This window comes from Pipistrellus hanaki, assembly GCF_964339955.1.
Source record: "Pipistrellus hanaki genome assembly, chromosome: 12".
Taxonomy (NCBI): domain Eukaryota; kingdom Metazoa; phylum Chordata; class Mammalia; order Chiroptera; family Vespertilionidae; genus Pipistrellus; species Pipistrellus hanaki.
The window spans coordinates 38,156,743-38,217,690 of NC_140514.1; the positions used below are offsets into that span (position 1 = coordinate 38,156,743).

The 60,948-nt window shown below is 52.8% G+C and overlaps 4 protein-coding genes across 6 annotated transcripts in view; 3 read left to right on the top strand and 1 right to left on the bottom strand.

Annotated features, from left to right (window-relative positions):
• Positions 1–19,049, top strand: part of VAX2 (ventral anterior homeobox 2) — a gene marked incomplete at both ends in the record, with an annotated part of 23,216 nt that extends 4,167 nt beyond the window's left edge. The window contains 2 exons of the mRNA XM_084900964.1: positions 10,583–10,770; positions 18,552–19,049. Coding sequence (XP_084757090.1) covers positions 10,583–10,770; positions 18,552–19,049 — 686 coding nt within the window. The remainder of the gene's footprint in view (positions 1–10,582; positions 10,771–18,551) is intronic.
• Positions 19,050–21,698: 2,649 nt separating this feature from the next.
• On the top strand, positions 21,699–44,312 carry ATP6V1B1 (ATPase H+ transporting V1 subunit B1; the record flags this gene model as incomplete). The annotated part of the gene is made up of 14 exons (XM_084901259.1): positions 21,699–21,816; positions 26,951–27,006; positions 35,039–35,137; positions 35,338–35,431; positions 36,040–36,117; positions 36,959–37,098; positions 38,006–38,107; positions 38,678–38,775; positions 39,980–40,103; positions 40,279–40,429; positions 40,657–40,739; positions 41,838–41,942; positions 42,155–42,284; positions 42,388–44,312. The coding sequence occupies 14 exons, from the start codon at positions 21,699–21,701 to the stop codon at positions 42,549–42,551; spliced, it is 1,542 nt and encodes a 513-aa protein (XP_084757385.1). The 3' UTR covers positions 42,552–44,312.
• Positions 44,313–45,344: 1,032 nt separating this feature from the next.
• On the top strand, positions 45,345–52,058 carry ANKRD53 (ankyrin repeat domain 53). 3 transcript variants are annotated; one of them, XM_084901203.1, is made up of 5 exons: positions 45,345–46,216; positions 46,537–46,736; positions 47,941–48,105; positions 48,460–48,625; positions 50,723–52,058. In XM_084901203.1, exons 1-5 carry the CDS (start codon positions 45,806–45,808, stop codon positions 51,410–51,412), a joined length of 1,632 nt encoding a protein of 543 aa, XP_084757329.1. In that variant the 5' UTR covers positions 45,345–45,805; the 3' UTR covers positions 51,413–52,058. The 3 variants fall into 3 exon arrangements, with proteins under 3 accessions (XP_084757329.1, XP_084757330.1, XP_084757331.1); XM_084901204.1 differs by having other exon boundaries at positions 48,463–48,625; XM_084901205.1 differs by having other exon boundaries at positions 48,505–48,625.
• Positions 52,033–60,060, bottom strand: TEX261 (testis expressed 261). The gene is made up of 6 exons (XM_084901238.1): positions 59,864–60,060; positions 58,846–58,925; positions 57,501–57,654; positions 55,696–55,763; positions 54,981–55,083; positions 52,033–54,807 (listed from the first exon to the last, which is right to left on the bottom strand). The coding sequence occupies exons 1-6, from the start codon at positions 59,931–59,933 to the stop codon at positions 54,692–54,694; spliced, it is 591 nt and encodes a 196-aa protein (XP_084757364.1). The 5' UTR covers positions 59,934–60,060; the 3' UTR covers positions 52,033–54,691.
• Positions 60,061–60,948: the final 888 nt, after the last annotated feature.

Sequence of the window (60,948 nt, forward strand, 5' to 3'; positions counted from 1 at the left end):
CCCCGACTCTCCAAACAAGGGTGGAGGCAGTCCCAATAAGGGCACACCCGGCGGGCGTTTTGAGGACGGGAAGGCAGGCACCGTGGTACCAATCGCCAGTGGAGGAGCTTCTGTCCTAGGCAGGTCGCAGGACCACAGCCTCAAGGCCTGAGTCTGTCTATAGAGGGAGAGGAGCCGGGACCAGCGCCCCAGGCAGCGGCTGAAATGTTTAAATGGTTCGTGCAGAGACTACACTTTGGGTTTTTATTTTTATTTTTGGGATTTTGAGAGTTAGATTTCTTTTTTATTTTCCTGGGATTACTTTGTTTTCTTGGTTATGTTTTTCCTTTTGCTTTGCTTTTGGCAGAAGGGCTCACATTTTCATGGAGGGACTATGCCGGGCTCTGTCATTTTGGTCTTTATTTTCCCCCTTTATATACGTGCTGTTGTAACCCTTCCCCTCCCGAGACACACACACACACACACACACACACACACACACATAAGCAGACCAGCAACCGAATGTATTGTCTGTGTAGACAGAACGTTTTCATTCTCTCTCTCTCTCTCTCTCTCTCTCACACACACACACACACACACACACACACACACACCCCTACAGGATTGGAGCTTACCAGTGACCTGGCTGGCGGGAAGCCTGAGTCCTTCCACAGTTGAGACAGTGAGCACTTGGGACTGGAGGGACCCGGGCCACATGTGTCCCTGGGCCTCAGCTGACAAGCAAATGTGAATGTTCCCCCTCAGCTCCTCGCCTGTAGGGAGAGCAGGTGTCTGAGGGTCTGAGTGTCTCCATGTCCTTTCTCCAATTGCCCTTTCCTGGGGCCTGGGGCCTTAGCAGCCCTGCTCCCCACTCTGTTTGCCACATTCCCCTGTCTTGTGTTTTCAGTGGGTTTGGGGCATGGGAAGGGTGTGTGTTTTGCCTTCAATGTCCTGTCTGCCTGATGTAAAATGAAGGTTGGCTTGGGGAGCCTGCAGGGCATGGCAGTGTGTCTCGGAGTTCTCACCTCGGTTTGAGAAGCTCCGAGAGAGGACACTGCAGCTCAGTGGTCCTGCCCAGGAATCCCTGGGTCCCTGGGTGGTCTCTGCGCTTGGCTGCCTTCCCCCACATTTGAGAAAGAGCTTGGAGGGAGTGGGGGAACCAGGGTACCTTTGGACACTGCTAAAAGACCTGGTGGAGTCAGGACCCCTCTGGCTTACTAAGCCCAGGGGCGGTGGGACCCAGAACAGCCAGGGCTGAAAGCATGGGAGGGAGGGTGAGGGCGGGTGGGACCCTCCAACCACCTCTCCAACGCTCTCCCCTTGCTTGTAGCTGGCTCTGGATTCATTCCACAAACATTAGCCAGTACATACTCTGTAGCTTACCAATCCAGAGACTGATTCGCAGGCAAGGCCGTGTGGAGTCCCCATGAAATAGCTCAGATGCGTGCCTAGCACACAGTAGGCGCTCAGTAAATATTTGTCTAAGGAATGAAAGGAGATATTGCCAGCAGCATCTTATATTTCACTAAAGAGAAGGCCGTAGCACCCTTCCCCCTGAGGAACATCTGTTCTAAGATGACCTCCTTATTTTTTTATATCAAAATGTTGCTCCTAGCCCTAACTGGTTTGGCTCAGTGGATAGAGCGTAGACCTGCGGACTGAAAGGTCCCAGATTCAATTCTGGTCAAGGGCATGTACCTTGGTTGCGGGCACATCCCCAGTGGGAGGTGTACAGCAGGCAGCTGATTGATGCTTGTCTCTCATCAATGTTTCTAACTCTATCCTCCCTTTCTCTCTGTAAAAAAAAAAAAATCAATAAAATATATATTTAAAATGTCGTTCGTTCCTAATATGAAATGATGATTTCAGAACACAGAATGATTGTTAAAATATAAAGGTGATAACGCCATATTTTTGGAATTTCCTGCAATCCTCCATTTTGGGGACCACCGAACACAAAACCTGAAAAGTCTCGAATGTGGTTCTTTTACTGGGACCAGGGCTGGAGAGGCCGCCCCGGGCCCAGGGGCTGGAGGGGAAGGTCAGGAGCAGTCCCAGGAAGGACAGCATTGTGCGTAGCCAGCCTCCCGCTCTCTGGCTGCTTAGTGTGCGGCTCCACCCGCAAAGCCGCCAGCGCAGTGAGAGCAGAAACCAGGTAAACCTGCGTGAACCCCCCCACGGAATCCACACTAATCCTTCGAGGGAACTTGAATCTACCGGTAGTGAAGGCCAGGGTGTGTTCTGAATTTTACTGCTGCCGCTGCCCCTGCGTCCACCGGAGCTGGGGAGTCAGGGCGGAGGGAGGACGGAGGACCGGGCCTCGGAGGCAGGGCCACTTCACAGACAGAGGGGATTTAAAAGGCGGGAGAAGGCTCCTTAGGTACAGCATCTCCCCCCCTCTTCCAGTTTCAGGGGTGTTCCTCCAGGCGATTTCATTTTACGTAATCTGTTTTCGCAGTTTACCTTCCTAAAGAATTTGACCCGCAGGGGTTCTCTTTTCAAGCTCAACCCTTCCATGTGCTTCCTTGGGCTGGGGAAAGCGAAATTCTCCCAGCCTCCGGTGGGTGGATGGATGTTCCCGTTGTTTCCCCCAAATATAAACACTGTGGATATTTTGTCCACTTTAACTATTGCCAGGGAGTAATTTCTAGCAGTGGAATTGCTGCTTGAAATATTCGGGGTTTGGTTTGTTTTTGTTTTTATATAACAGCGTGTTTCCTTTCATTTTAAAATAGTGATCCATGTGACCAAAGGTTGTTGGTTTAAGCACACAGTGAAGAATCTCTTCCCAGCCCCATCCTCATCAGGTTCTCACTAGGCTGGAAGGTGGTCTAATATGTCCTTTTGTTCTAATATGTCCTTTCAAATAATTGGGATGATCATGCTTGTCACTGCTATAATCTTTTCCCTTGCTTTTATTTTTTTACTCATATAGTAACATCTCTATATTTTTCTGCACCTTGCTATTTTCACTTACCAGTATATCTTGGGATGTAAATAATTTATTACTCTTTTTTTTTTTTTACGTATGTATAGTATTGCATTTACATAGATTGGATGGACCATAATGTCTGTTATGGAACCCATACCATGTTGATAGACATGTATCTTTTTTCTTATCTGTTGCTATTATATACTCTGCTGCAATAAATAAATTTCTTTCGTGGTAATTTCTACCTGTATAGGTATATCTATATCAGAGAAGTTCTGTTGGAAGATAATGGTACCCTCACAGATGGTACCCCCCACAAATAGTGTTTGTATCTCCAAATCTGACCACCTCAGTTTACCCTTTATATCTTGATAGCTATTGTCAAATTGTTCTTCAAGAAAAAATGCTTAGCAATTTATAACCCTACCTTTGCCCTCTCCCCACATTGAAGATATATATATATATATATATATATATATATATATATATACACATATATATATATATGTATAACCTTTATCAATATTATAGGTAATAAGTAGTACCTTGCTGGCATTTTAATTTTTATTTATTTGATTATTAATTGTTTCTTTATTTTCTTTACATGTTTATTGGCCACTTGTATTTCTTCTGCCATTATTTATTAATTCATTTCCTTTGACCAGTTTTAATTTCAAATATCCCTGTCTTTATAATGATTTGCAGAAACTCTGTATTGTGGATTGTAGCTCATTGCTTTCAATATGTGTTTCGGTTTTGTTTGTTTTTTTAGTTTATAATCTGTCTTTTAATTTTGTTTCTGATGTCTTTTGTTTCCTGAAGTTTAAAGTAACTTTCTAATTACAAAATCAATCCATGCTGCTTTGCTCTATCATGTGAAAGTTGAAAGTTTTTTATTATCCCCACTTCCAAAATGTAACCTCCCAATTTTTCCTAGTAACTGGAAAAATATATGAAAGTTATATGTTACAAAAGTGAGAATTTTTTTTTTGCAAAGTGCTTTTTTAATTTAATAAACATTTGTAAAAATCTTTCCATATAGAATTGTCTCATTTTCTAAAATACCTGGGCAGTATTTTATTATGCAGATATAATTTATTTAAACAGTTCCCTATTGATGGGTATTTAGGTTGGTCCTACTCTTTCACTATTCCAAACAATGTTTCAGTGAACATCGTATCCCTATTTGAACAGAAGGTTGTTAAAAGTCTCATTTATGAAACCATCTGAAAAATGTGAAGATCTGTGGGCCATTTTCTATTAAGGAATTGTTAATTTTGGGGTTGTGGAAATAGTATTGTGTTTTTTTTTATTTTTAAAGGAACCTTATTTTTAAGAGATACGTAGAAAAATTATCTAGATGACATGATATGATGTCTGGGATTTGCTTAAAATTATGGGCTATAAAAGAAATAGGATTGTTTCTGAGTTTATAGTTGTTGAAGTCAGAGGAAATGTATATCAGGGCTCATTTTACTGTTCTCTCTAATTTTGTATGTTTAAACTTTCTCATAATAAAATGTTTTCAATAAGTATAATTTCAAATTTATCTGGTATGAATATAATTACAGGATAAATTCCTAGAAGTGAAATTTTGAAATCCAAGTATAGATGCTTAAAAATGTGATAGATATTTCCAAATGCCAAAAATGTGCTAATTTATATTCCCAGCAATTGTGTATAAATGTGCCATTTCTCCATATCCTCCCATCCCAGGATATAATCAAGTTTTTAGAGTAAAATCTTTTCAAGTGAAAAAAAAATCTTATTTTTATTAGCATGAAGTTAAATTAGTAATTTAAAAGTTAAATTAGTACTTTAAATTAGGTTAAGTAATTTTAATGTACTTACTTTTCATTTTTATTTCCTATTCTGTGAATTTATAAATTCATGAACCTTGCCATTTCTGTATTGGTTTGCTCATTGTTTTCTTATAGTTGTAATCTTTGCTATGAATTTTTTATCTTTTTTAAAACTGCCATGAGTTTTTTTCTGAATTAAAATTTAAACTGTAGATCCTTTCGGAGTTCATCAGCGTGATGATTGGGTGTTCACGCTGCTGTGTGAGATGTGCCGCCCATTAACCTTGTTACGCCTTTGGCACATGACCCGTCTGACAGTGAAAAAAAGAAGAAGAAAAAATTTAAACTGTAATCACATCTAGTGGTCATTTCTTTTTGGGCTTCTACATTTTAATTCTCAATTAGAAAGGATTCTCCAACCAAAGATAAACATATTAGATATTTTATATAATATTATGTATCTATATTTTAGAATTTTTGTTTATTTTTTTTTTGTTAGTCTTTGCAACAAACCTAATAATAAAGAAGTACACAAAGTAAGAAGGGATAAATCTTAACCCTCTGACTAGTTTCCACTCCAAAACAAATGGAAGAGAGAGGTTTTGTCCTGCCAGACTTAACCCTGTGTAGGTAAAAGCGTGCTCGCATGTGTGGCTGCACACACACATACACACATGCAAACACACAGACACAATTATTAGTTTTACTTTTTTGTTCTTTGTAAAAAATGGTTTATACATGCTTCCTGTTTCTATGTAGCTGGGTCAACATATGGAGAGGTTAATGTCTTGTTAATATTTCGTGTTAATGTCTACATAATAGCAAAGACATGATTATACTGTGATTTCATCCACATATTCCAACTGATAAACATCTAGTTTTTTCCTTTCTCTCTCTCTCTCTCTCTCTCTCTCTCTCTCTCTCTCTCTATGCTACAAACAGTGGATTTATCTTTATGCTAATATTTCCCTGGGGGTAAAAACCTCTATAAAATTTCTAGGAAAAGGAATGTATGCATTTTTCAGTTGGGTTAGGCATTGTGAAGTTGCCCTCCAAAAAAACCCCTCATACTGTGTTAAATTATATTCTTAATAACAGAGCTTGAAAGAAACAATATTTCCCTCACCTTTGCCAGCACCATTTTCTCAGCCTGGTATGGCATCTGAAAAAAAATTGTATCTCATTGCTGTTTTAGCTTTCATTTTCTCCAGTTCCTTCTGAGCTTGAGTATGTTTAATGTGTATTAACTGCTTGCATTTCTCTTCTCTAAATAACCCACCATGTAATTTGCTCAGTTTCCGACTGGGCTGTTTGGCTTGACTCGTTTGTCTATAGAGACTGTGTGTGTTTTAGAAATTAAGACTCTGTTATCCATGCATTATTAATATTTTATCCCAAGCTATCATTTGTTTTTTAACTGCCTCTCACCCTGCAGAAGTTTTTATTTCTAGGCACTCAAAACTGTCACTGGCTTTCCTTCTGAAAAATTATTTTAAGGTGTTTTTCAATCTTTATATTTTCCATTTAAATTGTTAAGCCATCTTGTGTTTATTTTTGTATGTAGTGTGATACCATTACTTTATTCCAGATAATCAACTAATTGTCCAAAAGCCACATCTTTTTTTAAAAATATATATTTTATTGATTTTTTTACAGAGAGGAAGGGAGAGGGTTAGAGAGTTAGAAACATTGATCAGCTGCCTCATGCACACCCTGGGGATATGCCCACAACCAAGGTACATGCCCTTGACTGGAATCGAACCTGGGACCCTTCAGTCCGCAGGCCATCACACTATTCACTGAGCCAAACCAGTTAGGGCCAAAAGCCACATCTTTAACAGTTCTGTCTTGCCTCCAACTAATTTGAAATTTATAATAAACCTAATCCTCATTTATGCATTGATTTGGCTCACAACTCCTGTGCCAGCATCATACCATTTTAGTAGCTCTAGATTTGTTGTCTATTTTGCTTTGTGACAAGCAAGTATTTTCTCCTCATTCTTGAACACTTTTTCTTAACTATTCTTTCATTTTCAAATTTTCCAGTAAACTTGAGAATGAGTTTTTCATAAGGGATTTTTATAGTAATTACATTATATTTGCAGATTAAATCTGGAAGGACCTTGTCACGCTTTAAAAATCATCACATTAACAGATTGTCAAGCAAAGGACCTTTGTGGGTGATAGGAGATGAAGTCAGGTAGGGCTTTGCGGTGATTGCTCAGGAGAGTTCTAGAAGGGGGTATTATTCGGTCCTGGAGGTCAGGAGCATTAGCTAACTGGGGTCATCAGGCAGGGGTCATCGCCTCTCCCAGGGCAAAAGCTCCTTAGACATAATCGCCCTCCTGGGTACCCTAGGGCCCAGCCCTCTTTAAGGAGCTGAAGGGCAGCAAAACGCAGGACTCATTCCATTTAGACTCGTGCATGTCACCCTAACAAGCACCTACCTGCAAAGAGGCCCTGGAATTAAAGCTTTTCCTACTTCCTGGTGCTTCCCTCAAACCACCCAGAGAAGGAATGATTCTGGGAAGGAGGCTGTGTCACTAAGGATGGGCGAGATTTTGCTGCAGAGACGACCCAAAGTCTCATATGTTTAACAAAATACAATTGTATTTCTCTCTCCTAAGATGAGGCCATCACAAGTGAACAAGGGCTCATCTTGGTGCCCAGAAACCCAGGCTGATGGAGCTCCATGTTGGCCCCTGCTTCAGGGAGGGGATGTGGCAGGTGACCAACCAGCTTTTAAAGTGCCCGCGTCCTTTTCTCCAGGCTAAAACAAGTCATATGGTCATATGGACATATGTCATTTCAGAAAATTAGTGCAGCCCTACCATGTGCCAGGAAGGAGTTGGAAGCACTGGTGAGCAGCATTCATGATTTACCCACTAACTTGACTGTAATGAATGGCTTTCTCTGACCATCCTCGCTAAAATAGCAAACATACACACATACACACACATATTCATATGTACACGCACAAACATACATATGCACTATGGTGATTGAGTTTTGGTTATTTGGAGAGGGTCAGTAATATCATTCTATCTTGTTTTATTGTCTTCCCAGCATTTATCAATACCTTACATATTAGTTTTAAAATTTTATTATGTCTTCCTCCCCAGTACAAGGTCTATGGGAACATGGACCTTGTGTATTTTGCTCATTTCTATATACCCAGACCCTATAATAGTATTTGGCTCATAGTAGGTGCTTATGAAATATATGTTGAATGGCTGAATATATATAGTTGTAAATAAATAGTAGAGTACTATAAGTATTCAATAACTTCCTTTCACTTCACGTCAGTTAATATAGACATTGCCTTATTCTTTTTAATTGCATGGCATTTTATATTACAAATTACCATAATTTGTTTAATCATGTGCCTTGTGGGGAAGATTGAGGATGCTTTCAAATTTTTAATATTTTGAACCATGCTGCAGCAGACATCTTTATATATCCCTTGGAGCACATGAATCTATGATTTTTTCCGTCATGCTCTGCCCAGCACCCCTGAGCAAGTCCTGCCAGTGGTGGGGGGAGGGCCTCTGCAGCAGTGACTGTCTCCCACCCACACTCGCCTTCTCCCTGAGGGCTGACTGTGAGCCCAAAGGCGCTAGAGAACCTCTGAGCTCCAGGATAGGATTTGTGAGTCAGAACCCAGGGGGCTAAGGCATGTCCTGGAGGGAAGAACTGTCCCTGGCAGGAGCCAGGAGGAGCCAGTCTCATAAACCCTACGGTGAGGAGGGGGCGTGGGAGTGGGGGGAGAGGCCTCAGGTCCAGCCTCTAGAGCAGCGGTTCTAAAGGGAGCCTCCTGCCAGTCACACATCCCACATTCGGGTCCTTTCCTGTGTCTTCCAGGACAGCCATGATCTCATCCAGAAGGTTCCATGTTTACCCGTGACCACAGTCCTCTTCATATGACCTGTGGATTGAGTCATCAAGGCTTGCTAAAAGAGGGTATTCATAAAGTGAAATAAGGGTATTTCTAGAACTTACTGAACAATGTCAGTGTGACCTTGGGTCAGTTACTTAAAATTTGTTTATTTGCCCGTCTGTAAAGCGGGGATAAAACTAGTTCCAACTTCATTGAGATATTGGAAGGGTTAAAGTGCTTAAGCAGTGCCTGGCTCAGAGCAAGCATCATCTCAGCTGATATGGTGACCAAAACATAAGCAGGGACGCCACCCCCCCCCCACACACACACACACACAGAGGCCGGTGCTCCTGCAGCTGTGCAGGGTGTCTTGACCCGGCAAGGGCTGCCTGAGCTTGATCGAGCTGCCTGGATGGTCAGTTTTCCCGTTGACATTAACCTTCCTAGGAAATGGTAAGTTTCTATTAACTTAGCTTTATTGTTATCAACATTATGTGTTGGGAGTAGTTTGGTAAATTCTACAGAATACAATGCTGCATATTCCATACTCTGATGTTCAACATAAAACTTTCTAATAACTATATTTATCTTTTTGTTCATCAGTTTATAATGTTCCTTATTATCCATAAATGAGTGAGATAATGTGGTGTTTTTCTTTCATTGACTGGCTTATTTCACTCAGCATGATGTTCTCCAATTCCATCCAGGTTACTGCAGATGATAAGAATTCCTTCTTTTTTATGGCAGCATAGTATTCCATTGTGTAGATGTACCATAGCTTTTTGATCCAATCATCTGCTGACGGGCACCTAAGCTGTTTCTAAATCCTAGATATTGTAAATTGTGCTGCTATGAACATAGGGGTGCATATATCCTTTTTGATTGGTGTTTCTAGTTTCTTAGGATATATTCCCAGGAGTGGGATTACTGGGTCAAATGGGAGTTCCATTTTCAGTTTTTTGAGGAAGCTCCATACTGTTCTCCACAGTGGTTGCACCAGTCTGCATTCCCACCAGCAGTGCACGACTAGATTTCAAGCCATCCATGTGTATGGTTCAGACATAGATCAGCTTTGTCCCTTTAGTTAAACATGATGTATATATACATAACATTCCCCCCCCCAAAAAAAAAGTTTTTGACCTTTGTGGAAGACATTTTTGCAGTTACTGAGCTCTTTAAGGGGGACCATCTGGTGATTGTGGCTGCAGGGTTTTCAGCCTCTCCTAAGTAGGCTCCAGAATATTGGAGACCCGCAGATGGAGAGCCCGGGAGGATGGACCTGCTACTCAGAACTAGGTACCTGGGGAGTGGCAGCAGCCCCTGTCTGCAAGGCACCACAGCTTGGTGTAGAGGCAGGGGTCCTTGGGCTTCTCCTGGGGACCCCAGCTCCCCAGGCTGCCCTCTACATCACAGCAGCTGCCCCTGATGGACCCCAGGAGCGTCTGTGCAGAGTGCTCACCCATGTGCACACACACAGGGCCCAGGACCCAGCCCTGGACACCCCCGTCAGCAGCCTTACCTGATTGATCAGACCCAATACTGACCCATCTTCTCCTCTGCACTCGAAGACTTGCTCTCTCTTTTCATTTGTTCCTCACTCTGCTGAGGGAACAGAATCCTGCCTGAGTCAGAGTCCCTTCTGTCCACGCTATGAAAGTAGACCTGATTGCCAGTTCGATTCCTGGACAGGGCACATGCCCAGCTTGTGGGCTTATTCTCCAGCAGGGGGCATGCAGGAGGCAGTTGATCAATGTTTCTCTCTCATCGATGTTTACTTCTCCCTCTCTTCTTCTCTCTCTAAAATAAATGAAAACGTTAGACATAATATACTGCCTTGGGTGACTAAGGAAGTTGGGTCCAGAGAGGGTAAGCCACTGTCAGAGGCCACGCCGTCTGGCTCAGTCCGAGGAGTTCCCCTGTCATTAAGATGCCTGTTAGTGGCCTAACTCGTTAACTAGTGAACTAACCTGTCTCCTTGCACTGTTCCTGCAGATGCCAAAGGGGCCATCCGGGAAATTGTCCTGCCCAAGGGCCTGGACCTGGACCGGCCCAAGCGGACCCGCACATCCTTCACAGCCGAGCAGCTGTACCGCCTGGAGATGGAGTTCCAGCGCTGCCAGTACGTGGTGGGCCGGGAGCGCACTGAGCTGGCCTGCCAGCTGAACCTCTCGGAGACCCAGGTAGGAGGGTATCCGGGCCACCGCCCCCCTGCCCTGCAGCCTGGGAACTCCTCCAGTGTGAGAGCCAACCTTGGAGGAGTTCAGACATGCGTTAAAGTTACAGGTAGCCAAAACCAGTTTGGCTCAGTGGATAAAGCATCTGCCTGCGGACCAAAGGGTCCCAGGTTCGATTCCGGTCAGGAGCATGTACCGTGGTTGCAGGCATATCCCCAGTAGGGGGTGTGCAAGAGGCAGCTGATCCATGACTCTCTCTCATTGATGTTTCTAACTATCTCTCCCTTCCTCGCTGTAAAAAAAATCTATGAAAATATTTTTAAAAAATAAAGTTACAGATAAATCATAGAAAATAATTTCAGTGCTGACAAGAGAGAACTGGTATAGGCCAGTGGGGAGGGAGGGAGTGGGGGGGACCTTTAGGATACATCAGGCAATTTGGATGGAACGGGGAGAAACCTGGTGGGAGGGACACTCTTAATGCAGGGAGTGGCTTAGGGGGGATGTTGGCAAGTGAGAGAAGCTCACAGAAAGGAATGGTGAGGAGTTGGGTTTGGGGAGAGAGAAGATTTTACATAGTTGGGACCTCAATTCCCCATTCGGGGCCTTTTCCTACCCTCCGTCACCTTCCCTTCATCCCAGTGTGGCTCAGATTCTTGTGTTCGAGAGAGGGGTCTGAATACCCCCTTCACCCAAGAATAGCATTTCAACAATAATGAGCTCAATCCAAAGGCAAGGCTTTTGTAGACTGAGCCCCTATCCTGTGAGGATGGGGGCATTTCCAGCTGGCGATAGAGCCACGTCGTGACAGCAACAACAATACTAATCATATTTAGTACTTCCCTGTGTCGGGCCCTGTTCTAAGTGCTTGGATATGGGTCTTTGGTTGATGGTGGTGAGGTAGGGTTGTGTTTTTTATGGTTTATTTGTTTGTTTTTTCAGCCAAGAAAGTAAGGGTTTGTTAAGGAGATGGGTCATGCCCAAAGTCACAGGTAGCTTGTGTTCCAAGGCCTGGCTCTCTGATGGCTTCCAGGGGGTGGGAAATATAGTCGTCATGGTGACAACAGAGTTAGGGTGGTGTCTCCACTGATAGCTGGTGCTAGGTAGGGGTAATTAATCATTGTGTCTGGTCCTCATGGCAGCCTTGGAGTTGTTCTGTCCAATGTCACAAGGATTTGTTATGTGGATCGTTCCACTTTCCTGGGTCCTGAGCTAAAGCACAACTGAGGCCAAGATCGTTTGTTTAATTTGAAAACTCTGTCTCAGGAGTCAATAGACCCGGGACCTTGTTCCTGGATGCTGACCAGACCTCACTGTGCTGAGGGCTTAATGATTAAGCAAGGGAGAGGGAGGAGGGGGAGTCAGGGCGCTAGGTGAGGCAAGTTTGAGGCAAAGGAAAAACATCAAAATAAAAGACCAAATTAAAGAAAATAAGGTTTCTGTGTGGTTACAGTTCTGGATATGTTAGTTCACAAATCCCTTTCACAACCTTTTGATATAGCTACCAATGTTATCCTTTTTTATTTTTTTTAAACATATTTTTATTGATTTCAGAGAGGAATGGAGAGGGAGAGAGAAATAGAAACATCAGTGATGAGAGAGAATTATTGATTGGTTGCCTCCTGCACACCTTCCACTGGGGATCGAGCCCACAACCTGGGCATGTGCCCTGACCAGGAACCCTGACCTCCTGGTTCATAGGTCGACGCTCAGCCACTGAGCCACGCCAGCCAGACAGTATTATCCCGTTTTACAGATAAGGAAAGGTTATTCCCGGAGTCTTACAACCAGTAAGTCCCAGAGCTGGGTGGGGAGAAGTCTTCCTGCGCCTATAAACTGGGTGATCCACCTGGAGCGTGTGAGAGAGGGACTCGGAGATCCTCCGTTCAGCTACGGCTCTCGTGGTGAAATCTCATACACCAGGGAGATCAGTCCACAGATGCATTGCAAACAAGGCCAAAGCGGGCTTTATAGAGAGAAGAGAAGAAGGAGAGGAGTGGGAAGCCCGTGGGTTGGAGGGGTGCGCTTCCTGGGGAAGGCTGCGGAGGGCGGGTGAGGCCTCTCCCTATGCTGCTGGCTGCTGTCCTGCCCCGGGCTCCCCTGGTGCTGTGGTTAAGTCTGGATTGCACCCCCCTCCCTCACAGGAATTCCTCCAGCTCCTCCAGTTACCCTAACAGAATGCTGTACAGTCATCCTCCTATGGGCAGTAAGGTGCTCCTGGGCTGCCCTGTCCTCCTGGGGCAAACCCTGAGCGGGGCAGAGAGAGATGAGGAAAAGGCAGGAAGGATGGGGCAGGCTGGGCCAGGGCTGATATCCAGCAGGCATCGGTCAGTCCTCTCCACCTGGGCCGGTTTTCCTCCAGAGTCTCAGACAACCCAGCAGACGGCCCACAGTGCTTGCAGCTGGGCCCTCCCTCCAGCGGGGCCCTCCCTCCAGCTGGGCCCTCCCTCCAGCTGGGCCCTCCCTCTCGCTGGAACTAGAAAGCCAGGCTGTGATCATGAGGGAGCTTCAGTGAGTGGGCCCAGCCAATGTTCCTGTGGGACCTCGGGGGATACCCTCAAACCCTGAAGCCTAGGGACAGGGTCACCCCCAATACCTGCCCCTCTTCTTTGCCCTAATTATCCTCTGCTTCACTTAATTTTGCCCCCAAACTCTCCCTTGAAATTTTGCTCTCCCAGAACATTTCAGATGTCCAGGGCAGTGGTTCCTCTCAGTCCTCATCCTTCCCCTGCCCCGCCCCCGTGCACACTGCATTTCTGACTTTGAAAGTCAAAGCTTTCCCTAAGGCATCTTCACTTTCTCCCAAGAGATCTTTCCCACATGGCTTGACCTGTAAAGTGTGTGTGTGTGTGTGTGTGTGTGGTACTTGTGTGTGCACCAACCATATGCATTTCCCAAGGACAAGAATGTGCCAACGGGGATACCAAGGCACAGAGAGGTTAGGTAACTTGTCCCATGTCATCCCACTGATTAAGGGAAGAACCAGAATTGAATCCAGGCTGCCTGACCCCCGGTCTTCTTCACCATATCATTCGCTGCTCTACCAAAATACCACGTCATTGCCGCCCTGTCCATCTCTCCCACTGCTGGTGTCTGAGACCCAAGTGGGTAAAGATAGAGTTTTATTGATTCTGGCCTTCCAGGCATGTATGAGATGCTTGCTGTTTGTGTGTTGTATGTGTTGTATGTGTTGTATGAATGAATGGCCAGAGTACCAGGCTCGGGGCAGGAAACAAAAGAAGACGTTGCCGTGGAGGAAAGAGAGGTGAGGTGCTGGCTCCAGGATTCCCCTCGCCCGGCTATCCTGGTGGATTTTTCAGGACCAGGGACCAGGCTGACACACTGCCAAGTCCCAATACCGACATGATCACCAACCCAGCTTGGATAAGAGTGGCCCTGGCCCTCCAGCAATTGTCCTCAGCCCTGTGCCCGCCGCCTCTGCCCCAGATGGCTTCTCCAGAAGAGCAGAACAGGTGGTATCTTCCTGGTGCAGGTTACAAAAACCAGGGCCGCTCAGATGCACAGGTGCCGTTCATCTCAGATGAAGTACGTGCCCACAGTCACAGGAAGAGTCTCTTGAATATTAACGTCACTTCCCACATGCCCTGGGCCCAGGCATCCCACACAATGAGTCTTGGAATTTAACATGGACCATGCATGAGCCTGAAGAAGGTGATGGATGACTTTCCAGAAATTGCGTCCCCAGTCTTGGCAGCCGAGTGGAGACCACACCCCTCCCCTGATGTGCAGGCCTGGTCACAGCGTAGTCCCATAGGGTCAAGGGTGAAGCTACCAAGCATTCCCTGAGTTGCAGAGAGAGAGGAAGCAAGGTGGCAGCCCCAGGGAGACCACAGCAGGCCTGGGGGACAAGGGGAGGGCAATGCCCCCGGAAGTGCACTGCGCTTCAGAATGGCACCTGTGCCCCCGGGAGAGTGCAGCTGAACTGAGCCCTAAAGAACTAGTAACTTCGGATTTAATCCTGGGAAGAGGGTGACCCTTCAGGTGAAATTGGAGGCTTCCTGGAGCGGGCAGAGGGGGAGGGCTAGTTCAGAGGCCCTCACTCAGTTTGTCCCTTGTTCCTGAGCCTTATGAAAAGCCCTTAGGGACCATGGGATTGATGGTGGGAAGCAGACAGGCAGGTCTTTTCACTCCCACCTTCGCAGCTTCAGCACCCACCTCCACTGTTCGCAGCATTAGAATCACCCCACAGAGCTTAAAATAATATACGCCACTGCCCTTGCTGGTTTGGTTCAGTGATTAGAGTGTCAGCTGGAGGACTAGAGGAGCTCAGGTCTGATTCCAGTCAAACCAAAGTCAATTGCAGGCTTCCTCCCCGGCCTGGGTCCAATGTGTGCGGGAGGCAACCAATCCGTGCGTCTCTCTCCAATCGGTGTTTCTCTCTCCATCCCTTCCACTCTCTCTAAAGATCAGTGGGAAATATTAATGAGGCAAAGCCCTCTGCTTCGAGTTCCTTATTTGATCCCTGCAACAGCCCAGGTGTTTTTGTCCGCATTTTAAAGATGAGAAAACGAGGCACCAGGTGTTGGCGTGGTGCCTGGCTTGAGTCCTAAGACAGTAGGTACTGGCCAGGCAGAGAAGCTAAGATGGGTGGGGGGGGGGGGTATGCTCAACATACAGAGTCCCAGGCCCCAAGCATCTGGTGGGACTGCTCCATGGAACAACTGACTTTGGGATTGACAAAGATAAAGGGTTTTCTTCTTTCCACTCACTTCCCTCGCCAGCCGTGGTCATATCTCCCCTGCCTTTCCTTACTGATATCTCCTTCAAATGTCACCTCTTCAGAGAAGCTGTATTTGCCAATCCATTAATAAAAAATCATCTCCCACCCTAGCCAGTTTGGCTCAGTGGACAGAGTATTGGCCTGTGAACTAAAGGGTCCTGGGTTCGATTCCGGTCAAAGGCACCTACCTCGGTTGCAGGCTGGATCCCCAGCTCTGGTCAGGGCAGAGGCAACCAATCAATGTCTCTCTCTCACACTGACCTTTCTCTCTCTGTCTCTCCTATTCCCTTCCACTCTCTCTAAAAATCAACGGAAAATATCCTCAGGTGAAAATTAACAAAACAAACAAAAAAGGTCCCCTCCCCTTTGTCTTCCCCCTTACCCTGCCACCTGTCTCCAAAGTGTGGTCCTGGGGCTGCTGCCAGCCTTGCACTGTCATCTGACCAGACATGGAGAGCATTTGGATATTATATGCAACTGTTCTAGTAATTCACTATAATTGTATTTTACAAAAGAATTGGTCCAAGACAAATTAGAAAATTTTATTTATTTATGTAAAAGTATATCTTTATTGATTTCAGAGAGGAAGGGAGAGGGAAAGAGAGATAGAAACACCATGATGAGAGAGAATCATTATCTGGCTGCCTCCTGCACGTCCCCCAATGGGGATCAAGCCTGAAACTCAGGCATATGCCCTTGACCGAAATCAAACCCGGGACCCTTCAGTCCGCAGTCTGATGCTTTATCCACTGAGCCAAACTAGACAATTTTAAAGAGTAATTCTTCACTCCCAGGAATTTGAGAGATGCTGTTCAAAGCACTATTGCCACCTGAACATCATGTTTTCATTTGTTGTCTAGCTTCAGTCTCCCCTCTACACCGCCCAGTCCACATAGCAGGATTCGCTCTGCTTTGTTCACTGCCAGTTCCCTAGCCTGGAACAGTGCCTGGCACATAGCAGACACTCAATACTTACTGGTTGAATGAATGTGTGAGTGAATGAATAAAGCAAGCAATCCCAAGTAGACCCTGTAACTCTCTGGTCACTTTTGATTTTCGAAACTCAATCCAATCCACTTGGTGTCATGTTGAGAAGCCCAGCCTTTATAGGTTATAAGGCCAGAGGGGGCTGTGATGGGTTCAGACAGGAGGTGGTCAGGTTGGGTTAGAGAGCTCACTTCAGAGGCCATGTCAGAGCCCACGCCAGAGAGGTGCCCACGCCAGAGAGGTGGGACCATCCGTAGACTGAGCAGCTAGCCCCTGCCCTAGCCCCACCTCTTAGAGGGTCCACTTTGGCTCTCCTCTGGCCATGCCCCTCCCTGGGGTGAGGATTCTGCAAGGCCAAGGGGTCTGCCCACCACCAGGATTCTGTGCCCACCTTCTGGACCACACCTCAGGTGTCAAGATTCCAGAATTCCCTGCCAACCCCACTTCTGGGCCCTGGCCCCTGCCTGGGCTCTGCCCACTTCAGTCTTCCCCGGGGCAGACCACACAGCCATTATTCAGAAGCCTCGGCCCATGAGTGGCCATCGGGAGCTGTTTGCAGAATGAGAGCGGGCTGGGGGCCCACACACGTGCAGGTCAGAGCCGGGGCAAGCCATGAGCCAGCGCCTTCTAGATGTCTTGCTCCCAGACCTGCAAGTGCCGAGACTTGGGTGTGAGGCAGGAGATCCTTAAACGGCGGTTCTCCTACCTGGGGATCACAGGGTGTCAGGTCCCAGCCACCCCCATTCAGGTGGATTGTTCTGAGGTCAGGAGTGCGTTAGGCTCCGCGGCTAGCTCTCCTGGCTGGCCAGAGCTGGAGGCCCTGCTGGAGAGATGCTGCCACAGTCCCGGCGAGCAGGGTGAAGAGAGAGGGGAGGGCCTGCGCTGGGGAAGATGGGGAGAGGTCCCTGTGTGGGGGAGTGGGTCTGAGCTGGGTCTGTACATGTGCAGTTTATTTTTATTTTTTTTAAGATATTTATTGCCTCGTTGGTGTAGCTCAGTGGTAGAGCACAGACCTAAGAACCAGGAGGTCATGGTTCGATTACCAGTCAGGGCCTGGGTTGCAGGCTCAATCCCCATTCGTGGGCATGCAGGTGGCAGCAGACCAATGATTCTCTCACATCATTGAAATTGCTCCTTCTTCCTTCCTCTCTGAAATCCATAAAAATATTTTTTAAAATTTTAAATATATTTTATTGATTTTTTTTTTCCAGAGAGGAAGGGAGAGGGATAGAGAGAAACGTTGATGAGAGAGAAACATCAATTAACTGCCTCCTGCACACCCCCTACTGGAGATGTGCCTGCAACCAAGATACATCCCCTTGACCTGAATCTAATCTGGGACCCTTCAGTCTGCAGGCTGACGCTCTATCCCCTGAGCCAAACTGGTTAGGGCTAAAAAGATTTTTTTTTTTAATTTGATTTTTACAGAGAGGAAGCGAGAGGGAGAGAGAGAAAGAAACATCAATGTGAAAGTGAAAAACGGATCGGCTGCCTCCTGCACACGCCCTCTACCAGGGATGGAGCCTGCAACCTGGGCATATGCCCTGACTGGGAATCGAACCGGCAACCCTTCAGGTGCACAGGACGACACCCAATTCACTGAACCACACCAGCCAGGAATCTGCATGTGGAGTGTAACAGGCAGTTGGATAATGGCCTGGATCTCAAGTTGGGAAATACTAGCACATCCATGGCTGAAACCATGACCTTGGCTAAGAGTGGAAGTTATGTTGGACCAAGAAGGGAAACTTCATTTGTGCCTCTAAACTTCACCCTCCGCCTGCCAACCCATTCCTCCATCCTTGGCCTCAGTCAGCTGAGCAGGGAAGGGGGACCCATGATTTGGGGGCCGGGGGCCCTTATCCATTCACCCAGAGCAGGCTGGTTGGGGGAAGACCTTAATGACAGTCTGAATGCTCTTCTTTCCCTCTCCTCCACCCCTGCTGCCCCACCTCCCCATTCCCATACCCCTGCACCCTTCTCCTTTTCTCCCACCTCCCCCCCACCCCACCCCCCGCCTTGCCTTTCCCCTCCCCCTTCCTGGCACCCGTCCCCCAAGGTGAAGGTCTGGTTCCAGAACCGCCGCACCAAACAGAAGAAGGACCAGAGCAGAGACCTGGAGCAGCGGGCGTCCTCCGAAGCCTTCGCCACCTCCAGCGTCCTGCGGCTGCTGGAGCGGGGCCGCCTGCTGGCCGCGCCCCGCGCCCCCGGCCTCCTGGCGCTGCCGCCCGGCTTGCTGGGCCTGGTCGGCCCCCGGGGCGCCGCCTCCGGAGCCCCCAGGAACTGCTCCCCGCGCCTCCCCGCACCGGGCCCGGCCTCCGGGGCGCCGCTCCCGCCCGCGCTCTGCTTCGCCGCCGCCCCCATCCTGGACCTGCCCGCCCGCTGCGACCTGGGCTCCTCGGCCTTCGAGCCCTACAGCCCGCCCCACGGCCGGCCCTACAGCCCGCCCCACGGCCGGCCCTACAGCCCGCCCCAGAGCCGGCCCCACAGCCCGCCCCACAGCCGGCCGGAGCGGGGAGGCGGCAGCCCCCGCGGCGCGAGGAAAGCCAGCGCCTAAGCCCCCCACCCCGGTGACACTGTGTCCCCGAGCCCCGCACCGCCGCCTCCGGGCCAGGGCTGGTGGCCAGCCGCACCTCCTGCCCCGCCCGCCCTCCTCCCTCCCCGCTAGAGACTCTGGACCGGGACCGGACAGCCGGCCACGCAGCCTGTGTGTGAGTGCGGTGTGCGTGTGTGCTCTCACTGAAATAAAAGGAAAACCGTGACAAAGGGAAACAGAGTCCCCCAGCACCTGCCCCGCCACCCCCTCCATCCCTCTCCTGGCTAAGGTGGAGGTGGGGGGATCTCTCACGGGAGGGGCAGAAACTGGGGCCCTGTCCGCGGTCATGGGGGATCCGGCTGCCTGGCGCCCACTCCCAGGGAGAGCCCCACCCCGGGAACTCCCAGGCCCGTGGGGGCAGCATCCACACTTTTCCGGGTTCTGCATTGCCCTTTTCAAACTCCTCTTTCAAACATAGAAATACCTGAGGGAGGAGATGCTAACTCCTTTAAAAGGGTGGATCCAGAGAGTCTGAGAGAGGGCACCAAAGAACCCCACCTGTTTTGGAAGGCTCACCCATGACAGACACAGCAATATGTGTTTTTAAATACTTTCATTTAACTTTTTATTTTGTAAGAATTGTAGAGGAAGTTGCAAAGATAGCCCAGAAAACTTGTACCCTTCACTCAGTTTCTCTCAATGGTTGTTGCATCATCCTTCCGGTCCTTCCGTAACTATGGTAACCACCAAACCCAGAAAATGGAGGTTGGTACCATGCATGCACCGTTCCACGTCATTGCATCCCTCATGTACGCTTCATGGGCCACCACTGACATCAGCAATAGGAATTGTCCGGCACCACCAAAAGCGCCCCTGCTAGTCCTACCTGCTCACCCCCATCCCTGCCGCAGCCCAAGAGAGTTCTGGGAAAAAATGGGAATCGGCGAGAGAGGGACCCTAACCTGGGTCCTTCGGCCTGGGGGCTGCGGGGGTAAGACTGGGACTCTGTAGGGAGAAACGGTCTGCTCCAGTCTGCTCTGGAAAACACATACCGGTATTTGGTTTCAAACTGGCTGCCCTGAGTCACCCAGAATGGGGTGCTGGGAGGGGAATCCTGAGTCTGGAATGAGACCTATGGGTGACTGGGGAGGAGCTGGGGTTGGGCAGGTCCAGCCACCAGCCAGTGTCCACCCTGCCCTTGCCCAGCAGACCTGTGTGGCACCACACTGGCCCGGGGGGGGGGGGGAGCCCAATTCGCTCAGCCTCCCCGCCCAAAATACGCTCCTCCGTTTGTACCTGCTGCAGGCGAGGCCGGCTGCGCAGTGGAACATCAGAAGCGAGGCAGGTTCTGTGAGCAGACGGAGAGAGGCCCGTTTGGGTTCTCAGGGAGCTGTCAAGAGTAGGAGATACAAAGGCATAAGGAACCCAAGTCAGATGGAGGGAGACACGCTCAACTCCAGGGCTCCCAGACCAGGGACGGCAGCCAAAGAGAACTTTCCCAAGGGGTGTGGGGGCTAAAAAAAAATAATAATAGGTTTCCTCCCACCTTCTGAGTTCTTCTAGCTGGGCTAGTAACCGCATGGCCAGAGATGAACAGGAGAAAACGGAATTTTAATACAAGCACACCTAGAATTCATAAAAGCATGACTCTTCCAAAGACAGCGTGGCAATATTGGATATATGTGTCATTTTTTTTTATATGTGTCATTTTGGACAAAGGAGAAAAGGGGGCAGTGGGGTATTAGACTTTAAAAGTAAAAACGGGTGATCTGCAGGTAATGGGGGAAGAGAGAAGCACCTGGAGGTAGATTTGGGCTGAGCAACCCAGAAACCACGGGGCCTGGTGAGGGGGTGAGGGCTCATCAGCAAGCTCCTCTGGGGCCTCAGTAAGTGAAGCTCAGCTGGTTGTGCTGAGGGTCTTTACTGAAGCCGGTTTCCCTTCTGATCTGTAGGCAGGAACGGGGAGCCGGGCAAAGGTTCTTTCTGAGTCTTTTGTTTCTTAATAACCAGTTTAACAGCAATCCCCCAAATCCCAAAGGCAGCTTTGGGGTGGCAGAACTTTGGTCCCCTGACACAGGAAAGGGACCAGATGTGTGGTGGCGGGTGTGCTGGAGGATCCAGGGGAGGCTTCCTGTAAGAGGCGGTACTGGAGCTGATCCAGGAATGACCCTCCCTCGGTGTTCAGAAAAGGAGGGTAGTGGAGTTGTGGGAAGCAGTACCCCGTATGGTCAGGGAAAGGGGTGCAGGGTGAGGGCGGGTTGCTGGCGGGGACGGTGAGGCGAAGATTGAGGGGAAACCAGGAAGAGAGGTGGTGAGGGGTGTGGGCTGTAAGACCACCTGAAGTTCCAAGCTGGAGGGGGGATGGGAGGGGAGAGAAATGAGTTCACATGGGCTTCAGGTTGGGGTGGAGGAACCACAAGAGGGGAGAGAGGCCAGCCAGACCCCTGTGCCCCCCTCCCCCATCCTCCTTCAGGTGGCTTAGGGCACCTCCCAGACCTGGAATTCCTCCAGGAAACCGAGTTTCCCTGTTTACAGTTGACCAGGGGGAGGAGAGAAGGGAGGGGTAGCCACAGGGGACTGGCTGGTCGGCTCTCTCCAGCTCTGGCTGGGTCTGGAGCGCTGGACCTGCGTCAGCAGCTCGGACACTCTGCTCCAGCCCCACACGGCGCCATGGCCATGGAGGTGGACAGGAGGCCTGGGGGGCTCCCCAGCAGTGGTGGCGACCTGGGCACAGCTCGCCAGCACGCGCAGGCGGTCACCCGAAACTACATCACTCACCCGCGTGTCAGTGAGTATGACCCCCAGTGGGTGGGCGTGGGTGGGCTATTGGTGCTCAGGGGCTGCTTTTTAGCCTCAGGGAGAGGAGGACCAGAGGGGGGGTGGCCCAGGGGCTTTCAGTCCGGTGGAGTGATCCCATGAGCTGCCTGCACAGGAGCCACCGCTGCAGGAGGAGAGATGGGGGTCCAAGCCCAGGTTGCTCCAGAGGAGAGGGCAGGGGAGTCGGTGCAAGAAGCTCCCTGTCCTCACTCTGGACCTGCATGGGGACCCCAAGTCCAGAGAGAGCACCAACTGCCCGAGAGAGAGAGAGAGAGAGAGAGAGAGAGAGAGAGAGAGAGAGCGTGTTGTGTGTGTGTGTGTGTGTGTGTGTGTGTGTGTGAATGTGTGTGTTTGGGGTATGTATTAAGGCCCAGCATGAGGAAACGTGTGGCCGAGTGATCTTGGGGGGTGGGGGGATGTATAGCAATGCAGAGCTGGTGTGAATCCTCTGGATGGGACCTATGTGACACTGTGTGTGTCACATCAATGGGTGCGTGCCGTGTGTGCGTGCTGGGGTGCTGTCTGTGTGCATAACCAGGCAAGGCACATGCCTCCGTGTTCCCATCTTCACTCGTGTGAGGATATGTGTGAAGGTGTGTGACAGCTCGAGTGTGTGTGTGATCAGAGTGAAGCAATGTGGGTATCTATGTCATTGTGGACAAAGTGGGTAAGGGAGATGCTGTGTGTGCAACTTGTACACTGAGGGTGAGGGTGTGTATGTGGGAGTGTAGACGCTCCAGCGTGCATGCTCACGGGGAGGACACGGGAGGCATGCTCAGGGGCTGCCCACGACTGTGTGTGTGTGTGTGTGTGTGTGTGTGTGTGTGGCAGGGGAGGGGGAGCGCCTGGCACAGGTGTGAGGGCCAGAGGGCATCTTTGCAGGCTGCAGAGGGCCTGCCCTGCAGAGGTGGCCCGAGCTCAGGTGTCCGGGACAGAGAACACGGCGAGGCTCTGAGGACCAAAGGGAGCCCTTTGCTCCCGCCATCTCTCCTAGCCCAAGGTCACTCTCCCCGCCCGGCTTAGTCTAGAATTCTCAGCAGCCCGGCCCACTGCCCACCGGAGGAAACCGGCCTGGCCGGCACCAGCTGAGCCGAGCCAGAGGCCTCGAGGAGGGTGTGTTTGGGAGAAGCTGGTCTGGCACAGCGGCCCCTCCCTCCTCTCCAGTTACACCTGATGGGGGGAGGAGTGGCCCGAGAGGCAGCTGAGAGCCTGGTCTGTGTGTGGGAGCTGAGCCCCAAGGCCCCGGAGGAGTCCAGGGGGTGTGAGGCACCTCCTTAGGCCCCAGCAGGCCCTGAGGGTGGAGCACATCCCGCTGAGGAGCAAGTGAGAGGAGTGGTGTAGGCTGTCCAGATGCCCTGCCAGCTCTGCCCCGTGTGGGTGCAGAGAGGATGGGGGCCCCGATCCTCCTCCACGGCAGGGGGGTCCTCAAGGCCCAGAAATATGCCGTGACTGGGCCCCACTTGGGTCCGGAGCCCAGGCCCGGAGACCTGAGAGGAGTCCGCTCACCCTGGTGCAGTCCCTTCCCCCGTCATCCCTCCTCCCTGTGGGAACGGGCGGGCTGCCGGGACCCCGGGGTCCTGAGTGGGTGGTGGGCTCTGGAGTCTGGACCGACATGCCTTGCTTTCCGTCTCCCTGGAATGTACCCGCCCAGGAACCCTGCAGGCTGCACCCCCGCCCCCACCCCCACCTCCAGTCAGATCCCTCCCTTGTTTATAGTCAACAAGCCCTGGGTCAAGTCTGACCCAGGTTGGAATCCAGGGGTGACAGCAACCTCCCCCTCCCCCCCCAGCCCCAGGTTTGCAAATGTGCTGCTCTGTGTGGACCCCACTCGGACAAGGGTGTTCACACACAACAGCCGACCCCGAGGCCAGGGTCAGTGCAAGGGGAGCAGAGATGTCATTGCGATGGCCAAGGCCACCACCAGTGTCCTCACAGGGACATCCTGGGCCAGCCCCCACCCCCAGAGCAGGCAGGGTTCCCCATGTGCCCTGCACCTGCAGCTTCACCAGTTCCCTGCTTTCCTCCTCAGGCCCTGAGGGGTTCTCCCTGGGGGGAGGGGCATGAACAGGCACCGAACCCAGAGCTGCTGCCCTCCTGAGCTGGGCCGAACTCCTCCTCCGAGTCTGGCCTTCCACCCGGGCCTGTAAGCACTCCCAGGAGAACTTGGTGTGGAGACCGGAGCACAGGAGGAGGGCAGCTGGCTCCCAGCCCCAGGGCTCCCTGGACCAAAGGGGTGGGGGGGTGAATCCAGGAGGATCCCAGAGGAGGAGGTGGCCTGAGGCGCGTCAGTGGCTGGGGGAGAGGGAATGAGCCAGAAAGAAGGGGGGAGGTGGCGTTGGGGTGAGGAGTGAACCCCAACAATGTCCACTCCAGGAGAGAAGGGACTCCTTTGCCACCCCCAGAAGCTACAGTTGTTCCCCAGGGAAGGAGGTGGCAGGGAGCTTTACCTGGTGGTGTGGGGCACAGGTTGCTAGGCTGATAGGTGAGGGGTGGGGGCACAGCATGAGCAAAAGTGATGATGGCTTTGCCGAAACCGGTGTGGCTCAGTGGATAGAGCGTTGGCCTACGGACTGAAGGGTCCGGATTCAATTCCAGTCAAGGGCATGCACCTTAGTTGCGGGCACATCCCAGTGGGGGTAGGGGGGGGGGTGCAAGAGGCAGCTGATCGATGTTGCTCTCTCATCGATGTTTCCAACTCTCTATCCCTCTCTCTTCCTCTCTGTAAAAAAAAAAAAATCAGCCAAAACCGGTTTGGCTCAGTGGTAGAGTGTCGGTCTGCGGACTGAAAGGTCCCGGGTTCGATTCTGGTCAAGGGCATGTACCTTGGTTGCGGGCACATCCCCGGTAGGGGGTGTGCAAGAGGCAGCTGGTCGATGCTTCTCTCTCATCGACGTCTCTGGCTCTCTATCTCTCTCCCTTTCTCTCTGTAAAATATCAATAACGTATATTTTTTAAAAATCAATAAAATATATTTTAAAAAATAAAATAAAAAGTGATGATGGCCAGGCTGGTGGCCTGGCTGGAGGGGTGGAACCAGGTCTGGCCGCCCAGGGGCTTGAGTGCCACGCTGCCTCAGTTTCTTGAACTGCAAGGCCAGAGAGGTTGTCCCGAGAGTTCCACCCGGCAGGGTCCAGGGCTGATTCTAAGAAGCCTGGGCTTCCGGCCCCTGCCCCCCTCCCCTAATCCCTCCAGCAGGATCAGGGAGGAGGTGAGGGACCTGCTGCCCCGGGCTTGCCCCCGCCCTGGCCTCACGCCTGGGCGCCCGCCTCCGCCCCCTCCCGGCCTCTGCAGGTGTGAGGCTGGGCCGCCCTCATTAGCGCGCTGCCGGAGCCCCTGCTGCGCCTTTGATGGGGAAGGCGGTGGGGAGACGGGGTCAGGGCGGGGCTCCGCCAGCCTGCAGCCCGAAGTGCAACCCGAAGTGTCAGCTCGGACAATGGAGAGGTAGGGGGTGGGCCGGCAGCTGGAGGAGAGGCTACCACGTCTCAGGAAGGCCGATGGAGGAGGCACCCCTTCCCGCTCCCCTGCCTCAGTGCCACCCTGCGCCAGGCCCAAGCCCAAGAGGGACTCAGCTGTGGCGCCCTCCTCCTGTCCTTAAGCTTCCTAGTTGTCTAAACCCAGGAAAGCCTCGCAGTTATCTGGGCAAAAACACCCTCACCCAGTGGAGTTTTAGTGAAAGTAACTCATATCCAACAAAAGTAAGGAGTCTGACCACCAGGGGGCGTGAGCGGGGGGGGCCCTTTGGCTTCCCAGGTGTGGGGTGGCTTGGTGCCAGGCTGGCCTACAAGCATAAGGTAATGTGTCTGAGAAGGATGGCAGCCCCCCCTCTGCCACCTGCGAGCTGAGTGACAGGGGCCCCGTGTTCCGTCTGCTAAAAGGATGTGTGGCTCAGTGGATAGAGCGTCGGCCTCGGACTGAAGGGTCCTGGGTTCAATTCCCGTCAAGGGCAAGTATCTTGGTTGCTGCGGGCACATCCCCAGTGGGGGAGCGTGCAGGATGCAGCTGATCGATGTTTCTCTCTCATCGATGTTTTCTCTCTATCCCTCTTCCTTCCTCTCTGTAAAAAAAAAATCAATAAAATATATATTTTGATAAATAAATAAATAAATAAATAAATAAAAGGGTGTGTGGACCACAGTCCTTCCAGCCTGTGAGTGACCCAGCGACCTCACACACCCTGCCCATCCTGCCTGCCAACTTCCTGCATCCCGGCTGTCTCGGGCTTTATAAGGACGCCAGCAAAGGTCTCGGTACCCAGGGGTCTGAGTGAGTGAGGGCCCCAGGGCCCCTCAGCCAGCCCCTCCAGGAGCCAAAGCAGGCTTCCTGCCTGCTGGCATGGCTGCTGCTCCTGGGGCCCCGCAGCGGCGAGGAAGTGTTTGTGAAGTGTAACCCAATCGCTCTCTGCAAGTGCAGCTCATTTCCCGCTTTGTGAGTCACTGCAGCCACTGCTGGGCTGCTTCCTCCTTCCTTGTGGCTTTCTCTCCTCCCCTCAGGCCCCTGGGGGACGTGGGAGCCCGGAGCCGCCCTGGCAGGGCCTCGTGGCAGAGCAGGGGTTCGGGCTGGTTTCTCTCACTGGTGCCCGCACCCCTCCACACAGTGTTCGGTCAGCGTGGGGTGACAGAGAAGTGTGGTCCTGGCGAGGGCAGGGGAGGGCCATGGCCACGGCTGGGGGCTGGGGGCTTTGGGAAAACACTGCGGGTCAGAGAGGACGGAGCGGGTGAGGAGGGGCTGAGGCTGGAGGGGAAGCAGCCTCGGGGGTGAGAAAGGCCTCTGTGTGGCTGGGGAGGGGAGGACTCCTAGGGGCCTCTGCCCTGGCCCCGGCCCTCCCCCAGCCTCCTGCAGGTGTCCGAGGCGGCGGAGCCCTGCAGGCAGGGGCATGACCCTTACAGCAATGGTGGCTGGCTCTGTCACAGCTAATGACCCTGATGGCCCAGGCCAGGGAGGGGAGGGGCTGGTGCTTAGCAGGGAGGGAAGGGAAGGCCAAAGATGCCTGTGTGTGTGTGTGTGTGAGTGTGTGTGAGTGTGTGTGTGTGTGAGTGTGTGTGAGTGTGTGTGTGTGTGTGTGTGTGTATGTTGAGATGTGACACCCTCCCCCACTCCTCCCCCAGCCTACAGGACCGTGTGCAGCGTCAATGGGCCCCTGGTGGTGCTGGACCAGGTCAAGGTAAGACTTCCGCCTGTTCCCAGGCACCGAGGCCAAACCCCAGGAGCCCCTGACCCCTGGGCAGGATTTGCAGAATTTCTTCTAAATTGCCCTGCCCCTAGCTGCCCCCTGTCACTCACGCCCACATCTTCCTCCCCAGCTCTCCAGGCTTCCCCTTCCTGCCTTTCTGGGGAAAGGGGGGCGGCGGGGGGGTCCTACTCTAGGCCTTGGAGGACCTGCTTCTATCACCAATGAGCTGGGGAGTCTAGGCCATTGCGCCTCTTTCCTCATCGTTAGAATGGCCACATGGAACTCCCTCAGCTTTGTGCACCGCCTCATGGTCAGCATCCCGCCTATTGGGGCATCTGGTCACCAGCCAGCAACAGGTTACCTCCCTGTCCACTTCCCCCTACGGTGCCCTCCTCTTGGGCATGGATGGCGTTTTATCAACCCTGAGCTCCAGGGCCCCTCACTGCACTTTTGTGGAACACCCAGCGTGTTCAAAGGGACTCAGTGTGTTCAAAGGGAGGGTGAATAAGTGGGTGAGATGAATGAATAAGTATTAGCATGGCTAAATATGGACCTGTCAAAACCTGAGCCAGCCCTAGCTGGTTTAACTCAGTGGACAGAGTGTCAGACTGCAGGCTGAAGGGTCCCAGGTTTGATTCCAGGCAAGGACACATGCCCAGGTTGTGGACTTGATCCCCAGTAGGAAATCTCTCTCTCTCCCTCTCTGAAATCAATAAAAGTATTCCCCCCAAAACCGGAGCCAACTATACTAAATAGATCAGACCCACTCATTTCTGGAAAACAGATCCCACATCAGTGGACATGACTGTTTGGCCCAGTCATGTTGAGGACTCCCTGGGAGGCAGTCGTGGAGCAGTTAAGTATGTGAGCACTGGGGCCAAGCAGTCTGACACAGTGACTTTTAATCCCAGCTCCATCTCACCCCACTGCTAGTCACCTGTTAATTCTAGATTAGTAGCATCAGTACCAACTGGAAACTTGTTAGAAATACAAAATATTGGGCCCAAACCGGTTTGGCTCAGTGGATAGAGCGTCGGCCTGCAAACTGAAAGGTTCAAGGTTCGATTCCTGTCAAGGGCATGTACCTTGGTTGCGGGCACATTCCCAGTGGAGGGTGTTCAGGAGGCAGCTGATCGATGATTCTCTCTCATCGATGTTTCTAACTCTCTATCCCTTTCTCTTCCTGTCTGTAAAAGACCAATAAAATATATGTTTTAAAAAGAAAAAAAATACAGAATATTGGGCTCCACTCCCAATTGACAGAACTAGGATTGCAAGTCCCAGTTTCCTCATCTATCACGTGACCGTAGTGCTGCTGTGAGGATCCATCGGGTAAATGTATAATTATTGATCTCCTTGAGAACTGCCAGCAATAGCTCTTGCTGGAGGGCAGATGTGCTCATATGCCTGCCTCAGCATTAGTGCCATCTCCTGCCTCCGCCCACCTCCACCCCACTCCCTACCCTACTTGTCCGTCTGCAGGACCCGCTGCCGTATGAAGAGTCAGTACCTAGGCAGACACCCGTTTTCTCAATGTGAAATGGGCCGGACTAGGAAACTGGAATCAGCTCCCCAGACCTCGGTTCTATTTTGATCGCATACATCTGGAACTCTTAAAGAAAGGATAGCTGAGTGATGGACCCCGGGCTTTCGGGGAGAATGAGAGGAATCGGTAGTTTTTGTTTTATGAGTTCAGAAGGCACCTTTATGCACCCCTACTTCACCGTCTCACTTTATGCACCCCTTTCCCTGTTTCTGGAGTTGCTTGGGCAAAATGCGACAATTCCTCCTCGACAGCGCCACCTCCCGTCCGCATCGAATCACACAGGCAATTAACTTCCTGCTTCCATCCTCAGAAAAATACTGGGGGAAGAATTTTGTGTAGACCAGAGGTTCTATGCCCAGGGAATTAGGGCCTTGAACTTGCACGCAAACGTTTGAAGGTATGCATTCATGTCCCTGTGCATTTTCTGGGTAGTTCCCACAGTTTCATCTGATTTTCCGAGGTGCAAGCTCCTGCCAGTCTTTTCCTGACCCTCCGAGTGTGTACAGCAGCTGCCCTGTGCTTGAGAGGCTGGCTGAGAACCGGTTGAATCCCCAGCAGAGGAGACGGGCTGTCCTGTACAGTCCCCACTCCCGACAATGCCCTTAGTGAGGACAGTGAGAGTCGAGGGAACGAGGCTTGCTCAGCGGGTGGCTGGGAAACGCGCTCCTCCCGTTAAAAGCTCATTGCTCCTCCATGGGATTCTGCTCCGAACTCAGTGGCTGTGCCCACCACGCCCTACAAATGGATTCCCACACAGGAACACCCCGAGCCCGACATTCACCTCCTGAAGGATCCCAGGCTGCACGTCCCATGCCTGGGTGTGACGTTCTGACAGTTCTTCCTACTGTGTGACTGTGGTCTCTCTGCGCTTTAAAGTTCCTTTTCTCTGATTTCACTTTTCAGGGACACACACCGTCTTCACTCTCCTTTCCTCCCACCCTCGCTCGTCCGCACAAACCCACATTGAAGGGATGTTGGTTGTTTTGTTTTGTTTTGTTTTGTTTTGTTTTTAATCACCCTGCTGCCTGATTTCTATTGGGCCCATTGTCTGATTTCCTTTGGGCCCACTCTGGCCTATGCTCCGTCCAGCAATTTCCCTCCGGGGGTCCAGCAATTTCCCTCCGGGAATTAGCGGTCCACCTTCAGCTCCGCCAAGAGGCCCGCGGCGGGTTCAGACAGCCGCAGAGGGAATAGAACCGGGACTCATTTCACCTGCGTCCCAGGCCTCACAGCCCTTGCTCTCGGGCTTCCTCTTGTGGCCGAGAAGCCAAAGACGGCTGGGAGTTAGCCGCCCCGCGGACCTCTGAGCATTGCTCTTGGGCCAAGCCCCCTCCCCAAAACCCCCACTCCAAAGGGTCTGGGGGGTGGTTTTGAGGAGAATCAGGTCGCCGTCCAGGCATCTTCTTCGCAGGTCGAGGAAGGACCCAAGCCAGAGCTTCCCTCGGTGACTGTCAGTGCTGCCTACCCTCCTGCCTCGGGTTCAACCCCAGCAGGGATTGCCCGGGGGGGAGTGGAGCCCCAGCTGCTCACACCCGGTTGGCAAACGGAGCCCTCCGCCCCGCCTGGCCATTAAGGTCACTGATTTGTGAAGCGCAGGGGGTACTATGATAGTAATGATGGGGAACCATTTGAACATGTTCCAAATTTTTTTATTTCATTTAAAAAATTTTTTAAAATGCTCCTTGGATTTACTGAAACAAAGAATAGACACACAAACTTCAACTATCTGCCCCTAACCTATTGAAATAACCCACATACACATCCTGCTCTATATTGGCAAATACAGGCATGTCAGCAGTTTATATTGGTGATCATTTTACATTCCAGGAGAAACAAGAATCTTTTGGGAATGCATTTAATTTCATAAACCTAGAGGCACAGTGGGCACATTTCCTCAAATGGATGCACATTTTACTCATTCTTTTTTCTAGCAGCATAGCAGGGACAGTGTGGATGTCCTGTGACTTATTCACAGTCAGTCAATGTGTTTCCGGGTTTTGCTGTTCCAGATAGTACAACAATATATATCCTCTTTATACGGGTGTATTTATGGCTGCTCTAGGAGAGATGCCCTCAAATGAATTGCTGGCTCAACGGATATGTTTATTTTTAAATAGACATTGACAGTTTGGGGTTTATCCCAGCAAGATTCAGGTAACTCACCTTCCTACCAACTCTGTAAGAGAGGATTCACTTCTCAGCACCCTTGCCTGCCCTGGTTGGGTTCTCTGATTTAATCTTGTCTGTCAAGTAGATGGAAATGAGTCCTGGCTTGCTTTTCTGTGGCTTTCCCGGAGGACGGAGGACGAGGGGAGATGAGCATCTTTTTATCTGCTTATATTTCACTCTGTGAGCGGCGTGGCTGGAGTCGGGGGAGCTCTTTGCTTCTTGTCCACATCTGTGTATGGCATCTTTACCAAATGGAAAGGAAACATGTTTCTATTTCCAGTTGTTCATTGTCTTGTCTGAAAGCCATCTCTCTCATCCTGCTTTTAACTGGATTTATTCAGAAAGAAAGGGAAGAAGAAAAGCTCTTCCAGGACTTTTGCTTGTTTGTCTTAGCTTTATGTATAAAAATTTTACATGCCTGGCATGTATTTGTGTTTCTAATGTGGGCATTTTCTAAGTAGACACCTGGTTATGTTAGCACCATTGGTTCAATAAAGTATTTCCCCGCAGTGAGCTAACATGCTGTGTTTAATCCCTAAAACCTGGCTTCTGTCTCCGGATTCTCTAGTTTGTCCCACTTACCCATTTGTCTGCTCACACAACACTCACCCCTAAGGCAAGTCCTCTATCCCTGATCTTTTCTATAACTGTTTTTGGATATTCTCAGGCATCTTTATATGAATTTTAAGGTCATTTTAAATTCCAGGAGAAACAAGAAGCTTTTGGGAATGCATTTAATTTGGGAATACTCTTGAAAGGATTTATATTTTTATGATGGTAAATCATTCTGTCTTGAAAAACAATGTTGTTCTCCATTTTCTCAGGGCTTGTTTTATGTCCTATAAAATTTTATTATTGTTCTCCTGTCTTTCTTGTTAAATTTATTTCCTGTATTTTATGAGTTTTGGCCCTATTGTGGATGGAATGCTTTTTTTTTTTTTTCATTTCCTCTTCTGCTTGTTGCTAGAAAAGGAAGAAAAAGTATTTGATTTTTATATGTTTATTTTGTATTCAGCCAAATTCTCTTATTAATTTGGGGGTTTGTCGTTTTGTTTTTGTTTTGACTAGAGCCTGGGTTTTTCTAGCTCTATAGTATCATGTGCATGTAAAGGAAATTATGACATAATGCTCTCCATAATGTTGATCATTATGTTATCATGTTTGTTTAGTCTTCTGCAATCTGGAACATTTCCAGAGAGACTTTGACTTTTTTTAAGAAAAAAAAAGAAAAAAAGAACATTTTCCATTTATGGTTTTGGCATACTTTTTTTCTTTTTCTTTTTGTTTGGTTTGGTTTGGTTGTTTGGAGTTTCCCTCTCTCCCCCCCCCCCCAAAAAAAAAAATTAAGTAACAACAGTGATACATGTGGCTCTGTATCGCTGTGTTACCGATTTTACTGGAAATGAAGATGTTTAGCATTTCACCGTTTACCGGGATGTTGATGTTGGTTTGGTAAACTGTCTAGTGTTCAAAGAGTTGCCTTCCGCTCCTGTTTTACATAAAATTGTATTAGAAACAGCTGCCGAACTTTGTCAAACACATTTTAAGTTTCTATTTACCTAAGCCTCTGGAGTGTTTCTTCTCACTTATGTTGACAAACTCCCTATTATCATTATTATGTTGTCAATTGTTGGCAAATTCCCTAAGGTTGATTGACCTAGGCTTACATCCTTGGAATAAACCCTACTTGTAATTTATTTGATACATGGATTAATTTACTGAGTAACAATTTACCATTTCCGCATCTATAGAAGAAATTGGTCTACCGCGTTTGGAGGGCTATGCTCTTTATTGGTTTAGGATTTGGGGAGCTTTCACTTTGCCATTTTGTTTCCTTCTAATCTTTATTTTCTGTTCATCTTATTACTTTGTCTAGTTCCTCCCGTGCACACTGAACAGATGATGACAGCAGGCATTGTTGTCTTGCTCCTAATTTTAAAAGGGATGTTTATATGTTATACCATTGAGGATAATATTTTCAATTTGGGGGATACTTTTGGGGGTTAAGGAATTTTCTTTTTATTCTGTTTTTATAGAGTAGTTCTGTTCTTACATTTTTAAAAATTAAATTCATTGGGGGCAGCATTGGTTAACACATTATATGTCAGGTGTACAGCTCTGTGATGCAGCCTTAGTTGTTGCATTGTGTGCTCACCACCCTAAGCCTAGTTTCCTTTCATCACCATATTTCTGACCTCCCAACCCCTGTTCTTGTCTTTCGTTTTTAATCATGGATAGTTTTAAGGGTTTGGTTGTTTTTTTTTAACTTTTTAAAAAGTGTTTGAGATGACCACAAGTTTTAAAAACCTCTTTATCCACTAATAAAGAAATTGCATGAATAGACTTTATAAAATTAAACTAATTTTGAATTCCTAGAATAATCCCAACTTGGTTTTTATTATTTTACTTGTGTTTGTTTTCGTATTTGCTTTAAAAAAATTTTATTATTTGATTTACTTGTAACTTGTATATATATAGATACACACACACACACACACACACACACACACACATTGCTGAACATTGTTTGCTAAAGGTTTGTTTAGGATTTTGGTCTCTATGTTCATGAGTAAGATTGCCTATAATTTCCCCACAATTCTTATTTTAGCAACAAGGTTGTGCTTGCCTCATAAAATGAATTAAAGATCATATCTTTCTTCCAGTCTTTCGAAAAGCTTGAATGAGTTTCAAACAATTTGTTCCTTACTTCTTAGAACTCTCTGGTAAAACGACCTGGGATGGTGTTTCCTTCGGGGAAACATTTTGAACTATTTAATATTTTAATGGCTATTGGAATATTCTGACTTTCCATTTTGTTTTTAATTGGTTTTGATTTGAGTTGAATTTTGCTAAGACTTTATTCATTTCATCTAAGTTCTGAAATATATTGCATAAAGTTGTTCATAATCCCTTTTGTTACCTTTTCAGTATTATTAATTAGTATAGCTTCTTTTGACTTTTTTGTTCCAACAATTATTTATTTATACCTACTTTTTTTTTTTTTTAAATCAGTGTTGCCAGAGATCTATTTCATTGGGCTTTCAAAGGACCAATTGGCTTTGTAGACCTTCTCTATTATATGTTTTTCTCTGTTAATGATTTCTGCCCTTTTATTATTTCTTCTACATTCTTGGAGTTTTAAGGCTGTTCTTTTTTTTTCTTTTTAGTTTCCTCAACCTTTTATCTTTTTAAATATAAGCATAAAGCTTTACATGCATCACATATATGTTGATATGTAGTTTTTCATTATTGTTCAGTACTGAATGTTTTCTAATTCTTCTATATTTAGAATGCCTTTAAGTTCCCCCAAAGTATGACGTGTGTCCGTCTTGTTCCTGATTTCTGTCCTCCTCTGGTTAGGATCAGAAAACATGGCGCAGCTTGATGTGTCCTATGGGTCATGACCCAAGTGATGCCTTTTTAGTCTTTTCTATTTCACCTGTCATTTGTTTTCTTTCCACGAATGTCCAAGGAGTATTTAGAAAAGAACTTTGATTTTCCAGAATATTAGGAAGTTTGAATGGAGGGGTGTTGTCTTTTTACCATTTATTTTTAGTGGCTTAAGGTTATAACTTACTCCCTGAAGGAAGTCAGCCATCTAGGAGCCAGTTGAGGGAGCCTAGACAATGCTGTGGATTCTCTCCAGCATTTCCCTTGGGAGGAAAGTGTAGGTACTGGACTGAGCTCTCTCGGTGCTGATGAGAGCTGAGCACCAGTGTCAGTGCGGCGGGGCCCAGCCCAGCTTCCCTGACCCAGCTCGCAGCTTCCTCTAGACATGGGTAAGATGGGAACCTGGCTCCTAGAGTGGGCACAGTGTGTTCCGTTATTCTCCAGCCTCAACGGGACCATCCCACAGACCTAAAGAGCCATCATAGCTACTACATTGTATTGAGCTGTTATGAGGTGCTGAGCGTACCTCAATTAAAGACTTTACATATGTTATCTCTTTTTCCCCCGTAGCAGCCTTGTGAAGTAGCATTATTATTATTATCCCCATTTTAAAGGTGACAAAACTAAGGCTCAGAGAGATTATATAACTTCCCAAGGCGCACAGCCTCTAAGCATCAGAGCTTCCATTCTAACTCCAGTCTTCCAACTCTAAAGCTGGTGCTTCTACCCATTCAGGTATCCTGCCTGCGGGAAAGAATTCAACCTCGCCACTTCCGGCCCCTCACGTGTGTTTCCAACAGTGTCTGAGCACAAGAGGGGGGACAGAAGCTTGGGACTTGACCAAGGAGGGCTGGGAAGGGGACAGGAACTTCACCTCTGGTCTTAGTGTTGCTTTGGGCTGCTCTCCCTTCCTGCCAGTTCGCCCAGTATGCCGAGATCGTCAACTTCACCCTCCCAGACGGGACTCAGAGGAGCGGGCAGGTGCTCGAGGTGTCTGGGAGCAAGGCCATTGTTCAGGTAGGTGGTGTCCATGAGACGCTGGCTGGGTGAATAAGTGAATACACCCCCAAAGTCCCCACATTATCTGACAGGCTCTAGGCAGGAAGTGTCCCATTCTCCGGAGAGTGCCTTGCTCAGTGCTGGGCACACATGGGAGAATGGAGGCCCTTTCTCTCGTGCAAGCCCCTCCTTGGAGTCGCTGACCTCTTGTCCCGTAGGTGTTTGAAGGGACCTCTGGCATTGATGCTCAGAAGACCACCTGCGAGTTCACGGGGGACATCCTCCGGTCTCCGGTGTCAGAGGACATGCTGGGTGAGGGGTGGGGGTGGGGTGGGGGTGAGGGTGGGGGTGGGGGTGGGACAGGGTGGGTATGCTCGTCTGTCCTGCCATCCCACGTCTCCACCGAGCATTGAGCACACGCATTGTCACGCCTGTGTACATGTCTGCCTCACCTGTGAACTCTCTGAGGTCAGGGGTCACGTCTTCTTCGCTCTGTGACCCTCGCCCCCAGCTCGGGGCCTGACTACAGCAGGTGCTCCGTGGATGAGGAAGGCAGCCTCAGTAACTAGAGGCGCAGCTGGCAGCCGTCTATATGGGGTCAGCCTGAATGGACTGCACATCCCCAAGTTTTCTCCCAAGATCTGCTCTACCTGGTCCCCTCCTCTTCCCAGCCCCCCACCTCCCCCAAATCACCCCATGAGAGGCCTTGCCTATGAAGGTTTCCAGGGAAGAAAGGAAAACTCCTAAGGAGACAGTCACCATAGCCAGCTCTCTGGGGGTCACCGAGGGTTGAGCGGGGAGGAGACAGAGCATTTGGCATGAGGGGGGCAGGTGGGAGGTGGTGGTGGTGTGGGAGGCGGGCAGCAGTGAGAGACCCGGGGCTGGCCCTGACATTCTCCAATCCCCCCGTCCCCGCCCAGGTCGGGTGTTCAATGGCTCCGGCAAACCCATCGACAGGGGGCCGATGGTCATGGCGGAGGACTTCCTCGACATCAATGGTGAGTGACCGGAGAGCCTACAGGCTTTTGGGATCCAGCCCTCAACCCCCTTCCCCACGCCCAGTCACCACCTCCACCAAACACAGGCCAGGGCTCACCTCTGGGGTGGATCAGACTCAAGGCCAACGGCGAGTGACAGGAGAGCAGCAAAGGCCCTCGGTACCCCCAGGGCCCTCACCCTGAAGTGCTACCATCAGCACTCCACATCCATCCGTACGATGCCATATTCATTGTCAGGGTTCCACAGGCATCCCAAGACCACCACGCTCCTGCCTTCCGGCTCCCTGTTCCCCCCAGGAGAGCTGGCAGGGCGGCCTGCACAGGCAGACTCGGCCCCTCCCAGGCTCTCCCCCTCTCACAGGGAGGCTGACTCGAGTCCTCTGACCCTTCCCCATCAGTTCACTGAGCATGTGATAGAGGGCCTCTTAGCTGGCTCGTGGGAGGCAGAGCACAGAACAAAGTCCCCTCAAACAGGAGGCCTCTGAGCCCACCCGCAGGTCCTCCTAACCCTGCAGAGCATCTGTGAGTCTGGAGGAGGCCCTGGCTCTGACCACGGGGCCCTCAGCCTGAGCTCCCGCCCCCTGGTGGCTTCCAGTGTCCCAGGCAAGCACTGTCCGAGGGGGCACTGGACATGGGGCTACTTAACAAACTCCCTCAATAAAATGAAAGCAGAACCACATTTCACGGCTCAGTAGCTCACCTAGGAGGTGGTGCCCGAGAGCCCCTTCCCATCAGGCAGAGAATGCTGTCCACAGGGCCGCTCTGGAGGCGGAGGAGGGCTGGGGAGCACAAGGGGGGAACTTGGACCCTGAAGCACAGGTCCCTGGCTGCCGTCTCCCAGGCCAGCCCATCAACCCCTACGACCGCATCTACCCGGAGGAGATGATCCAGACGGGCATCTCGCCCATCGACGTCATGAACAGCATTGCCCGCGGCCAGAAGATCCCCATCTTCTCCGCGGCCGGGCTCCCGCACAACGAGGTAGGGCGTGTGGGAGCCCCCAGGCACCGCCAAGGACGAGGGACAGGGCAGAGTGAGCGGGAGGGTCCGCTGAGTGGGGGTCCTCAGCATTCAGACTGGCACGGTCCTCTGGCAACCCAGGTCTGCAGGGCTCCTCGTCGTCCCCAAGCAGGTCTGCAGACCTCTGCCCCGGTGAGTGGGGTGTCACCGGCTCAGGAGAGAGCCTGTGGGCAGCCAGCCCTGTGGCGACAGCCCCGCTCAGCTGTCAGCTCTGCCCAGTGGGCCTTGTCTCGGGCTTTCCTCCGAGCACCGAGTGAACCCCTCTCCTGCCAGCCCCACGGCCTCCCGGAGCCCCCCCGAGCAGGTTCCTGCCCCGCCTCTGCCACCAAGAGTGGTAGCGGGGGTGCCAGGATGCCAGATGCTCCTTCCCTGCCCCCCCCCCCCCACTCCCGGCTGCTCCCCAGCTCACTCTCGAACCGTCTGAGAGGCCAGAGGGCACAGCACCCCTGTCCTCCACCTCACACACACGTCTGGTCTGTGTGGCTGCTAGCTGCTCACCCCTCCGTCCGGGCAATTCTGTGCCCAGATACCCCCCAGCAGGCGGGTGGGGGAGGCACAGGGGTTCTGAAGGCCAAGCTGCCCCACACCCAGGCTGCGGCCCTTGCTCTCTGGCACTGTCACTCCGCCTGCTCCTCTTGACGGCCACCCTCAGCCCCTTAGCAGCCGCAGACCAGGCAGTGTCTCCCACGGGCGGGCAGGCCGAGCTGGAGGGCCTGGGTAGCCCTTTCATCTCTGCGGGTCCCTCCCCCTGGCGTCCTGGCAGGGGACAGACTGGGGACTGCCCCGTCCTCCCTCCCCAATGGCCTCTGAGCGGAGGGCCCTGCTGTCCTTCCTCCTAACCCCCCGCCTCCCCTCCTCACTCCCCCAGATCGCCGCCCAGATCTGCCGCCAGGCCGGGCTGGTGAAGAAATCCAAGGCCGTGATGGATTACCACGACGACAACTTCGCCATCGTCTTTGCAGCCATGGGGGTGAGAGGGCGGGCAGGTGGCGAGCTCTGGAGGCTGTGGGCGGGCAGCCTTGTCTCCCTGGGCCCCCAGGCATGGCCCGATCTGCTCCCGGTGAGGGGCGGCGCACTCCTTCTCTGAGAGAAGCTGTCAGCCTCTGGGCCTGCAGGTGGGAGAGGCAAGAGCGTGACTGGAGGGGTGCGGTGGGCTTGGTGACAAGGGCCCTGTGTCCCTCAGGGCACCCCAAAGGCCGTGGCGGCTATAAGGCGAGTCCACAGGGGAATGTGGGGAGACAGGACAGCTTGGGGAGGCAGATGCAAAGGCCCGGGGGTGGGGCGTGGACGGGAAGTTCAAGGGAAGCAGGTGGCCCAGAAGGCGGGATGGCACTGAGCAGAGCTCACCCTGGGGAAGTCTGGGGTCTGATGAGACCCTGCCCAGGACTGGGCAGCGAACCAGCTCTGCCCTCCCAGCCCCAGGGCCACCCCAGTGACGGTTAGCCAGTCAGTCCCCAGGCTTCACGGAGAAAAGACGGGAGGGGCGTGGCCCTCCCTCAGGCCGCAGGGCCCGCCCAAGCCCTCCCCGTTGTGTGTCCAGGTGAACATGGAGACGGCCAGGTTCTTCAAGGCCGACTTCGAGCAGAACGGGAGCATGGGGAACGTCTGCCTCTTCCTGAACTTGGCCAACGACCCCACGTGAGTCTCTCCTGAGGCAGCAGGCCTCGTCCCCTTCCAGGACCCAGGGTCCAGGGGCTCCGGGGTTTCCCAGAGCTACAGCCAGGGGCCGGGGCCGGGAGAACAGGCCCTTGCTGTGCAGAGGGGGAAACTGAGGCTGGCCAGGGGTAGGAATCACTCCGGCGGCCCACAGCCCCTCTGCTCTTCCCACCGCCTGCGGCCAACCACGGCCCCACCCACGTCAGTGCTCCTCATCCTTCCCATACGTCACCACTGACGAGATGTTTCCCTGCACCAGTGGTCGGCAAACTCATGAGTCCAAAGAGCCAAATATCAACAGCACGACGATTGAAATTTCTTTTGAGAGTCGAATTTTTTAAACTTAAACTTCTTCTAACGCCGCTTCTTCAAAATAGACTCGCCCAGGCCGTGGCATTTTGTGGAAGAGCCACACTCAAGGGGCTAACGTGCCGCATGTGGCTCTCAAGTCGCAGTTTGCCGACCACTGCTCTAAACTATTTGTTTAAAAGAACAAAACAAAACAAAAAAAAAACCCCTGCTATTTTAAAGTTTAGAACATGTGAGTTTAAAGGGGAGGGGGGTCAAGTGGATGGAAAAAAATCCATAATTCTAATGAACCGTCCTGGGTACTGAGAGTTCTCCCAAAACCACGGACAGACTTCTGGAGGCCGGGATGACATCACCAAAGGAGGGGCCCACAGCCACCAGCCTGCCCTCACCCCGGGGCCTCAGGAATGCTGGGCGGGAAGGGGTGGCCAGGGCCCAGCAGTCACACTGATGCCCGGGAACATGGGGGGCCAGTGAGGGAAGGGTCCCGAGGACAGCAGGCACAGGGCTCCCGCTGACCCCAGGCGGATGCCCCAGGGGAAGAGGCCTCCCTCTGCTGAGCCAGAGCCGCTCACCTTCAGGCCACCGAAACGGGCTGCCACCCTCCTCAGATACTCCCAGGCCTGCCTGCCCCACTCTCCCCCAGCACCCCGCCTGCCCCAGCCTCTGCTCCTTCCCCACCTTGGGCCATGGGCCAAGAGTGGGGGTCCTGGTAGAGTGCCCGCTCCCTGGAGCCACAGCCCTGACCTGGGGGCTGGGAGGGGCTGGTCGAGCCCACGCCCCTGCTGCTCTGCACAGCCCCAGCCCCCCAGCCCCTTCCCAGTCAGTGCTGGAGCAGCTCAGAGCACAGCCACTCCAACCCTGACCGCGTCTGCAGCATCGAGAGGATCATCACCCCTCGCCTGGCTCTGACGGCCGCGGAGTTCCTCGCCTACCAGTGTGAGAAGCACGTGCTGGTCATCCTCACGGACATGAGCTCCTACGCCGAGGCCTTGCGGGAGGTGAGGTGGCTGGTGAGGGGAGTCAGGTCCATCCCAGCCCCTGCACCCCGGGGCTCGCCCACCCAGGCCTGCCCCCACCCTCACCCCATCCATTTCCCATAGTCACCGAGCCTCCGTTCACCTTTCCCTGTCTCAGCCTCCCCCGCTCTTCCCCCCATGCCCGTGGGTGTTGCAGGTCTCCGCTGCCAGGGAGGAGGTGCCCGGGCGCCGAGGCTTCCCCGGGTACATGTACACAGACCTGGCCACCATCTACGAGCGGGCGGGCCGAGTGTCCGGCCGGGGCGGGTCCATCACTCAGATCCCCATCCTCACCATGCCCAACGACGGTGAGCCTCCTCCCTGCCCACTGCACTCCGCAGGCCCCTGCCCTCCCTCCCCACCCCCCCTTAAAGGGCCCGAGCTTCCTTGCCCAGATGTGCAGGAGTTCTGGCCCTCCTTAGGGTAGACACTGTCCTCTCCTTGCCTCCCGTCTATTCCTTAAAGGACCCAGATGGCCCTGAGGGGGTGGGGACTTGGTCCCCATCTCCACTGAGGCCGGTGAATTTCCTCATAGATATCACCCACCCGATCCCAGACCTGACGGGCTTCATCACGGAGGGGCAGATCTATGTGGACAGACAGCTCCATAACAGACAGGTACTGTCCCCTCCCACCCGCCTCCTGCTCTCTCCGCCCCCTCTGTGTCTCAGGTCTCCGCGAATTAGGAGGAGCCCGCAAGGCTAGCCCCATAGAGGAGCACCCCCCCTTCCCCTCCCCCCCACCCAAGACCTGGCTCAGGCACAGAGGGCAGGTCTGGGTAGAATCCAGGCGACCTGGCTCTGGGAACCTGACCTCTGGGAACCTGAGAAAACACTCCACCCGCTGATCCTCGGTTCCTCTTCTCTAACACGGGAATCACAATACTTATCACACAGTTGCCCTTTGGAAGATAAAATACATTGTAAAACTAAGTACCTGGCAGACAGTAGATACTAAAGAAATGCCATCTCTCTTCCCTTTTCCGAACAGAAAACAATGGGTAACCGGCACCAGTAGATGGTAAATAATGTGCCGATGGGTTAGAACAGGGGTCGGCAAACTCATTAGTCAACAAGGCGGCACACCGCGGCTCCAGAGCCGCATGTGGTTCTCGAGCCTCAGTTTGCCGACCACTGGGTTAGAATATGTGGTCAAGGCAACCCCCATGACTTTTTCCTCTTTGCTGGGCAGGTTCTTTCTTTTCTTTTCTTAAATATATTTTATTGATTTTTTTTACAGAGAGGAAGAGAGAGGGATAGAGAGTGAGAAACATCGATGAGAGAGAAGCATCGATTAGCTGCCTCCTGCACGCCCCCCACTGGGGATGTGCCCGCAACCAATGTACATGCCCTTGACCGGAATCGAACCTGGGACCTTCCAGTCCGCAGGCTTACGCTCTATCCACTGAGCCAAACCGGTTTCTGCTGGGCAGTTTCTTTCTGGGTAGCTACTAACGTAAGCTTCAACCTGGTCTCGTCCAACCATCACACTTTTTGAAACGGTGAGGCTTTCCTCACTGCTGTCCTGTCAGCTCCCCCTGCTCATGCAGACACCTACACACCCAGCCCTGGAGTCTGAGAGATGGAGGCGGGCGTGTAACCCGCTTCTCTGTAGGATGTGGGGGGATCCAGACCACCATGGGTGGTGGGGAGCAGCAGGGTGGGAAGGAGGGGATAGTCTGGACCTTGCCTTCCGCCACACCTTCTGCTCCCCCAGATCTACCCGCCCATCAACGTGCTCCCTTCCCTGTCGCGGCTGATGAAGTCCGCCATTGGGGAGGGCATGACAAGAAAGGACCATGGTGACGTCTCCAACCAGCTGGTAGGAAGCAGCGGGCCGGGGATCCAGGAGGTGGAGGTTGGGGAGGAGGCGGGGCTGGCTTCAGATGCTGAGGGTCTGAGGCCGATCTAGATAGACCCCGAGCTTTTCTCCTGGCAACACCCCTCCCCGAAAGTGGCCCCCCAGCCCGGCCACCCGGAGGCCCCAGGGTCGGGCGCTGAGCCCGCTGACCGCCGCCCGCGCCCCCTCCCCAGTACGCCTGCTACGCCATCGGCAAGGACGTGCAGGCCATGAAGGCGGTGGTGGGGGAGGAGGCGCTCACGCCCGAGGACCTGCTCTTCCTGGAGTTCCTGCAGAAGTTCGAGAAGAATTTCATCAACCAGGGTGAGGCGGCGCGTGGGGCGGTCACCCCCTGACCCCGACACACACACACACACACACACACACACACACACACACCCTGACACTCGTGGTGCTCGGTCCCTAGGCCCCTATGAGAACCGCTCGGTGTTCGAGTCGCTGGACCTGGGCTGGAAGCTGCTGCGCATCTTCCCCAAGGAGATGCTGAAGCGCATCCCGCAGAGCGTGATCGAGGAGTTCTACTCCCGCGAGGGGGCGCCCCAGGACGCCGCGTCCGACACCGCCTTCTAGCCCCGCCCTCCGCTCCCTCCCGGGACACCTGCCCTCCGCCTCCTCTTTCCCCTCCCCCCTCCCACCCTCTTCAAGGTTCCATACACCTGAGCCAACCGCGCCACCTGGCTTCCTAGTGCTGGGAAAGAACCCATTGTCAAGCCTGGATTCTATGTCTTGTTCTGATAGGAGCATTTGTATGTATTTGTATTTTAAAAGCCCCCAAATGAGTTTGTCTTATGTGAAAACAAGATTGGCAAAGCATTGATAATGGTTCAAGCTACAGGAGTTTTGTTAAGTTATCCTCTCCACTTTAAAAACAAACAGGAAACCCTAGCCACAATGAGTGTCTTTTACAGCCGACGACAGAATTTCTCTTTGGAAGATATTTATCTTTGTAAGAGATATCTTTATGTATTCCTTGGGTGGAGGATGGCCACAAAAGGTTTGTGTGACTCTAACTAGCTCTGTCTGAGAGATGCTAGGGAAGAGATCGGTGACAGGAGGGGATGGGGAGCGGCTGGAGAGAGCCTGAGTGACATGGGGAGGGGGGTGAAAGGCTGAGGAGAAGCCCCCAATTAGAAATGAAAAGAGCCCTAACCGGTTTGGCTCAGTAGACAGAGTGTCTGCCTATAGACTGAAAGGTCCCAGGTTTGATTCCGGTCAAGGGCATGTACCATAGTTGCGGGCACATCCCTCGTGGGAGGTGTGCAGCAGACAGCTGATCAATGTTTCTCTCTCATCGATGTTTCTAACTCTCTATCCCTCCCCCTTCCTCTCTGTAAAAAAAATATCAATAAAATATCCTTTAAAAAATGGGTGAAGCGCATCCAGGATACTGGACGTTGCTTTGAAAGCTGCCTGCCCTTCTATGGCACCATCCCTCCTGACTCCTCCACCCCATCGACAAGGAAGCCATGAACATGTCTAAGAGGCAAGGAGGAGGGGAGGAGTAGAACTTCAGAAAAGGGCTGAGTTCCATGAAGGGTTCTTGTGGTGTGGGGCCAGCCAGAATTCTTGGATCTGACGTGAACGAGACCCTGGGGATAAAAGTCCCGTTCCCATGACAACTAACAGCCACTTTGGGAAAGCTTTTGGGTATCCACAAGGCATAGGGTTGTTTTCACTTAACAGTTTTGTTGAGATTTAACTTACATACTCTACAATTTACCGGTTTTTTAACTGTACAATGCAACAACTTCTAGTATATTCACAGAATTGTGCAACCATCCCCACAATCAACTTTAGAACATTTCCATTGCTTCAAAAAGAAATCCTGTACTACCAGCCAACCCCTCAAACCCCTGTTCTGCCCCTTTCCAAGCCCTAGGCTTTGCCTATTCTGAGCACTTCATATAAATGGGATCATACAGTCGGACCAGTGTTGCTCAGTGGTTGAGTGTTGACCTATGATCCAGCAAGTCACAGTACGATTTCTAGACAGAGCACATGCCCAGATTGTGCGCTTGATCCCCGGTGTGGGGCATGCAGGAGGCAGCAGATCAATGATTGTCTCTCTCTCCTCTCTTAAATCAGTACAATTACATTTAAGTGGGATCACACAATAAGTGGTCTTTTGTGACTGGCTTCTTTCACTTAACATAATATTTTCAAGGTTCATCCATGTTGTTGCATGTATCAGTACTTCATTTCTCTTTATTGCCAAATAATATTCCATAGCACGGATATACTGCCTTTTGTTTATCCATATATCAGTTTATGGACATGTGATTGTATAATAAATAATGACTATAATAAATAATGCTGCTATGAACACTCATGGACAAGTCTTTGTGTGGACATTTGTCTTCATTTCTCTTGGTGCCCCACTTGAGTGTCCAAAATGACTGGGTGTCCGACGGGGACTTCATGTGTAATGTTTTGAGGGGCTGCCAGATTGCACATGCACCTCTGAAATAGCTACCCCATTTTACATTCCCACCAGTAGTGAACCAGGGTTCCAATTTCTCCATACCTGCACAACACTTATTATCTGTGCTTTGCATGATAGCCATCCTGGTGGGTGTGACATGGCTCACTGTGGTTTTTATTTTTATTTCCCTTCTGATCAACTTTGAGTTTCTTTTCATGTGCTTATTGGTCACATATATATCTTCTTTAGAGAAATTTCTATTCAGGTCCTTGGCCCATTTTTAATTGAGAATGGGGTGAGAATATATATAGATTGTTCTTAACAACACTGATTGACTACTGCATATTGTAAAAAGTTAAAAGGCAAACTGAGGAAAAATACTGATGACAACAAAATATATAAAGGGTTACTATGTTAATAAGTTTAATAAGTCAATAAAAGATACATTAAGTCCCTCCAAGAAATAAAAGAGGTGCATTAAGTCCCAGAAGAGAAAAACACTGATAATCAATTGTTTATCCCTTGCTGGCAAACCAAGAGTCAAATTAGAACACTGTCGCCACTAACAAATTAGTGAACATTTATTTAAAATCATGATATCCATGCTGGTTGGAATAGTTCCTTTTAATAATAACAAATTGCTGTCGAAACCGGCTTGGCTCAGTGGATAGAGTGTTGGCCTGTGGACTGAAAGGTCTCGGGTTCAATTCCAGTCAAGGGCATGTGCCTTGGTTGCGGGCACATCCGCAGTAGGGGGTGTGCAAGAGGCAGCTGATCGATGATTCTCACTCATCGATGTTTCTAACTCTCTATCCCTCTCTCTTCCTCTCTGAAAAAAAAATCAATAAAATATATTTTTAAAATAAGCAAATTGCTCAGCCAGCCTCCTCTGATTGCTGCATCCCTTCCCTCCTTGTGAATTGGGTTCCATTATCCCCTTTTGCTGATGCAGAAACTGAGATACAGTAGTCACATAACTTGCCCAAAGTAACTTGCCACCCCACTGATGTGTAACACCTTGCTAGGGGCAGTTTGGAAACACATCAATAGCTAATAAAATGTTCACTTCCTGTCGCCCAGTAGCTCGACTTCCAGGAATCCATGGGAGGAAAGCAGCCAGAGAGGAGCCATATTGCTCCCTTCGGAGCGTGGGAAAGGACAGCGCATCCCTCCCGACATTGAGCCACGGTCACGGTCACGTCACAACGTGAGTTTGTTAAGGGGAGTGTTGGTCGACGTTAGCTCATAATGTAACCCTAAGTGATGTAACGTACCGTAACAGACCGCGATTTCTGCGAGTGGTGGGATTGTGGTTCTGCTTTCTTCCTTGTCTTTTTCTGTATTTTTACTTTATTTTTTTTTCAATCCGCACTCATTCGTGTTACAATCAGAAACAGAGGCTATGGTCTTTGGGTTTGTGGTGGGTGCGTTAGATGCCCAGTTTCCAGGGCGAGGGGGCGCGGGCGGCGGGGGTGCCGTGTTGGGCCCAGGCCAGGGCCCTCCCGGGCGCCCGAGCTCGGCCCCGCCCCCGTCCCGCCCGCAGCACGAGTTCGCGTCTCTGCTCGCCCGCAGGAGCGAGGAGCCTCCGCGGTGCTACTCCGTGGGCGGGGGCTGGGAGAGCAGGAGCGCGCAGCCCCCGCCCACCCCACGCGCCTCCGGCTTTGCGGGGAGTGTCTCCAGGAGCAGCTCTGCGTTCAGAAAGGAGAGGCCGGATGGCAGCTATTGCGAGTGGTTCGCGGCTGCCTTGGGCAACCTGGAATGGCTGCGGTTCTCTCTGAATCAGGACCTTAAGGGAATCGTCTCCGATCACAAGGTAAGGATCCTCCCCTCCACCAGGAGCTCCTCACACAGTGCTCACCTGGCAGAGGGCACCCACGGGTGTCCTTTTCTGGCTAGGTCATCCTACTTCACCTCCCCATTGTGGGAGGGCCATTTGGGGGCATCCAGGAAGAGTGAGCACATACTAGTGTGGGAAAGGGGTGTGAGTGACTCCTGGGCGAGGGAGGGGGGGAAGGGAGGGGTCAGAGGGAAGCCGGGTAGGGGAAACCCAAGGAACTGCTACCTTGGTTCGGTTTGGGACCCTGGGACCCCCATCCTGCTCAGCCCCTTCCTGCCCTCCTCTGGCCGCCACAGGGTTTCACTGCCATCCACTTTGCAGCCCAAAAAGGCCAGCTAGAGTGCCTGCAGGTCTTGGTAGAGGAGTACGAGTTTCCCGTGGATCTGCGCACCAGAAATGGCCAGACACCGCTACACCTCGTCATCCACAAGGAAAACAAGAACGTGGTCCTCCCGTGCATTCACTATCTGCTTGAGCACGGGGCATCCCTCAACAGGTGAGTCCAGCCTACGCCCGCTTGGAGGCCGGGCAGATCCATGCGGGACAGGCAGAGGGGCTGCGGAGGGACAAGAATTGGGTCCCACGTGAAGCCCACAGGGTGAACCAGTTAGAAAACTGGGCGGCTCCGGGAGAGGTCAGACCTAGTTCACCTCCCGGCTTTGCCACCTGCTAGCAAACATCGAGACCCAAGCAAATCACGCCGCCCTAAACCTCCGTGCTCTCCGGGACATTGGGGTCACGTGGGCAGCTGCCCAAAGCCCAGGGCCTGCGTGCCATCTCCAGGTTGTAACTTAATTAGTTTGGGGCGTGGCCCGGGCTTTGGAAGCTTGAAGAGATCCACGTGTGTTTACGGCAGTTTGGGAGCTATTTGCTGCCTCCGTGTCTCCAGCTGAAACCTGTGAGGATGCCAGTGCCTGTCACTCTGTGGTACTTGAGAAAATGCATGGGAAGTGCATGGGCGGCAGACAGGAGACTGTTCACTCCCACAGCACAGACTCCGTGCTGAGTACCATGCGGGAGGTGAGGGACACCGCAGGGAGCGCCCCGAATGCTCCCTGCCCTCCTGAAGCTGACAGCCTCCAGGGCAGGAGCAGACAGTGAAGGGGCACAGAAATGAATGAAGAAAATGACTGAGTATGAAGAGAACAAACAGGGGCGTGGGGTGGGAAGTGAAAGGGGCAGGAGAGGCTCTTTGGAAGGGGCCGTCGCCTCTAAGGTGGTGACATTTAAGTCCCACCGGAAGATGGTGAGCCAGCCATGCAGAGAGCCAGAGGGAAGTGTCCCAGGCAGAGTGAACATTGTGTGTAAAGGCCCCGTGCTAGGAAAGAGCGCGGCAAGGTCAGAGGAGGAGGAGGAGGAGGAGGAGGAGGAGGAGGAGGAGGAGGAGGAGGAGGAGAAGGAAGAGGAGGAGGAGGAGGCAGGGCCCTGGGTGCACAGGCTTGTGGAAAGAGGCAGGAGGGCTGGTTGATTTCCGAGGGTGAGGTCAGGGGTCTCTGAGGTCCAGCAGTTCTGCCCTGTCCACACCCCCGCAACTAAGTCCAAATCCTCCTCCTCCAGCTGAGGGCAGAGAAGGGACATGCCAGGGTCACCCAGTGGGCTGGTGGCAGAGCAGGCCTGGAAGCCGCTTTGCCCGCCAACCTGATGGGTAGATGCCCTTTGTCCTTCCTGACCGCCCTCCGCCCCTGGGCGGGCCCCCGCAGTAAGACACGCAATGGCTCCACGCCGCTGCACCTGGCCGCCCGGGAGGGCCTGCTGAGCTGTGTGAAGGTCCTGGTGCAGAACGGCGCCGACGTCCACGCCCGCGACGCCATAGGCTGCAAGCCTATCGACTACTGCAAAATATGGAACCACCGCGTCTGTGCCCGGTGAGTGTGAGAACCCCCTCCGGCCTGCCGCCCCTGGGGCCCTCACCCACGGCAGAGCCTGTAGGAGGAGGGTCTGGGAAGCCAGGGGCTGGGGGAGCAGTCTTGGGAGTTGGCCCCTTCCCAGGATATCATTCCCAGGGGCTTTCCACGGGCCTCACCCCTGTGGTTTAGCACTGCCTTTCCTGCCCCTGGCTCCTCATCAGGAGGGTAGTGATCGGTCCCTCAGACACTTGCCTCTCACCTCACAGGAAGTAGTTAGCCAGAGGGGCCTTGGTCAGTGGGGGTGCGTCATGTTGCTCATCTCATCTCTGGCAGCCCCTCCTATCCCCCCCTTCCCCCCTCCCTGGCCCTCAGCAGCAGCCAGTCACTGAGGATGACACATCCTCACCTTGGCACCAGGTTCCTGAAGGATGCCATGTGGAAACGGGACAAGAAGGACTTTGCCTGTGAGATGGGGAAGCTGAAGAGGCTCAAAGGCGAGCTGGCCCTCATGGAGCAGGACTACCAGACTGAGTATCAAGTAAGGGCAGGGCTGCGGAGGCTCCGGGCATCAGCTGCTGCCTAGGCATGTGAGCAGAGGCAGGATCCGCCTGTGCCGTTAGTGACGAGAAGCAGTCCCATCCAGATAGCCTCCTTCCCCCGTCCTCTGCCTAAAATTCTACCCTGAGAAGCCACTTCTTTAGGTCAAAAGTCTTGTCTTGTGTTAGAAAGCTAAAGCAGCTTAAATTAGCATTTATGAAGCCCTCTCCCCTAGTGCAGTGCTCCCTTCTGGTGAGGAGGAGAATCTCTAATGAGACCCAGGTCCTTGCCTTATTGGGAAGTGCACTGGTTAAAAAGACCCATCTTGCCCTGACTGGTTCCTCAGTGGTTAGAGCATTGGCCTGCAGACTGAAGGATCTCGGTTCGCTTCCCAGTCAAGGGCATATACCTAGGTTGCAGGCTCTCCAGACCCAGTAGGGGCCCATGTGGAAGGCAATCAATAGATGTCTCTCTCGCATTGATGTTTCTCTCTCTCTCTCTCTGTCTCTCTCTCCCCCTCCTCCCTCCCTTCCACTCTCTCTCAAAATCAATGGAAAAAATATCCTGGGTTGAAGATTAAAAATAAACAACCTTCCAACATACTCTCTGCTAGGCACCTGTTAGACCCTGAAGCTCCACAGACCAATGAGAGGTGGTCTTCTCCCTCAAGGAGCTTAGAGTTTAGTAGAGGAGATGGGCTATATTCCCACAGAGGAGAAGGGGCTCAGGAGGTGCCAGAAGGATAATACTTAAGAGGAGTCTTTAACGATGGGTAGCAGTTGGCCATATGAGGAAGGAGGGAAGGGCTGACCAGGCTGAAGGAACAGACAGCCCTGTGTTGCGGGGGGGTGGGGGTGGGGGGAGAAGCACATTGAAGTGTGTATGCCAGAAGTACAAATTCAGTACAGTCAGGGCTTCGATGTGACAAGCTAGAGATTTGGCAGGGGCCCAGGTCAATGGCTGGGGAAGAGGGGAGTCACTAAGGGATTGTAAGCAGGTATAATTACATAGGATGCAAGAGCCAAAAAAACCAGAAAGATGCTGGGAACCCTAATTGGACCCAGAGTGGGGAGGGCTTGGGAGCTGGCAAATCTAGGGCTCCAGCTCTGTTCTGGCCACATTTCTCTCGTTTTCTCAGTCCTCCCTCCTCTCAGTCCTCACAGTTGCCTGTGTCCAGAATAGGCAAAGCACATCTGTTCCTGTGGCTCTAAACTTTCCCACAGGCCCTTGCAGATCTCCCCTATCTCTTACTGGCCTCAGTTGGATCCTATGTCCACTCTCGTTCCAATCCCTCAAGCTAAAGGAGAGCCATGTGCTGACTGACCTAGGTCTGGGGCAAGGCTGATGGAATTATCATGAGAGGCTCAGCCTAAGCAGAACCTACCTCCAGAGCTGGGCCAATCTTCAAACCACCTGAGGGCTTAGCAACAGCCTGGGAAGTGAACTAGGAGACAGGGGGCGGGTAGGGGACAGTTCTGTGATGAGCTGAAGGTCAACTGTAGTGGAAGCACAAACAGACAGCCAGACCAAGTGATTCCCACCCAGCCTGGAGAGCCAGCTGTGTCCCCCTACAGGACTGCTCAAGGCCAGCCAAGTCCTTCCAAGAAGCCTGCTCAGATTGGCGCCAGCCAGCTCCAGGCCTTCCCAACCTCTCTGCTTTCTCCACCCAGGGTCAAGGATGCAGCTTACACTTCTCGTAAACCTTTCTCTCCCATCAAACCAGAGACTCTTAGGGCAGGATGTGTCTTCACTACCAATATGGGATCCTCCCTCGAGATGCAAGGTTTTCTGTAGGGCAGAGACCGCATCTTCCCCCTCCAGCTGAAGACCTCACTGAGGGTGGAGGCTGGGTCTCCGTCAGGTTGGAGCCCCTCAGCCCAGGGGCTCCCTTGGGGCAATAGTTGTCTCTCCATCAGAACAAGGGCTCCCATGAGGCAGGGGATTCTCCCATCAGGCTCAGGGCTCCCATCAGACTAAGGTAGGACGTTGTCTGACCAATCACACCCGAGGATCCAAGGGCTATGGCCACAGGCTCTCCTTCCACAGAAGCACAGAGGGAGCAGCCCTCCCCCGCTGTCTTATGCCTCTGACATTGCAGAGAGAACAACGGATCCTGAGTCAAGCTGATTTCAAGAAGTGGTTCCATCGCAAGCTACTGCCTCGAGACCAACCTCTGACCCACAACATCAAGCGAGAGCCCCACGCCCCTGCCTGGGCCCTCCCCGTCTCCAAGATCCCCAAGCTGCCCAGGCGCTTCCACCTCTCCCCAGAACACCTGCAGCAGATAGCACAGCCCAACCTGCGGCCCCTGCTGACACCCAGGCCCCTCTATAAGCAGCCCATAGTGAGGCAGCACAAGCCGTGGAACATTAGCAACAACCCGGCCAGATCCCCCACCGCCCAGCTCGGCTCCCCGCAGGTCATCCGCATGGGCGTGCACCCAGACCCCAGCCCCGAGCACGACTTCCGCAGGTTCATCAAGATCAGGTCTGACGGGCAAGGCGGAGCGCAGCTGCGCACGGTGGCTGGCAAGCAGGTGGCCCCCGTGCCCCGGCTGCCCCTGGAGGTGATAGTCCGGGAGCTGCACCCGCAGGCGCGGCCGTGCAGGATGAAGGTGCCCCAGGGCTTCCACGCGGTCAGCATCAGGGACCTGGGCCGGAAGCGGCACATGGGCGACAACACCTTCTGGACCGACACTCTGGCCATGAGCTTACGTGAAACGTTTGATGACACCTTCGTGGCAACAGTGCAAGCCCACCAAGGGCTCCCCATTCTGCCCTGCCCCTAAACACCCCCCTTCCCCCCATAAACTTATTTTGGTAGCCTCTTTAGCTGGGGCAGCCTAGTGAGGGCTGAGGTGTGGTCATTTATGTTGCGGACAGGGAACAAGGCAGAGAGACCCACGGGCTTCCCACTCCCAGGATGAAAGATCAGAGCCCCTACCCCCCAACAGAAGCCCAGATCCTTGGGGACCCACCCAGGAGATTCAAATTAGGGCAGCAGCCCAGAGCTCAGAGTGGGGGTCAGTCTGTATCCTAAGCGCTGGCATTGTGAAAGGAACATTCTGATGTCCCCTTTGCTCCTACCTCCCTCCAAACAGGGCACCGGGGACAGGCAGAGGAGCCACTGGGAAACCTGCCTCCTCTTCAGACTAAGTCCTTCTACTACGGACCCCAGGCCTCATGCTTCACCTCCAGAGCCAGAACGGGGTGGAAGATGGCTAACGTGTCACCTGCCCATGGCTTCCCTGCCACTGTGGTGTCCGCAGGGCAGGGAGGCACAGGGGCATGTGTGGGGGGAAGAAGGAAGGACCCATGGCTTTAGTTTGAGACTATGGACACACGTGTACTTCCTCCAGGAAGCTAGCCTGCACCCCCTGCTATCCGCTGTACACATCACCACAATTCATTCATTAAACAAACATTTATTGAGTGCTTTCTATGTGCCAGGCACCAAGCGAGGCGCTGTTGATACAAAAACTGAAGGACAGTCCCTGCCCTCAAGGAGCTTACAGTCTAGTAAGGAGATAGACCGGTACATGGGCAAGTACGCCCACAGTGATGTGTGTGGTGTGCTGGAGTGGGCCAGGGGAGGGGACTTTAAAAGCTCCTTGGACGACGTTAAATCTTAAGTTGAGAACTAACAAAGACGCCCTGGTGAAGAGAAGGGGAATCAAAGTGGCATCTCTGGATACAGGAGGCCAGGACCCAGAGTGCAAGATGGCAGGCGATGGGGCCAGAGAGGCGAGCGGGAAGCAGGACAACGCGGGTTTCCCAGCCATGCTGAGGGTCTGGATTCTGTCCTGAAGGCAGAGGGAGCCATGGGAGGCTGCAGGCCAGAAAGTGACTTGATCTACTATGCATTTTAGAAAGACAACTCTAGCTGTGGGACAGAGAAGCAGGAGGCGGCTGTCACAATAACCCAGGTGAAAGTTGATGACAATGGGAGTGGCTCTAATCAAGAGATATTAAGGAGGCAAATTTGACAGTTTTCAGAGATTGGATGCGGGGGGCAAAAGGAGAAAGCAGGGATAAAAAGGTTTCTGTTTTGGCTCCTGAGTGATCCTGGGGCCACAGCAGGTACCCAAAAGAGGCAGGTTCGCAGAGGACGGCAGGTGCCCCCTGGGCTGTGAGAGGAGCGTGTGCACCCAGAGGCGGCAGAACCGGTTCAGAAGCCCAGGAGGGGTGCTGGGGCTGGAAGTCAACTCTCACTTCCTTGGCAAAGAGGCAAAGCCATGAGCGTGGACGGGCTCCTCCTGGGAGCCCAGGACAGGACCCTGAGAAACCCCACTGCACGGGCGAGTGGAGAAGCCTGCATAGGACACCGGAAGAAGCCACAGAGGTAGGAGGAGAAACGGCCAGAGAAGTGCGGCTCAAGGAGCTGGGGGTGGTCAGCCCTGTCAGATGCTGCAGAGACCCAGTGAGGGGTGAGAAGGGCTCACTGGACTTGCACAAGGAGACCACTGGCAACCCCGCAAGAGCACGGAGTGGAGCGAATGGAGGAGGAGGTGGAGCCCGTCCTCAGGGTGAGGAACAAAGAGGACAGTGAGGGAGAGCAGGGCCAGCTGTGGCCCAGCAGTGAGGATGATGATGGCCCCGTGTCTACCTTGGCCCCCCTGGTCTGCCTAGGATGAAGGGGCCTGGCGATCCAATTCCCACTGAGAGAAGACCCGGGGGTGCTTGCTGCTCCTTCCAGGGCAGGGGGAAGGCTGGTATTGTTGAGAGAGAACAGGAGACGCAAGAGCCAAGGAAGTGAAGGGCTACAGTGGGAACTGAGGCGGGATGTGGAGGAAAGATGTGCAGCACAGGGACTTAGAGATACTACGTGTGCAGCCCATCGCTGCACCTGCTCCCTCGCTGTGAGGTATAAGACATGGCCAGGAATGGCTCTCGTGGGGACTTCATTCCGGGATGTGCTGCTGAGGGTCTGCAAGGCACTGTAGTTGGAGTGCAAGGTGAACAGATGCTGGTCTGTGCCTGGGACCTCACCTGCCTTCTCAGAAGCCTGAGCCATCTCCGCAGGGGCGGAGCACACAGACAAGGGGGCCAGGCCCGTGTGCTCTCAGCGACGCACGGCTTCCTCCACTAGGCCTATTTCTGAAAAAACAGGCTCTGGCCCGGACTGCTGGCAGTGGAGTTTTGTTTCTCCTTGAGCCTGACATAGAATTCTGCCAGAAACCACTCCTTTTCTCCAGGGGAAGACTTATAAATAGGGCATTGTAGATGTTGCTCTGAAACTCTAACCCAGTCCCAAACTGCTTGCTCTCTCTCTGCACACCCCGCGCCCGCCCCCCCCCCTCCCCCCCTTGACAGTCATGGAGCCTTAGGGATAGAAGAGAGAGAAGAAAAGACGGGGGTGGGGGAGCATAAGAAAGGCTGCATCCACCTGCCACTCCCCACCCCCTGACCAGGCTCAGCTCTTCCTTCTGCCCCCTTCCCACTAAGGGACAAAGAACAGTCCCTTCGGAAAGCAAGGCCAGTCCCAGCACAGGAACCCCTGCCGCGGAACAGCCCGTCCAGGCCGGGGCAGAAGGTCAGCAGGAAGAAAGGAAGATGAACTTTAGGGGATTAAGGCAACAGTGCCACCTAGAATCTTTATTCAAACGGGAATCAGACTTGGACAGGAATCACAGTTCAACAGCAAAAACTATTTCCTGGGAATTGCCAAGCCATGGCCCTGCCCCATGACCATCCATCTGCCCAAAGGCCCTATCCCTGTCTGCTCTCCAGCTTCAAGGCCCCTGCCCTGCCCACCTCGACGGAGCCAGCGCCTCCTGACCCAGCGTGGAAGGGTGGGGCAGGCCACGGAGCTCAGCTTGTACACAGGCAGGTGGGCCGCGGCCTCCGCCACGCAGGCTCCGCCCCTGCCCTGGTGCCTCTGAGGTCACCGCCTCTAGCAGCATCAGATCTGAGCCCAGCTGAGCATCCCGAGGAAGGCGGGGATGGAGGCTCCGGGGAGACTTGCAGGAAGTCAGGCCAGGGCTGGGGGACGGAACCTTCCAGGCTCACAGAGAGGCCCGGGGGCCCGGCTCTCCTGATCTCGCCCCAACATCCCCTCCCCGGGGGCGTCAGTACATCTTCTGACGACTGGGTAGAATGGCCTCTTTGATGAAGGAGAAGACAACCAGGATCCCTAAGCGTTTGCCCCGCTTGCCTTTGGTGAAGTAATTGGAGACCACGTCATCTGCGGAGACACGGGCAGGGGGGTGAGTGTGTGTGTGTGTGTGTCTGGAAGGGAGCACAGCCCTCCGCTCCGGAAACCGAGCGTCTTGGTCCCAGGGCTGGGCTCCGGCCCCCCCAGCCGCCTGGGGCCTTGCTGGCGCCCTCCCACCGAGACCCCGCACACAGCCCGCTCACCTCCTGGCTGCACGGTGGAGGGCAGGACGTTCTCGCCGGCCGACAGCGACACGAAGAACGCAAACGGGATTATCCACAGACAGAAAGTGAAGTAGGCCAGGACCTGGCGACGAGAGACACTGAGAAGAGGGCGCCCCGGAGGTGCTGTCTCTGAGAGGCGGTCAGGACTGCACAGAAGCCCCCACACCGGGCCTCTGAAGGCGGAGACAGGACAGTGGGGAGGGGTGCGGGCTGAGGAGGACTCATGCAGCCACAATCCCCAATCGCTGGTCGCTGGGATGGGAACTTCTCTGACCCACTCCCCAAAGCAGCGCTCTTGTTCTCCCCAGGGGTCCGGACTGCAGTGGGCGGGCATGGAAAGCCGGAGGGCAGAAGGCCTGGGCAGGGCACGGGGGAACCAGGGTTTGGGGCTGCAGCCCACCGGACCTGTGAAATGTGCATCACACGAGGCCCCTCCACCCTCCCTTCCTGAGGCTGGGAGCCTGGGAGACCCAGAGGACTCACTAGGGGAGAGCCGTGTCTCTCCATCTCAGCCGAAGGGGCCCCTGCTCCTCCTCCACACTGCTTTCTAAACCATCTACACTAAGTTTTAAACAGAGAGTTAGCCCTCAATGGGCTCAGTTTCGAATCATAGCTCGGTTCACTAAGCAAATCATGCAAGTCCCCTTTATCCTTCGGTCCCTGTTAAGAGTGTGATGTACTAAACGCTTCTTACCTCTGAGAAAGGATAGTATTCCTCCGCAAAAAACTGAAATGCTAGGTAATGATTCACCACCACTAGTCCTGTTGAAGGAATGGAGAGTCCGTTAGTCTGGGGGGAATAGCATAGAAGCCGGACTTTTCACTTTCAAAAGGCTCAGGGAGCTGGGAGCCCTGAGCTTTAGTCCTAACTTTACACCCGACTCAAAGACTTACTCTCCATTTGTAAAAATGGGCGAGTTGGCCCCCACCCGCCCCCTGCAGAGGGCATCTCTGAGTAAAATCAGAAGGCAGGGGAAGCCCTGGGAATGTTATGAAAAAGAGCCGTCGGTGCCGCATCCTCCAAAGCCCCAGGACCATTAAGCTGGCTTTCGGTGAGTCCTACAGGGCTCTCCTGTGGGAGGAGGAAGTCACGGGTGTGAGGTCACATCCTCCCATGAGATCCACTCCAAACTCGGCAGCAGAGACAGGACGCCTCAAATGAAGAGCACTCCTCAAGAATAAAAGGGCACAGTTGGCTAGACACGTTGGGGGTGCAGTCTGAGGGTTCCTCAAAATTCTGGTGGACAGGGTCTTTCCTTAAACTGCCCCAAGGCGAGGCCCACTGGTCTAAACTCCTATGTTCTGGACCCCACACACCTCCTTAGTGTGCAGCCGCATTTACTGGGGGATGGGGGAGAGAAAGAGCAGATCCTGGGACAGGCTGCTCAAGACAGGCACCCCAGCCTGACCCCAGCCTGGCCAAGGACAGGCACCAGGACACAGCATCCCCATGAGCACCCGTCACAGACTCCTCTCAGCCAACCGGCACGTCTCCTCTCCTCCCCTGCCTCTCCCTTCCAAGGCAGACACCGCGCCACCACCCTGCCTAAGCACTGGGGCGCTAGGAGATGCTGGGAGGCAGGATGGTGCATGATGCCCACAAAATCTTTCAGGAAAACTAAGGCGCCTGAAGGGCGGCCTGCTGCTCGGGGCAGGAGTGGAGGGTTGTGGTGGAGGATGCAAAAGGGCCTGGTCTCCAGGGAAGAGTTCCCCACCCAAAAGCCTTTGGCAAAATCATACCAAAGGCACGCGGAGAAGGGACCGGGTCTAGCTTTCGCACTGTGCCCTCCTTGTGGATAATATTCTCCCCAGGTTCTCCCACAGAAACAGAAGAGTAGTTCTATAAAACCCCCAATTCCACCTGATGTCCTGACCGAAGGCTAGGATGACCCATAATGATTACTGGGAGAAAGGGCAATGCTGGTAACCGAAAACTTCCCAGAGCTTTTCTACAAACAGCTCTAAGTATCTGCTTATGCCAACTGAGTCCACACATCAGCTTTGGACAAAAAGAGAGGCTAAGGCCCAGAGAGGGGAAATGACTCTCTAGGGTCAGGGCAAAGGCAGGACAAAGGCCGGCCGGAAGGCCAGGGTCCTCCCAACACATGCATCAACCCCAAGGCCGTGGGCAGGGCGCCCCCAGCCCCATGAAACTACAGTCCTAATGCTGGGCCAGCGGGCCGGATGGGGAGCTGCCCGCCTGCTGAACTTTCCCTGAACAAGTAGTTTCTTAGGGGCTCCAAGTACTCAGCAAGCCCACCTTTTCTCTCTCCCCAAGCCTTCTTCAGACTTACCTCCCTGCGAAAGCCCTCCCTGTCTGAGCACCCCCGGCCCCACTCCCACCAAATTCTAGTCACGTGAGTCAGGTGGGCTCTAGGCTTCTCACACGTGTGGAGGACCTCGGCGCTCTGCCTCTGTTCTCTAGAACCCCTTCAGTGCCATGAGCTGGCTGGGCACAGCAACTACCTCAGTTGCCTCCTCAACTCTGCCCCCTCTCACCGCACGACAGGATGAAGTTGGGCGAGGTCAGCATGATGAAGGGGAAGGTCTGGAGGAGGCCAAAGTAGACGAGGTTGGTGAAGAGGCCCACGCCAATCATGCAGGTGGGGAAGCGCTCAAAGACGTAGAGGCCAATCAGCACAGCCGTGGAGAACTGAAACAACCAGAGGCACACAGTGCAGGGAGCCTCTTCCAGGCAGTCTTCCTGGACTCAGCCCCCAGCCCGCTTGGGGCAACGCTAGGCTCATGCTTCAGTCTCACCTCATTTCAGTCACAGGTCTGATCTCCCCACCTCGCCTCTCGGGTGGCATCTTTAAAAGGTAAGCATCTTTCAATGCCATTCTCAAAGTGTTTGACGGCAACCCACAGTAAGAAAACGTTTACACTGACCCCCAAACACACACACACACACACACACACACACACGTATGATCCAAGTTCAAAGTTCAATTCTAGTCTTTTCTAGTCCACCTTTTAGGCTAAATTATGACCAAATGAACTGGTCACACAACCCAATAATGAATCATACGTGCAGTATGAAAACGCTGTTCTGAAGGACTTAGCTGCCAGTGCTTACCAAAGGACAGCTGGTTAAATAGAAGTCAAATTCCTGTACCAACGCCTATGAGCCGAGAGCCGCCCCTTGTCTCCACCACTAACTCCCCACCTCAGGCCAGGCTCAGAGTGGAAGTGGCTGCTGACACCTGGTGGCCTGAGAGGCACTGGGCTCCCGTCCACATGTGCTCCCGCCCCGCCCCCAGAGTTCCTGCAGCTGGCAGGATTCTATCCACCGGCAGTCACTCCTGCGGCTTTGACATCAAGGCTTTGTGCCTTCAGCAAGAAACTTTCCGTGAGACCTGGGGAGGGCAGGGCCCGGGCCAGGGAAGGTATCTCCCTCTTAGGACTAATCCCTCGATCCAACGAGAAAGAGGGCAATGAGCAAGTACTCAAAACTGTCCTTAAGGGTCCTCTCCATTCTGAATGCTGTGAGCAGAGTGAGGGGCTAGGGCCAGTGGAAGACAGCCAAGCCAAGGCAAAGCCACGGTCCTGTCCACAGAGAATGAGCACTCAGCTGTCGCCTTAAGAGACAGAGAATGGGGTCTGCAGTGAAGCAATTCGACTTGGGGAAGGAGGCAAAGACCTGGGCCCAGGAGAGCAGACCCCCCCAAAAAACAAAACAAACAAACAAAAAAAACAGGGCAAGATACAGGGGTTGCACCCTCAGGAAACAGCAGGGATCAAGGTCTCATAATCCAGGCCTCACTTTCCCCGCTTCTTCTTTTTGAGGCAGGGCGATAGGTGAGGGTGAAGCTAGTGGGTGAACCTGGGGGAAGAGGCCACTTACCCAGATCATGTATTTTATGATCCTGCTGGTGGCCACTGTGTACTCTTCTATCAGTTCCGCCAGGTAATAGAGTCCGGCCGCTGAGGAGGGTGGGGAGGGTGTACAAGAAGAGGATCAAGCGGAGAGAACATTAGCCAGGGTCACTCCCACCATCACCGTCAAGCCCTTTCCCTGCAGCTGGGTCCCCGTGACCCCTCATGGACTCCAGAAGTCCAGGAACAAACCCAACAACCCATGCGCTGCCCTCCAAAGTCTGAAGAAGTAAAACTTCATCATCAGGGCAACGAAGCAGAGACTTCACAAAAGTGGAAAAAAACTGTATCAGATGCTTCGGCACTCCGCTAACCTCTGACCCCGTACAGAGTCATTTCCTCCGCTCATTCAGTTAATATCTGTCGGGCACTTCATATGGGCCAGGTGCTCGGCGGCTGAGTGCTGCGAATGCAGCAAAGACAATGTCCCTTTGGGAGCCAGCTAGGGGTGAGCGTAGGGGTCAGGGGGAGGAGGGGAATCCGAGGATTCCAGGGTGACAAGTGCTATTGTAGGGAACGGAGGGCCATCAAATCCCACGGCGGGCTTCCCGGAGGAGGTGAGATCTCTGCTGAGATCCACAGCAGGAACCAGCCAGAAGGGGGTTAGCGGGTCAAAGTTAAAAGAGTAAAAAGTTCGAAGGCCGAGCCCGCAGGCGAAAGGGCGGCGGAAGTCGGAGGGAAGTTCGGCGCGGCCCGCCCGGAGGGTGGGCGCGGCGGCGGCAGGTGGGGCGCCGCGGGGCGCTGAGAGCCACTCCCGGCGCCGCGGGCGGGCGGCGGTGACACCGGGGAGGACCGCTGTCGGCGGGCGGCCGGGGTCAGCGGGAGGGGCAGGACCAGGCGGGGCCGGAGGAGGGGCGCGAGGCCCGGGAGCACCAGGCGGGGGTCTCCGGGAGCTCCGGAGCCCCAGCGGGGCGGCCCCCGCGAGCGCCGCCGCCGGGGAGGGAGGGAGGGAGGGAGCCCCGCGGGCTGGGGTCGCGCACTCTCACCGACGGCCAGCGTGATGAAGGACACCTGGATGAAGAGCGACAGCCAGCTCAGCACGTACATGAACCACATGGCGCCCCCGCCCCGCCCGGCCCCCGACCGCCGGGAGGGGCCTGCGCGCTCGGGCTCGGACTACAGGGGGCCGCCGCCACCGCTACCGCGTCCCCGCCCCGCGGACCGCAGGACCGCCGTGCGCCGCCGCCGCCGAGAGGAGCCGGGCCCGAGCGCCGCCCCGGCCGGGCCTGGAGCAGCGCCGCCCGCCGGGCCGGAGGGCCAACTGCAGCTGCCCCGCGCGGTGCACGCGGGCGGGTCGCCAGGCTCCCGGGGTTGCACCGAGGACGGTGATGCAACCTCCGGGCAAGCAGCGGTCCCGAGCGGCGGGGATGCGGCGCCGGTATACGGGCTCGGAAGGTCCACTTTCGGCCCCTCCGGTGCACTCCCGCGCCAGCCTGGAGAGGGGTGCATGGCAGGGGAGGGCCCCCTGACCTCACCTCTCCCCCCACCCACCACCCCAGCAACACCGGTCCAGAAGCCTCCAGGCAGGTTTTCTCCAGGCTTTTTCTTGCCCCGCAGATTAACGGGGACAGGACTGTTGAATGCCTAACTTTTTTTCCCCAGGCGCTGTGCTAGGCGAGACGCTGTTCTTTTCTTTCTTTTTTTTTTTTTTTTTTTTTTTTTTTAAGGCGCTATGGTCTTGATGGATATTGATTCGATAATGTAGATCGTTTCGTGGATAGGTTTACCTTGGCTCAGGTTATAAATTTGGAAAGCCGTACAGGCAGGAGTTAGGGCGCCTTTGGTCCGTCATTCTTGAGCCTAAATCTCTCTCTGGCTGAGTTCCTTTGGGGTACAGTCTGCACCTCTGTAACGCCTACAACTCGCCTAGTGCAGGCTATGCAAGGCGCCCATTCGGCGCTGAATGCATTTACGACATTAACTGCATCTGCGAGTTACTGAAGCGGCCCGAGGAGCCCGGCAACCCTTGTCAAGAAGTCGCCCCTCTAGTGGCCGAGACATGCATGCAAAAACAGAGTACGTATATGGCATGCTTCTCGTCTCCGAATAGTATTTTTCATGCATAAAAATA

Excerpts from the sequence above, each read along its gene's own strand:
- ANKRD53 (XM_084901203.1), top strand. The coding sequence starts at position 45,806 with ATGGTCTTTGGGTTTGTGGTGGGTGCGTTAGATGCCCAGTTTCCAGGG. Across the intron at positions 46,217-46,536 it reads GAATCGTCTCCGATCACAAG|GGTTTCACTGCCATCCACTT; the intron begins GTAAGGATCCTC and ends TGGCCGCCACAG. Across the intron at positions 48,626-50,722 it reads ACTACCAGACTGAGTATCAA|AGAGAACAACGGATCCTGAG; the intron begins GTAAGGGCAGGG and ends CTGACATTGCAG.
- TEX261 (XM_084901238.1), bottom strand. The coding sequence starts at position 59,933 with ATGTGGTTCATGTACGTGCTGAGCTGGCTGTCGCTCTTCATCCAGGTG. Across the intron at positions 58,926-59,863 it reads CTTCATCACGCTGGCCGTCG|CGGCCGGACTCTATTACCTG; the intron begins GTGAGAGTGCGC and ends CACCCTCCTCAG. Across the intron at positions 55,764-57,500 it reads CAACTTCATCCTGTCGTGCG|GACTAGTGGTGGTGAATCAT; the intron begins GTGAGAGGGGGC and ends TTCCTTCAACAG.